The 72,089-nt window shown below is 40.2% G+C and overlaps 1 protein-coding gene and 1 long non-coding RNA gene across 5 annotated transcripts; one reads left to right on the top strand and one right to left on the bottom strand.

Annotated features, from left to right (window-relative positions):
• Window positions 1-20,253: 20,253 nt before the first annotated feature.
• On the bottom strand, window positions 20,254-42,438 carry LOC110961865 (uncharacterized). Of its 4 annotated transcripts, none has more exons than XR_007941193.1 (6): window positions 42,153-42,438; window positions 41,921-42,011; window positions 33,589-33,625; window positions 30,778-30,855; window positions 28,197-28,913; window positions 20,254-22,764 (listed from the first exon to the last, which is right to left on the bottom strand). It is a non-coding gene; the product is annotated as an uncharacterized LOC110961865 (long non-coding RNA). The 4 variants fall into 4 exon arrangements; XR_007941195.1 differs by having other exon boundaries at window positions 28,752-28,913; XR_007941196.1 differs by lacking the exon at window positions 33,589-33,625.
• Window positions 42,439-43,786: 1,348 nt separating this feature from the next.
• LOC110961864 (homeobox protein OTX1 B-like) lies at window positions 43,787-50,472 on the top strand. The gene is made up of 4 exons (XM_022209637.2): window positions 43,787-44,026; window positions 45,769-45,922; window positions 47,063-47,214; window positions 48,995-50,472. Exons 2-4 carry the CDS (start codon window positions 45,826-45,828, stop codon window positions 49,790-49,792), a joined length of 1,047 nt encoding a protein of 348 aa, XP_022065329.2. The 5' UTR covers window positions 43,787-44,026; window positions 45,769-45,825; the 3' UTR covers window positions 49,793-50,472.
• The last annotated feature ends 21,617 nt before the right edge of the window (window positions 50,473-72,089 follow it).

Below are 72,089 nucleotides of genomic sequence, written 5' to 3'. Positions count from 1 at the left end.
CCAATCTCAATATGCAAAGTATAGCCGCAAGCCGCGATGAGAAGACCGAGCAGTTCAACGGGGCACAGTCACCATGGCAACTCCATGTGAAAAGAATGGCTGTAAGCAGAAGAAAAGGTAATGTCACCTGACCAAAAAGTAGTTGTAAAAGGTACATGAGGTACCACTTTGTTTTATTCAGACACAATGATTGACGTCAGGTTTAGGATCTGAAAAACTCAGAGGACTGCAGACGAGCAGCTTTATGGACTAATATTTCCCTTTTTTTAATGTCAGCAACATGTAAGTACCTAAGTAAGAAAAACAACTCTTACTTTGGTAAGTGGCTTCTCTGTGTATTTGTTGACCTGGGCTGTACTCTGCACACACATCTTCATTTTGCAGTGATAGGCTGTAACTGACACCTGGTTTTGAAAATCAACAATATGATGACCTGTGTAAGCATTTGTCATAAAAGGATCTGCGGGTCAGTGTATGACTGCAGAACTTTTTGTATCATAGTTGACATTGTTGCTGTTTTCAGTCCTAAAATCAACAACAAGAAAAGAAATATTTCTCATGATTACCTCAAACAATCAACAATTTTTTTGAATGAGCTCATTTTATTATTGTTTAGCTCATTAGAAGTTGGTTGTTTAGTGGACATTTTAGTGATATTCAGTCATTTTTTATTAATAAGTGATTGTTTCCATAATAAGTATGGAATTTGTAAAGACATGATCATAGCGATCATAAAAAACATTAGTTGTTTTTACTTTTAATGAAAATGTCCATAAGATATATCCCATGTGCTTCAAAAGTCCCTCAATTATAAAAGTCCCTCAGTGTTTATGTGACTAAATATATGTAAAACGTTTTTGACTGCATGCATTATTACACACGTGGACAAAATTGTTGGTACCCCTCAGTTAAAGAAGGAAAAACCCACAATTCTCACTGAAATCACTTGAAACTCACAAAAGTAACAATAAATAAAAATTTATTGAAAATTAAATAATCAAAAACAGCCATTACTTTTGAATTGTTGATTAACATAATTATTAAAAAAACAAACTAATGAAACAGGCCTGGACAAAAATGATGGTACCTCTATAAAAGATTGAAAACTATTTGACCAGAGTGACATGATTAACTCAGGTGTGTCATTTAATTGACATCACAGGTGTTTCCAAACTCATAATCAGTCAGTCTGCCTATTTAAAGGGAGACAAGTAGTCACCCTGCTGTTTGGTGAAAAGGTGTGTACCACACTGAACATGGACAACAGAAAGCGAAGGAGAGAATTGTCCCAGGACATCCGAAAAAAAATGATAGACAAACATCTTAAAGGTAAAGGCTATAAGACCATCTCTAAACAGCTTGAAGTTCCTGTGACAACAGTGGCTCATATTATTCAGAAGTTCAAGACCCACGGGACAGTAGCCAACCTCCCTGGACGTTTGCCGCAAGAGGAAAATTGATGAGAAATTGAAGAGACGGATCGTTGGAATTGTATCCAAAGAGCCCAGAGCAACCTCCAAAGAAATTAAAGGTGAACTCCAAGGCCAAGGTACATCAGTGTCAGATCGCACCATTCGTCGTTGTTTGAGCCAAAGTGGACTTCATGGGAGACGACCAAGGAGGACACCACTGCTGAAAAAAACTCATAAAAAAGCCAGACTGGAATTTGCAAAAATGCATGTTGACAAGCCACAAAGCTTCTGGGAGAATGTCCTTTGGACAGATGAGACCAAACTGGAGCTTTTTGGTAAGGCACATCAACTCTATGTTCATAGACTCAAAAACCAAGCATACGAAGAAAAGAACACTGTCCCTACGGTGAAACATGGAGGAGGCTCAGTAATGTTTTGGGGCTGCTTTGCTGCATCTGGCACAGGGTGTCTTGAAAGTGTGCAAGGTACGATGAAATCTGAAGACTATCAAGGCATTCTGGAGAGAAATGTGCTGCCTAGTGTCAGAAAGCTTGGTCTCAGTCGCAGGTCATGGGTCTTCCAACAGGACAACGATCCAAAACACACAGCCAAAAACACCCAAGAATGGCTGAGAGAAAAGCGTTGGACTATTCTAAAGTGGCCTTCTATGAGCCCAGATCTGAATCCCATTGAACATATGTGGAAGGAGCTGAAACATGCCATTTGGAGAAGACACCCATCAAACCTGAGACAACTGGAGCTGTTTGCTCATGAGGAGTGGGCCAAAATACCTGTTGACAGCTGCAGAACGCTCATTGACAAATACAGAAATCGTTTAATTGCAGTGATTGCCTCAAAAGGTTGTGCAACAAAATATTAAGTTACGGGTACCATCATTTTTGTCCAGCCCTATTTCATTAGTTTGTTTTTTTAAATAATTATGTTAATCAACAATTCAAAAGTGATGGCTGATTTTGATTATTTAATTTTCAATAAATTTTTATTTATTGTTACTTTTGTGAGTTTCAAGTGATTTCAGTGAGAATTGTGGGTTTTTCCTTCTTTAACTGAGGGGTACCAACAATTTTGTCCACGTGTGTATATATGAGGAAATACATGTTTGTGCTTATGTGGCGGTTGTGTACTCTCTTTCTTCTGTTGTGTGAAGAATAAAGCTTGGAGCATTCACTCTTTGGCACCAAATCCTCCATTTATTTGCAGGAGCAGGGCACTGGTAAAACACACTGATGTTTTTTCTTCTTCTCACAGTCGTTGTCGTGGTATAAGCTCCATATATTACTAAAAACACGAAAGAAATGATTCAGCTAGCTGTCAGTTAGCACTGACACCGTGGTGGTTACTGGTAAAGCTACATTCCAGCTAGTAAAGTTGCCGACAACGTGGTGTACTTCATTTTGTAAACAAGCCGTTACTCTCATTAAAGCATTTGGTATAAATTTTGCAAGCATTACGCCCACAAAAGTCAGAAGTTTAGCCACTAAAACAAACTTAATTAGCATTTTGAGCACAGGTTCTACTGACTGACTTACCATGGAGACAGAAAACATGTGGGGGCGCACACTTCAAGTCTGCAGGGGCCAAGAAGAAGCCGCTTACGTTGTATCTGGTCACCGTAGGAAACAAATATGTAATGAAAAGTGGAATCATTACCTCTGCTACACTTATTGCAGCGCTCCCAGTGGTGAGACGACACTGATTGTTTTAGACCAGTGATCATCAACTGGCGGCCCGCGGGATGAATCCGGCCCGCCGAACCGTCCAATCCGGCCCACGACTGGATTCCAAAATTGTGAGGATCAAAGAGAAAATATCATGTGGTCCACACTATTAAAGCAGTCAGTCCAGTCATTATTAAAGGATCTGTTTTCCACATCAACTTTTCGTTTCGTGGCCTTAGAGAGTGCCATTTTACCCGTGTTAAGAGGCCTTTTCCTGTCACTTCTGCGGTGTTTCTTTTTCAAGTGCTCTGTGAATAAAGTTGACTTGAGATGAGGCAAAATATCTCTATCACTCCTAGTGGTTGACTGTGGTACAGGTGATAGGAGCACTGACTCATAAAGGCTAAAAATGCCTTCAGTTTTGTAATGAAATGGAAAAAATATAAAAAATAAACATCAAATAATAATGTTATGCCAAAATTCGATTTTTATTTAATTTTTGTTTGAGGGTCCGGCCCCCAAAGTGACTGTCCGGTAAAATTTTGGCCCTCTGGCAAATATAGTTGGTGACCCCTGTTTTAGACATTCTCCGGGGGTTGGTGTTGAGTCCTTCACCAGGTTTTGTTTCGATGCATGAAACAGCTGCAAAGAAATAATCTCACTTCCTCTTTTTGTTTCAAACGGTTCATAAATGAACTTTATAGAGATTTGGTCTCCAATGGGTGCTTTGACCTGGGCTTGATCCAAGAGATATCACAGTGTTTTAGAAAATCAAGGTTGAAGATTAGAAGCTACATGCATAAATGCACCTCCAACTTAGACTCATTGGTGGCGCAGAGTGTTCAAGAGGTCCACAATCAGTATGGCAGATTTCACAATTCTGTTTCAGGAAGTATAAGAAAAGATGGAAAAGGTACGACCAATCGAAGTAGGCTGCAGAGGGTTCATAGCCACCTCGACATCCAGGCTTCTCCAGGAGATGAAAGTACGCGGGAAGACCCACTGCCTGGTGCTCAAGGACCTCTCCACTGAAAAAGGAAGTCAGTGGCTGTGGATGAAGAGCACCTGGCATGTTCGGGGTGAACCTGGGATGCTAAGATTCACTGCTGAACCCTCTGGAGGTGTTGTGGGCTTATCGGCGAAACGGCGATGAAGGAGGGCACCCACTTGATAACCCAGAGGATCCCTCACTCACTGGACCATCCCACCGAGTCTGAGGTGTCTCATGTATGCAAGAAGGGACATCAACATCTAGTCCTACAACAACAGACCTAATAAACACAAAATAGTGGAAGTCCAGACTGATTCAGTGAGGTGTGCTCTGTTAGAGATGTCTGACACAACCTACAATTCTACAATTTCATTTAGCAGACGCTTTTGTCCAAAGTGACGTACAACACAAGCAAGAATTCAGACATAAGGAAAAACCTTCAGTAAGTGCAAAAAGTGCTTCAAGTGCAATTGGTCAAAGATGTTGCCATCAAGTTGCAGAAGAATTGCCACCACCCCTCCTCCCTTTTTTTTTTCAACTTTGTCAGCGCTAAATAAGTGCTGGGTTTTGGACCACCTGACTTATTCTACCCCTAAGGTGGAGTCAGATTAAGTGCCTAGGTGTTCTCTGAACAATTGAGTCTTCAATTGTCTCTTAAAAGTAGAAAGGGACTCAGCAGAACGCACAGAGTTTGGTAGTTTGTTCCACCATTTGGGAACAACAGAGGAGAAGAGTCTGGCTAGAGATTTCGAGCCGTGCTGGGCTGGAAGCACCAGGCATCTCTCACATGCAGAGCGAAGTGGGCCTGAAGGGGAGTAGACCTGGATCAGGGAATCCAGGTAGGCTGGGGCCGTTCTTGTAAATGTTTTGTAAGCCAGGAGGAGAGTTTTGAATTTGATTCTGGCTGCAACTGGAAGCCAGTGAAGGGAGATGAACAGGGGAGTGACATGAGCTCTTTTGGGCTGGTTGAAGACCAGACGTGCTGCTGCATTCTGGATCATCTGTAGAGGTTTGACTGCACATGCAGGGAGACCTGCCAGAAGAGAGTTGCAGTAGTCAATGCGTGACATCACAAGAGCCTAAACCAGAAGTTGTGTGGCCTGTTGGGTCAGGAAGGGTCTGATCTTCCTGATGTTGTAGAGGGCATAACGACAAGATCGAGAAACTGAGGCCACGTGAACCTTAAAGGTCTAGCCCAGGGGTCGGCAACCCGCGGCTCCGGAGCCGCATGCGGCTCTTTCAGCCCTCTGTTGTGGCTCCCTGTAACTTTGGAAAATAAATTGTTCTGCCTTTCAGGCGCGTTTCAATGCATTTTAATGTAGAGTTTTATTGTGAAATTACGGCTCTTATTTTGCCGTGTCACTCCACCGGATGTGTTGCTGGGGTTTTCCGCTGTGACATGAGAGCGCAAATTGATGCAGAGAAGCAACACGGAGCTTCAGATTCCCAGACGTTTCATGTCTTTTTTTATTTTACTCCTGGAGAAGCAACACCTGTAGTTTCACATCGTTTTGTACTCAAGAATGGCAAGCCTGTGCATTAAAGCTCCACTCCAAGAAAGACACGTCTTTGAGTCAAAAGTACTCATGATAGGGTAATACACGTTACTCGCAAGAACACGGCAGCAGGTCAGAGAGTCAGAGTGTCGTCTTGGAAAATAGGGCAGCGACTTACCGGAGAAAAGTTATTAGCTTAAGATAAATAGATAAATAGATTTTACAAGTTAAATAGACATTCACAAAGTATTGATTTCTAGCTAACATTACGTAACATATGAGGTCCAGGAGCAAAAATGACATTAACCAAGTAAGATAAATATTAGTGGAAGGACACAATTAAAAAAAGGAATCTATCTAATTAGAGGCTTTGTAATTAATTAATCACGACTGATTAACTAAGGTATAGAGGTAAAAAAAAAGCCATATATGCAGTGTTGTCTTCATTTTAAATGCCAAAAGGATTTTGCAGCTCCCGGTGTTTTCTTTTCTGTGGGAAACGGGTCGAAATGGCTCTTTGAGTGTTAAAGGTTGCCGACCCCTGGTCTAGCCTGTCCTCAAACGAAAAACGACCACATAGGTCATCTGTACACGCCCGTACTACGACCGAGTGTTACGTTTTGACTATGCGACCTCTGGCGGTTGAGTAAATATCGACACTCCGGTGTCGCAGGTGAAATGTCACCATGAACAAACATTTATCTAACACTATCCCTATCCCTATCCCTCACCCTAACCCTAACCATAACCCTAAACCCGTGTTGGGAAAGTGAGGGAAAAGCCGTTTCTCGAATTAAATCCCGTAATGTGTTCCTTTTCCCCGTAGGGGCGCTAACGTAAATACGCTCTCATGGGTCTTATTCCGGTGCACGTTACATACGACCGATGTGGTCGTATGAATTTGAGGACTTGTTGAAAGGTCAGCTGGTCATCAATCATGACACCCAGGTTTCTGGCTGAGTTTGTGGGCACAAGTAGGCTTGAGTGAAGTTGGACACTGATCTGAGGCTGAACAGATGGACAAGCTGGAAAGACCATGAGTTCATAGCTGATTTAAACTTAAATGTTGTGTTTTGCCAGAAAATGACATGCAGTGTGGGCTACAAATATGTGCGATGAGGTGCTATGAGTTAACATCAGTCATATGACCTTCACAAACAGTTCTCCTGATCAAACAGCTTGTTAGGTGATGTCCTCCAGAACAACACATAGAGGCATTTTCAGATCTGATGCTGAAACAAGTGCTGCGTACAAATTTCTGTTTGAAAAATACAGTATATCTGTTTATGTAAACATATATGAATGTATAAATGTGTGGGCAAATTTACCCCAAAAAATACTTTGTTAAAGTTATGAAACCTTGACATTTAAATGAGTGTCCGTATCTGGTTAGGAATCGAAATAAACAGTTGTCTGCTGTGTTAATGTCCAGTGTTTTGTTGACCCATCCATCCACAAACTTCTGTCACTTATTCATAAAAACATGGTTTCAGCTGTTCTGGCCACTGGAGACTGCTGCCACCTGAACATAACAGCATCTGATAACTGATGCTGTCGTTCTTCTTGGGACAACCAGTGGAGTCTCACACCAAAATGTGTAATAGCTGCTGTTCAACAGTGCAAAACACACAAAGAACGCCCCAAAAGTTGTGAAACGCCTTTATTTTATGCAACAAAGACCACATCAGGAGCTCAGAGGGATCATGGCGGCACCTGGAGCTTCACTGAGGAGGATAGATGTCTTGTGTGAGACTCTTCTCTTTTCAGTCAGTGTTTGCTTTTGTTTTCTGTCATCAGTATGACTATTAACTCTTGGTGAAGACTAATTGAGCTTATGTACCAATAATACATGGTGAGTCTTGGGTTACAGTCATGGTTCGAGTTGTAAATTTCACTTTATCTTTTCATTTGCTTGCAAATACTCTTTCTGTTTCTTTGGGCTACCAAAGCCACTACCAACCTAAACCTACCAACCTGAAGTGTGGAAATGTTGTAACACTTTCAATTGTGTCCAATATGCACCCAATGGCCACGTCTGTCCTCACCATTGATGGTTTTGTTCTTATCTGTGATCCTCACTCTGAACACTTACCGTTATTTTTTTCATCTGAAGCTACAGAAACTTTTTCTTGGATGATTCCGAAGTTTTTCCTCTACAGGCACTGTCACATGCTTAGCTGCTTCAGCCTACTCCCTCTCTGTTGCTGTGGTTGTTTCCGCTCTAGCAAACCAATCATTGCTGGCTAATGTCACATGTGTCCCTATTAACACAGGAGTGTCGCCACAGAGAGCAGACAGAAAACTCCACTATACTGATAGGCACTGATAGGTTTATCAGCAGTGTGCGATGTTGTTTGTTAGGTGTTTGGATGAAGCAGACATTCGTTCACATGTAAAAACTCATTCCAGCTTTCAGCTTAGGTACCAAAACTGTTTAATTATGTTAGGGAAGTTGGAGCTAATTGAAATACACTCATGAAAACACTGAACACAAAGTCTTTCCACAAGAATGGTCCCTGATTTACAGCTTTTTTTGTGAAAATGGCATGCTATCCTGTGAACCAGCTGAAGAGTTTGGAAGCAGAGCGGTCTAACACACTTCCTTAGTTTTAGAGAAAAATGAGTTTTGTGTGTTCCAGGCTGGTCTAACATTTCAAGCACCACTGTACTGCTATGTTTGGGTTGACAACTATGTCACTGAAATCTAGACCATAAAATATTACAGAAATGATAACAAAAAAACTCTCACTTCATACTTTTTGTTGCACTGTAAAACATATTTGTAAATTTTATGGTGGAAAACTGTCAAACCATGACAGTAAAAGTCTTTAAACTCTAAAATGGTTGATTCTGTTTATGTGACACTGAATCACTGTCAATAAGGGAAACAGGAGAAAACTGCATTTAAAAAAAAATCTCTTAAAAAGCACATTTCTCTACTCTTGCACAGTTATTTAAAGGAAAAATGCAAATCGATATGTCATTTTTGCAATTACTTCTCAAAATAATACAGCTTTTCACAGTTTGATTGTTGTGCCGATTGATTTCATGTAAAAATGACAAATGAATGTACTTTTGTGTTAAGAATGGACCGTGTCATAGCTAAAAATACAAATATATTTAATGTCTGAATTCTTGCTTGTGCTGTACGTCGCTTTGGACAAAAGCGTCTGCTAAATGAAATTGTAGAATTGTAGAATGTTAAAAACACAAACTATTATGTAATAAAGCACATTTTTTAAACTGTAAATACAACAGTGTCGGTACAGTTCCTCACCGTAAATGACAAAAATGTTTTACTGGAATTGCAGCGTTCTGGAAACCACAGCTGCTGAAATTACACCGTAAAAGTAACATTTTGTTTTTTTTACAGTATGGTTAGACCACTCTGCTGTCCTGCAGGCGTCACCAGACCCTCAGCGTGTTTTCCCTTCTTCCATGTAAAAGTTCACTGTCTGCTGACACTTTTATAATTTACATTTAAAACAATTAAACCTTTAAGCTGTTGTTTGTAGCGACATAGATGATGTTGGCTGCATTGAGAGCTCATTCAGCCTACTTTCTAAATGAGCATTTTTCTGATTGTGGGATGTCGCTTTACCACAGTGACATCACTTCATTTCCTCCGTCGACACTCTCTCCACCATCATCAAAGCCTTCTGCCGTCTCCTCCACCTCCCTGCTCTCCCCTTTTGGAAGAAGGTTGGGGAATTTCCCAGCTTGCCTCTGTGCTGCTGGCTCAGGGTTAATAGGTGTTCAACCCTCCTATTATCCACGAGCGTTTGTGAATGACCAGCCCAGTGATGTTTACCACTGATATCATATATATGCTAATGCTGGAGCTTAATTGGAGAGGAGGGGCCGGTGGGCGGGAGGGCGCGGGGTTGCGATCAAGTGTAAAATTGATTTGTGAGGGCTGATATTTGATCGACGGTGGGGGCCGAGGCTGCAGGCCGGGCTCTGCTGCTGCTGCTGCTACTTCTGCTGCAGGAAGATTTACCTGCTGTGTGGAATTTAAGCATTTCCTACATTCGTCATGTGGAAGAGAAAAGTGGTGGATTTTCATGTAGGTTTGAAGGATTAATCGCTCCCACTTTGCATAATTAAGCAGGCTTCTAGTATTTAAAGATGATTGTTTCTGTGCTTTCTTACTCGTGTTAATTAGTAATGGGGAGAAGCTAAATTTGCCAGTCGATGCTGAGGGAATTCCCCAATCAAATTTTGTTAATTACTGCAAAACGCCAGTGATCAGTGGTCGCTGGAGAGCTGAGAGATGCCAGCTGGATGTTTGCAGAAAAACACTGTGGAATGGAAGGGACATGCACAAACACTGGAAATGTTTTCAGACCTTAGTTAGGTCATAAAGAAATGTCTAAAACAATGTAAAAACATTTAATATTTACATAAATGTCACGCAGTCAAAAGGTAAATGCAGGAGGAGATGAATGTGGAGCAATTCACTGAGTTTTGTGTACATTTGAAAGGCGAATGGATCGTAGAAAAGAAAAGAGACAATAAAACTGTAAAAATACTGTCTTTATGCAGTATTTTATCAGTGCATTTTAATGTAGGCCTCATCACAGGTTTGGTGTTAAGAAATGCGTGTAAATGTGATTCAGTTGGTAATAAAATCCATGTACCAGATTCCCACATGCAGGACTGAACTGAGCACAGCTTGAATTTCAGGATCAGCTTCATGGTGTGATGAGTAAATGTGAGGTTCAGGATGAAGAGCAGCAATCTGCAGCTTTTCTTCTGGATCAGTCACACTGAAACCTCCTCCTGTTGTCTCATTTGAACTCATTCAATGTTTAATAAATGATTTACATCTTTGTTTTTCTTCATATTTAATGACTTTTCCTAATTTAATGGCGACCGCTGGGTAAATCTCAAAGTAATGTGCTGATGTGTTTTCAGTGTGCTGCACACATCAGTGTTCTCTGAAGCTTTTGTTTGTGGAAAACAGGGAAGAAATATCAACATTTTACATAGTTTAGTTTTGGTTGTTTTGGATGATTTTGAGGTCACTTTTGTCATCTTAAAAAGCTTCTGAACCTTTTGAAATGGTGTTTGCTTTTTAACATTACACATGTTACATTCCTGAAAACTGAAATAGATTTCATTATAGAGAACAGAAATGTGTACTTTGCAACAATATAAAGCCATTAAAGTAAATGTGAAGGTAACAGGAGCCTGTCAGTGAAACATCTCAGAAGTAAAAGTGTGACTCTGATGTCCCACATGAGTAAAATCCCTCAAACCCTTCCAGCTCTGCAGAATCAAAATGAAAATCACACCCAAAGTTTTCCACGTTTTCGTTTGTCAGGACCCGACTGCAAGTCTTAATGTGTGAATCAAGCACACTGAGACAAATATGTTTTCCTTTGATAAGTTGGATTTCACTTCTGCTGCCAGCCGCTGCTGCTCATTGTGGCTCAAGCTGAAGGTTTTAAGCCGCCGTACGTGAGCCGCATGGCTAAACGTCTGCTGGCTTTGAAACAAACAGCCTGCAAACGCTTTAAGTATATTATCAGCCAAGTTCTTTTAGGAACGTATTGCTAAAGGAGCTTACCATTTAATTAATGTAACTTCAGCGAGATTACACCCGGCCCAGCCTTGTAAGCAGAGGCAGAGTCTTATTGACCTCCTATGCAAGAGCTTAAAGACACAAGAATGGCGTTTTTACTCAACTTTGATGGGATAACTTGTATAATCTTTCACAGGAATGGGAGGAATAAAGTGTTTTAAACATAATACCCTTCCAAAGTGTGAGTGGGCCTGTGTGACACTCAAGTGCCTCACGGTGACACAGAAACTTTGTTATTTTTATCAACCTTGACTTTTTAAAGTCTCTTTTATCTTTGCAGCAGAAAGAAGTGTTTCAGATGTTGCAGAATGAGACACAGCAGGTGTCAGAAAACACGCTCAGACGTGTGCACAGCAGAAAATAAAGTGTTCTGATTCTTAAACACACGCTCATGAAATGAATCTGTTCTAAGGATGATAAATGATGATGGAACTAGATGACTGTTTACCTGATATGTATGTATATAAGAATGATACAAATATATATTTTTAAAAAGGTTTAGACCTCACCTTAAACTTTACAAATGCTAAACACTGTTAACAGACTTAATACATACTAAAATATGTCTTGGATTTTGAAATTAAATTAGCAGAAAAGAGAAAATATTGTGAATAAGTGATTTTTTTCACATTTATATAAATACTCTCAATTTCAAACTGACCATATATGATGCTAAAACATCTAAAAAGGCATCTTAAACTTAAAATCTAAGCTTAAAAATGACAACGGACCACAGTTTCTTTTTCCTAATTTAATTTCAGTTTCTATAAATGAGAAAAGCAGCTCATCTGTGAGTGCGTTTGGATGCGGTTTATTATTCCCTTGTTCTTTTCTGAGCTCTCCCCCGTCCATGTACGGTCCCAGATGTTACTGACCCCCCTCCACAACCCTTTCTCTCTGTCTTTTTTTCTTTTTTTTCAGTTTTCGGTGTCGCCCTTTCAAACATTCTTCAACAGTGGGATAAAGGGGACGGGGGGATTGGGGGAGATTAGGCTACGGGATCCTCCAGGCATTGTCTGAGAATCTGCAGATAAAAAAAGCACTGGTTTGGTTTTGATTTGGTGGTGTGGGGGCAGGGATTCGGGGGGCAGGTGGTGGTGTTTGTGGGGTGGTTGATGTTTGGGCTTCAGAATAAAAGGATGTTTGGAGGTGATGGACGGAGGAGACGCTGCAGCTCTTCCTCCTTATTGTCGGAGTCGTTTCCTCTTTTTTTTTTGTGACAGTGAAGGATTTTCTAAAAGTATAATCCTTGATGCAGATCATTTTCAGAGCAGCTCTGATTCCCCTGATTTCACCACGACTATTGTTCTCTGTGTATAAAAAGGAAATTCAGAGGATGCCATGAATTGAGGAAAAAAATGTTCTCAATTCATGGCATCTTCTGCTCTTCTGTGGATTATTCACCACTGACTTTCTGTCTTAAATGAAGATTTCAGGTCACATGTTGGTCATTCAGCCTCATTATTACATATTCATTTCACAGAAATAGTGAGAGGAGCCTTTTCTCAGGCCTTAAATGCATAAATGTTGCCTGGTGAGGTTGTTTTCTGGTGATATCTTTGCAATGAAAGGTATTTGTCATTTCATTTTCCTCAATAAACATTTTTTATACCATTCAGTTTAAATTATTAAGTTACCTCTTAAGCTTTTCAGGAAACTGTGATTTTTATGTTACTACCTTAAGCTCTCTATCACTGATAATGTCAAACAAGAGGTGAAGCACAAACCTGGAGGGACAAAGAGCAGCAACAGCTGGAGGAAAAGAGTGGAAACAAGCAGCAACAGAATGATTCTGACTGCTGCTCTTCTCTGCAGTATTCTTCTTTTTCAGTTTATAAAGTGAAAAATAAACATATTTCAAACATGAAATCATTCTTGTGTGGACCAAAATATAATACAAACAATAATACAAGTTACTACTCTAAACCAAAATGGGAAAAAAAAACAAAAACAAAACAAAAACGCATTGATTCTCATACAGGTCGAATCACTGGAGCACTGAAGGGTTAATATGCTGTCATTATGCACTTTTATCTCCAAAGTGGGAAACATTTGCTTTCTTGTGGAGATAAGATAAAAGCATTAATATTGCTCTTAGGCTACAACCGTTAGCCAGTTAGCTTAGCTTATCATAAGCTATCCTGCTAACCAAATCAGCTCCTCTGCAGCTCATAGCTGTGATGAGAACACACTGCTCTGGTGCTTTCAGATCTGACCTCAGCAATATTATGAATTCCTGATGGTTACCATGAAGAATTTATCCAGGATTTGTCCAGTTAGTTAACACTTAATGCCTTCTCTAGCTATGATGTTTAATTTATTCATATTCATTGTGACTCACTGTGAAACCTTAGTCTGCAGGAAAACACATCAGAGTAGACAAACTATTTACTGCCTCCCATCCCAAGTGTGAAACATCAAAGTACAGGAGTGTATCACACAGTTATTTTCTTTATTTATGTACACATTAGGATGCACTTATTGCAGGTTTACAGGCTGTAAAATAAACAAATATACAGTAAAGCTGATATATGTGACCAACATGCAGGCAGAAAGGAGCAGAAAACAGAATATATGCTGGGAGACAGTGGATGGGATCATTTAAACACAATCAGCCTAAATAAGAAATATATTCATCACTTACATTTAAAAATTCTATGAAAAAGGTAAAGATTTAAAATTTTAATCAGACTAATCACCGGGTATAACCCTGTACACACACACAACACACACACACACATATGGGGGATTTTGACTCATTCACATGCGTTAATTGCGTTAAAATGTTGGACAGACTGCAGACTGAGTGAAGTTCAGTGTATTGATCGGTCAGACAGTGAACTGCTTATCAGCTATCAGGAGGCTCTTCCACATGCAGCTGTTTCTTTAAAAAAATCTTTTGACAAAGTTTCTTTCTTATCAAAACCATTTCAAAGTAGGAATATGTACATTTTTAATAATTGTGTTTCCTCTAAAGGGAGCTGCTAACCTGTGGAGTTCGTTCTAAAATTTAGGCTCATCCAGATAATTCCATGTTTTCCATGAAAACTCCCACTTTTATCCATGTGCTAACATAACTGCACAAGGGTTTTCTAACCATCAATGAGCCTTTTAACACCATTAGCTAACACAATGTAGCATTAGAACACAGGAGTGATGGTTGCTGGAAATGTTCCTCTGTACCCCTATGGAGATATTCCATTAGAAATCAGCTGTTTACAGCTACAATAGTCATTTACCACATTAACTATGTCTACACTGGATTTATCACTCATTTAATGGTATCTTCATTGGAAAAAATGCTTTTCTTTAAGAAACAAGGACATTTCTGAGTGAGCTCAAACTGCTGTAAAGTTGAAGTTGTGGCTCCATCAGTGAACGTTTGTTCTTTGTGTCATGCAGACTTCACTCAAACTCCAAAACTTTCCATTTTCAGCAAAGAAAACAGAATCTGTCAAACTCTGCACTAACAATCTGCACAGTGAAGCTCAAACATCCCAAGATTTTTTTATTTTTTTTTTAGCAAAATGAGAACTACAGCAGCCCCTGTGTGGTCTTAATGAAGATGATTTTCACTTTAAACTGTCACTAAGTGTTTGGAGAGGCCTGTAACACTGGACAAACCGGCATCATAAATGCTGCAACACATATTTCTTCTTCTTGCTGATAACAGATAGTGGCTGATCACCTGTGAGAGGCCCTCCTGTGTTTTCTCAGCCCTGATGGATCAGCAGGTGGTTATCAGCAGGCTGTTCCAGTTTGCATTCAGATGCTCATATCAGTTAATTAGCACCCACTGAATGTCTCCCAATAATCTGCCTCCATTCATGTGCTAAAGCAGCCGTGCCTCTACCTAAGTAGTTGTTATTTCCTTTTGTCTTTAATGCCTCTTGGTCACTAAACATCCACATGCCAGGGATTGTGATGCATCTGACTGAATTCAACAGGAAAAGAATGTATTTTTTCAGCTAAATCTCTGCTTGTTGTCCCTTGTTCTTCATGTCTCATCACATTCACAATTAAATGTTCTGTGTAAAAAAAACACATGACTCCAACTTCTATAAGACACCAGGAAAATATGGTGTTTTCCTTATAAATGATAGAAAACGCCAGGAAATCCACAAGGATTTTCCCTTCCTTAATGTGCTTCTGGACAGTAGTTTGTTTTTTTAATTAATTGCATGATTATAGTGATGAGGTGAAATCTCCCTTTCCTGTTGGAATCCTTGGCCTCAGATTCCTCCTCGTCCTAATGGAGTTAGTTCAGCCATTAGCCGAGCAGATTGATTCATTACGCTAATGTGAGTCTAACCCTGTTGGCCCTGTTGAAATGCGTGCAATATGACACTCCTCAAATTTGTTCTAACACATGCCCTGGGGAGCCAAACAGAGCTGCTGCTAATGGGGGAGGTGGAGCCAATTATGCAGAGAAGAGCTGACTGTCAACAGATATTAGGACGATATCTGCTGTGTGTGCTATCAGCCTCCTCAAACACCACAGCTGCTCCGCTCAGCCCGACCGCAAAACAACCAGGAGGAGGACGCAAATCCTTCCCAGATGAAGAGCAGATGTGAATCAAAATCAGGAATCTTTATTGTCATTGTGTTTCCACACAGCCACTTTTCTATTAGTGACTCCCAGCTTGGATTCAAAATAGAAAAACTACAAATAAATAAAACAAAATCCTCAAAAGATGTAAATATGTAAACAGAATTAGTGCAAATGAGCAGTGAGATGGTGGTAAAGTGTAGTTCAGTGCAACACTCAGTTCTTTATTGCAAATGCAGCACGTTTACTTTAACTCAGAATTAAAGTTAATTCTGCTTTAGAATCTCCTTGTAAACACTTAATTCCGAATTAAAAAATTAAGTCCGAATAAACGTATTTCCGAATAAACTGCCTGGTTTATTCCGATGTTCATTCTGAATAAACTGATTCCTGTGTACGTTCTATTCATGTATACAGTTAATTCCGCTTTGGTTCATTGCGGTCATTCTGCATGCTTGGCTCCTCTCGTAGTGATGACGTAGCCACGTACACGTTCTGTGACCTGACTGCTGCAACAGAAGTAGTGCGCCATTGTCGAGTTGCTGTTTCGAAACGACAATAAAAAGCAAAGCAAAAAGCGTGCTTTTCAGTTCTTCCTCTGTGCTGTTGGGGAAAAGAAATGCCGCAGCAAATGGAGTTTGTTTTTTTACGGTAAACACGGATACGTAACGTCCACTTCCTGTCCAATCAGAATCCTCTCCAATGCACAAGCGTTAAAAGTCCACATAAACCTTAATTCAGAATTAATATTTCCATGTAAACTCGAAGCACAAAACTTTAATTCCGAATGAGTAAATTCCGAATTAATTATTCAGAATTATAAATCTTCCTGTAACCGTGGCCATTGTGAGTCTGTTTGTGAGTTCAGGAGGGAAATGAACAGCTCTGGACCAAAACTTTTCTTTTTTAATGTTTCTAAAAACGTCACTATGGGGGAATACTTCAAGCTCATCACACAGTATCTTTGAGCATTTAATGATTATAATTACAATCATTGTGCTAATTGATATTTAATCAACCGTCAACTCAAGTCTTTTTTCTAACACACATCAGAACATGTAAATGTGTCACATAAACATGCTCACAGTATGATTCATTCATAGTTTTTGGAACCTTATTTAGTTACAATTTTACAAACACATAATATTTTTTGTTGTGATAACATGAATTTCATATTTAATGTGACACATTTCACATAGAAATGTTCTTAGTTTTGAAAGAAAAGCAGTTTTTAAATGAAGATAACATTAAATGAATGATAAATCCAGTCTACACATTGTTAATGTGATAAATGACTGTTCTAGCTGGAAACAGTTGATTTTTAATGGACTAAAAACCCTTGTGCAGGTATGTTAGGACATGAATATAAGTGTGAGTTTTCACTGAAAACATAGAATTGTCTGGGTGACCCCAAACTTTACAAAAATACGTCTATAGACCAGAATGTGACATTATAGTGAAGAGGTTTTTTCAGGTCCAACACACAGAGCAAGCTGACTGGATATGTACTGCAGAGATCTGTAATTCAGCTCTTCTCAGTAAAAAAGAGTGTTTTCTATATCCACAGTGGCATTTTTCCAGGAGAAAAGACATAACTTTTACTGCTCGTGTGTATAGGATTTCTCATTACAGATATCTACCATTCACAGTATAGACATCTGCTAACCCTGTTCAGATGCTGTCCTGAATCAGCATCCAGTGGAAAGTCTTTCATGAGTAATGTTCAAATAGATATCTTCAATGATCATAGAAAAGCCCATGAAGCTCAGCCATTACATCTTAAACTGACCTGACATGAGCACAGTCTGCTGCAGTTCTGCACATGATGCTGCCCCTCAGGCCATCAGCTGACGTTAACACAAGTGGTGTCACATTTGGTGATGTGGAGGTGGTCAGGATAGACCTCTAGTTATCAGGATTTATGTAGCTCACACAACTACCATGTGAAATTAGCAACATCAGACATGAAGATGATGAGACATAGATGATCATAAAACAGGACTGAGGTGGAGCAGAACATCCAGGACGAGGGAGAAGTGAGGAGAGAAAGAGAAGGTTACCTGGTGATGTAGAGCACAATGAAAAAAATGATAGGAACTCTGCACATGTTGGGAATCTTTAAAGTCAAATAATCTTCATATGTGTCACATGCAGGGAGGAAGATGCACTCTAATGTTTAAAAGTTTGGGTTCTCCATGAAAACTCCCACTTTTATCCATGTGCTAACATAACTGCTCAAGGGTTTTCTAACCATCAATGAGCCTTTCAACACCATTAGCTAACACAATGTAGCATTAGAACACAGGAGTGATGGTTGCTGGAAATGTTCCTCTGTACCCCTATGGAGATATTCCATTAAAAATCAGCTGTTTACAGCTACAACAGTCATTTACCACATTAACTATGTCTACACTGGATTTATCATTCATTTAATGTTATCTTTACAAAAATACCTGCTTTTCTTTCTAAAATAAGGACATTTCTAAGTGACCCTGAACATTTAAACGGTAGTGTCTCTGAACCTGTGAACTCAAAAATTCAAACATAAAAAAGATAAAACCAAAACTCCTCATAATGCTGTGGATCCTGCTAACAGATGTACAGAAATATGTGGCTCCACCTAGAATTGATGATTAAAACCTGCAGTTTGTGAGAATACAATTAAATTCTATTTGTACAGTTTTCCCATGTATTAATAGAAATAAAATGACTGGACCTTGACCTGCTCCCCCCATAACTCCTGCTCAGATTTACCTGCTGATATCACCTGTCCTATCATTGCTCCTATCTGACTGCTTTTTGTTCATACAAAGCCACAAATACAAGAACGGCTGAAGTTAAGGGAATTATAAAAGCAGCATGACAGAACTGCACGACATGGAGTTCATCATTCTTTCCTGGGAATCAGGGAGACGGCACAAGCATCTGGCTGGACGCTTGTGGTCGTTTCCCATGAAGTGGCTGCAAAAGAGATAACAAGAGGAGAAAAGTATGTGAGCGCAGAGCGATATGGCAATTTAGCTGCAGAGAATGAGCCACTGATACGAGTCCATGTGGAGGAGAGGAGGGCAGCATTCACTGTGGAGATGACCCTCAGGTTCCAGGTAAGCCACACATTGCTCTTTATGTCCTGCTTTTATCTGTGGGTGTGCCGGTGAGCGGAGAGGAGTGGAGATAAGGGCCGTTCCTGTGGACGTGGGGGTGGGTGGTCTTTATTTACCTGTGGCTGAAGGGGCTTTGGGCTCCCTGCAGGCCGCCGCTTTACATTGTGTCCCCCCACTGCTCCGTCAACACTCAGCCCAAACACTGGCAAGTCAACGGTGCACGAGAGCCCGAGGAACATATGGCCGCCCGGGCCTCGTGCACGCTCTCACACTATAGTGACAGCCAGAAAAATGTGGGGGAACGAGCTCAGACGCTGGCAGGCAGATTATGTGAGGCTTCATGCAGCAACGTGTGACTATGGGGCAAAACATGCATGAGTTTAAAATATTCTACATTCTGGTTTCTATTTCCTCCTTAAGACATAAAAAACATTCTAAAATGGCTTCCCACTGTAGCTTTTAGCAGACTTGGAGGAAATAGTGAATTTGTTGGGGACTATATTATTATTATTGTTGTTATTATTGTTATTTGGTGCTGTGGTGAGAGTTTAGAGCTGCAGGAAGACGTCAGACAGGACAACAGTGTGGCTCACCGATGTGTTTTAACAGTTTTTAGACAACAAAGTGGTGTTATTAATTCAATGTCAGATATTTTCATAGGTTTGTTGACAGCAAGAAAATGCTGAAGATAACCTGTAAATCTGAAAAAGGTGAAGAAAGGATTAAAAAGCTTTATTGTGGAATCAGTCTGAACATAAATATAAAGTCCAACAAAATGTTTCATATTGTATGTCAAGCAATTAAACTGAGCTGACACTTTAATTTATTTAGACTTCTGATCACTATTTCTTCCTGCTTTGTTATATTTAGTGACCTTTTATGAGGTCGCTTTAGATAAAAGTGAAAATGATATATAATGGTTTGTTTATTTCATTGATTGTTGATTCATTTATTGCTTCTCGGATGCACTCATGTATCAACATTTTCCTCTGTTTTCCTCTTGATTTTCTTTTACTGGAAGAGGTTTCTAAGCTACAAACACCTGATAGTAAAAGAATAAAACCTTCCTTTACTGTTATTCGACGTAAAAATGCGTTTTAAATACATCTAAACCAATCTGCTTTTAAAAATGATCAACAAATCCTGTTGTTTTGTTTTCGGCGAAAGACTTGATATCTCCCTTAAGTCAGATAATTTATCATCCTTAACATCTGGTTTGTTTTATTTTTATAATATTAAAATGCTGTTTGCTCATACATTTGTAAATAATCATGCATGCATCTTTTTTCCTCACATTATTGTGGCAAAGCAGTGTGGACCTTCAATTGCTTTACTATTAAAAACTGCAGACATGATGTTTATGGGATGAGCTACCAGCTCCATGCAGCAATCTACAGATATTCATTAAGCAAGAATAAATCCCCACTACGTCATCTGCTGTTCAGAGCTTTTTATTGTGGGAAGATCGAGGAGAACGTGAGGAAACGAGCAGGTTCTGGCCAAACGTGGTAAAGCAGCAGGTGAAGCTCTTCAGCAGGTGAGGCCTCTCCTCCGACACTCCACCCTCCTCCAAAAGCCCGTTTGTTCATTTTGGGCCGGACGCTTCCTGCCCCGTTTGTTCATTTGTGTGAACGAGGGGGGGAGGGAGTCGGCGTCCATATTGCGGTACATCTGCTGTTTTCGGTGGCGTAGTGAGGCCTGGCTGCCACGCCACGCAGGTGCTGCTCCTTCCCCCCTGAAGGCCACATTCTTCTATAGCCATGTGCTGCCTGAGCAAACTGCGCTTCTGAGCAGGCTTGTCCCACCGCTGACTGGCCACTGCCCTGGCAACATGCATTGTTGCTCCATGCAAATCCGCTCACACTGGGACAGAGGCTCTGGGAGGGGGTATCCTGAGCTCAGGAGCCGGGATAGAGAACGGAGGCCGGCCAATAAATGAAAGTTTGCCTTAAATCCTCGGGATAATAGAGGCAGAGGTTGGGGCCGAGCCTCGAAGCCGAGATAAACAGAGGGATTACTCCTCGGTTTTGCATCACTCACTCTCCTCTGGGTGGCCCTTAACCGTCAGGAAAGCAAAGAGAGGAGAGGGGGTGGCGGGAGAAGAAAAAACGTTTAACGCATGGACATTCACACAGCACATAGGGGGAAAGAAGTGAGCCTAATTCCATCAAAGACTGAGAAATTAGCAATTAATTTATTCCAACCTCCCCGCCCCTGCTCCTTTTCTATTTTCAGCCCAATTGTTGGTTAGTTCTGCAACATCTGGTCCAGAACAGTCACTGCGCCTGATGACGGATGCACCCTCCATTAAAGCAGAATGGCAGAGAAAATCTTCCCTTTTTCATTCATTTCTTGTCCATGGGAGATTAGTTTGGTACGATGCAAAGTAATCATTAAAAATGTTGCTCTTTTTGCAGGCCATGCATATCCACCGCGGGCAGAGCCTTTATTTGCAATTGTAATTTAAAGAATAATTAAAGAAGTTAAATGATTCTGTAAATGTAGAACAACTTGAGTCTTTGTGCTCAAGGGTGCATGAACCTGCGCCTTATGGCTGGTTGCTCTGATAAACTCGGTAATGAAAGAATGTAGCGCCACACTAATGACAAATTTTGAAGTGTTTTGGATTTGCTCATTCCCCTGTCCTCAGCTCACGCTCACTCTCATGACTGACTTTAATCTGGGCCGGCGCTGGGGAGCAGGAGGCACAAAGAGGCATTTTAACCCAAAATCGACTGCACGATTCACCGATAGGCTTTGTCTAATCAATTAGAGAAGAAGAAAATGACAGAAGCAACATGCCAACATTCACAGTGACAGAACACTGAGCTGAGCGTAAGAGAAGCAGCACCTGAAAGCAAACAATAAGCAGCCATTCAAAGCAGTCTAACAAAACAGAACAGATGATTTAAAGCAGCAGCTGCTCCTTCTGATTAATCCAACCACTGTTTCCTCAGGTAATCACCTGAACATTTGGTCTGCCAAAAGGTAAACGGAGCCTTCAAATTGCTAGTTGTTGATTAACAGTCCAATACAAAACAAGCAAAAGGAAGAAATTCTCACAATGGAGGAGCTCGAACCGAACCATCAAGTGTTTGGCATCGCTGCTTAAAAATAGATTTATAAAAGTAGTGGTCAAAATGTTTTATTCTCATCATTACATCTGTGAAAAGAAGCATAAATGTTGATTCAATTTGTATGAATGTTAATGCGTGATTCAGTCACAAATAGTCAAAACTGAAACCGATCAGGATCAATCAGACAGTTTAAACGATCCTTTTTCCAAATCAAAACATCTACAGCTGTGTGTTGATTTTATTGCAGTATAAACCTTTGAGGAGTAATTACGCTTGTGTGTGCTGAAGCTTGGATTACATTACGAGAGAAAATCTTTGACTCAGCACCTACGAACCCAACGTCCGACTGCTGCTTTGTTCACTATAAAGTGGTGAGCGGAACAGAAACGAGCCGATATCAGTGAGCTGCACCGCTAGCAGCTTACACACACACACACACACACACACACACACACACACACACACACACACACACACACACACACACACAGCTCTGGTGGAAACGAGCTGTTGACATTATTTAGGGTCATTGTCCACGATAGCAGGGCCAGCTGCTGGGATTTAGCAGATAAATCCTCTTCCACTGAGGCCTACATCATTACACATTTCACTACATCGCTTAGCCACTTCCTGTTGCCCAGTTTAATCATCTAGCAGAAAAAGTTTGGTGACATTTACATGCTTTGCAACAAATACAACACATCATTACTGCAGTTAAACCAAACACGTGGAAAAGCGACGTCTGCAAATGTCCCCGACCAGGAGGTGAGCGAGTGACGGCCGAGTCCCACAGAGGTGACCTTGACAGCTGTGGTTGTTCTGGGCAGCTCCAAGGTGTCACTGTGGGCAACGGAGGCCAAAACACAGGCCTGAAGGAATGAAAAACAGAAATCCATCAGCACTTTTTAACAACAGGGGCAAAGCTTCATTTTACTGCTTTTGAATGCACGTCAAAATGCAACAACGAACCAACAAACGTCCCGTTGTGAGGTGAGTTACAGACTGCAGCTTAATCAAACACTGCTGGGACAAAGGTGACGTGAAGGAGATGAGGTAAAGCTCTGTGCTGGACCAAAAGATAAGCTGAAGATGAAGAGACAAAGAAGCTGTCAATGAACTTTGTGTTCACTGCAAGTTAGCAGCTTTCAGCTTTTGAAACAAGTCGTGGAAGTTGACATTTAGAGCATGCCTGTTCAGAAACTGAAATATCTCTACAGAACAAATGTCCTCGCTCAGTTCAGAGAGGCTGTTATTATTACACTGATTAAAAATGCAAAATGAACATACGGAAACCGTTTTACTATTGCTAAGCCAGACTGAAAGGTTATTGCTCACATCCATAGCTACGCTTCTTTTATTCTTCAATTCTTCTTTAAAAAAAAAAGAACCAGATTTTCACAGTGCTGTTTTCCAGGACAAACTTTTCCTCTTTGCTGAGCGGGTTTCTCATTACAGATATCTGCAACTAAAATCCCACTAATTAAAATTCCAGATTCAGAGATATTTTCAGTTCAAGATATCTTTAATTCCCCTCAAATCAAGATATTTATGCTTTAAATCAATTAAGCTAGTCCAGATCTGCAGCTTGGGTTCTGTTAATGCAAATATTGTGAATTCATCTTTTTAGTCCACATAATGGCGGTGCAGATATCTGCTTTGTCAGAAACTACTGCAAACAGCAAAGAGAAGCAGTCTGCTTTTCAAACATACTGTGGCACTGTGACGAGGTTTTTAAGCCACATCAGAGCAGTCTGAAGTCAAAGCTCTATGACATCTAGATCACAAGTCTCTAATGAACAAAACTGTTCTCCACAAACTCCTGTCCCTATTTCAGGACATTTTTCTATCCATCTAATTCACCACCAGAGTCACATTTACTTCTGCTAACGCTGTCCAGATGCGTTATGAAGGCCGCTATGAGTCAAAACTGAATGACAGATCTTGCTGACTGATAATTTGACCAGTCAGAATGATGTTATAGATACATGGAATAAATGATTCTCACAGTGTAACTGTAATTTACTACAATGATTTTGTGTTTTTCAATCATAAACACAGACATTAAATGTTAAAAGAGCTTCACCACATGAGAGCAATGACCACATTTTGTTCCCTCTCTTTTAAAATGTTTAAAATTCTGTTTAAAATGTTCGTGGGTGCAGCTAGTAATAATAAAAACGAACATGTTTCCGTTTAAATGAACGTCTCAGTCAGGCCTTCATGTAACTGTTCTTAATTATTCTAAGTAAAACTGTGTCAAAAACAAAATTGGTGGCAGGCCTCCAGCATTTCTTTGTACTGTAGTTCATCAGTTAACAACCATTATTAGCTTGTGAAGCTAACACCATCTACTAACATGTCGACTTCTAGGACATCCAGATCAGTGGCAGAGAGGCAGAAGTACATTTTGCTTTAAGTTACAAACTTCACTTGTCTAAATTTCATAAATCCAGCTTTATTGTGAACGAGGCTTCAGTTTGGGTAGTAAATCTGAATTTGCTGTTACCAGCGGCCATTTTGTAACGGTTGTTTTTGTTTTATGAGGGTTTTTAGCAGCTCCTAATAGGTCTTTCCTTTAGAACAAGAAATATGACTTCACCGTGTCCCGTTGTGTAATTTCACATTTATGTTGACGAGTCCAGGACAGTGATGATATTGTCTTTTCCCATGATCCTCTTGGCAACGTCCCGCCTCGGAAAGCAGCCCAACATGACAAAAAATCTTGAAAGAACACAAAGGCACAAAGAGGCGGAGGGCGCAGCGGCAGAGGCGGCCGTCTCGGGCCGACAGAGAACTCGGCCTGGCCATACAGCCGGGCCACTCCAATTCTGAGCGAATGCTAATGAGATTGCTCTGATCCCTCCGGTGCTTCCCATGTTTTCAACACCTTCAAGGACCACATGGCGCTCGCAGCATAAAGACAACTAAATGAGAAATCTGAACGTTTTTTTGTGATGCCGGGGGCCTCTTCGCTTTTCAACCTGGCCGCCCATTCAGCGTACCTCCCCGAAGAGAAAAGATAAGAAAGAGAGGGCTGCGGGGGGTGCAGATGAGTAAACTTTTCAGGAAAATGGCATATTTGTGAACCTGAAGTAATAATCAATTTATGGCCATGCAAGGGCGAAGCCTTTGACGCAGGAAGAATCGTGGGTTGGGAAAATTGAAAAGGAGGGGAGAGAAAGGGAAGAGAGATGCTCAAATTTGGAGGCTGTTTCTCACAACCGCTGTAATGAGATCACTAACATCTTGAGCCGGCCTCAACTATAGCCGCCAAACAACAGGCTCCCAGATGAAAGGTGAATGGGCCTAGGTTCCCGCTGGCTGCTTCAGAAGCACTTTAATAGCACGGCGCCCTATGTAAGGTTCCTGGGCAGTAGCTCATATTAGCGGCGAGGCACACTGCTTAATAGGATGATGCCTTTTGGCTTTTGTCATGAGATGATTAAGGGCTTCGTTGTCACCGGTGCCTGTTGAGCACAAGGCACTAGAATCCACTCTGACTGGCTTATTGTCTGAGTCTATGTGGTAGAAAGGAGGCCTTTTGATGAAAACACCTCTCAGGGATCCATCAGGTGAGCTCTGCTTTGGAGTCGCACATCTACGCCTCCTTCAAAATACCTCAAGTGCTTTGTTTTCCTCTAAAGGCCCTTGAATCTGTCATCATCTCTGGACAAAGACAAAGAGGGGAGCAGCACAGAGATGAAACCTGCTGACAAAGAGCCTCAGATAAATAAAATATGAATGCACGTCTGTAATGAATTTAGCTTGCATTAACTGTTTTTTAATGAGAAGTTGCTTCTTTCATGCCACTTTAAATGTTTATAGTAAATTAACCCTTCATTCATTCAAAAATAAATCTCCTTTTTGAACGTCTCATCTCCAGGTGCTGACAGTCAGTAAAGCGGTACAAATCAAAACACGCAAAAGGCCGAATCACCTCCTGCTTTCGTCAAAGATCTACAAGACTAAACTACTTGTTAAAACGAATAATTTCTGCTGCAACAAAGCAGGTCACTCAGACCCAGTCAGTCGAAAACATTTGTCAGCTTTGGCACGACCCCCAGGCACAAATATCAGTGAAAAGGCATTAAATTAGCTCTTTTTATGTTTTAAATAATAGGAAGATTGTGTGTTATACGATGGCCACAATTTGCCGCAGAGAGAAGGTGACTGAACAGGATGAATGTTGGCCAGATTGACGTTAAACAGAGAATGCACTATGTCCATTTTTTGCAATCAATGCAGGTCCTTTCAATCAGAAGAGCTTTATACTCGGGATTAGTTTTGGTGACTTAAGAAGCTAGACTGCCTCCGTACCCCCACCATCTGCAACTGCAGCCCCTTCCACCCTCCTTCAAGCCCTCCAAACCCCCCTCACAAAAATAGCACAAGGATACTGCCAGCCTTTTCACTCCCTCCTAACAAGGCAGCTCCAGAGCACAGGCCCACTCCAAGTAATTAAATCAATCCCTTTGTGTTCCCCAATATTCCCCTTCAGTGGGTGACTGCCCAAGATCTGATTATGGCTCTTCATGCATATTCAGGCTGAAGCTACAACTTGTCCAGAACAACCTCTTACTTTTCATTCTTGTACCATGAGCAGTCAACATGCACCAATTTACTACGTTTTTTCTTCACCACGACCAAAACTTTTTATTTTTTTTCACATACATCCCAGAATCCCCAGTTTGCTCCAGCAGATCTGTGAAAAGAAGAGCGGTCACTCAGTCTGGAGGCTCAGGCATATTTAAGAGAAAGCTGTAAGATGAGGAGAAGTTAGGGTCGGAGCCCGAAAGACAAATTGGATTAGCAAGTATTGGATTAAAGGTAAAACGGAGGGATAACAAACAAGAAAAGCTGCCTGTGATCACAGGGTTTAATATATTTCTTTTCCTCTCAGATCCCTTTCTTCTCTCCCTCCCCCTTTTCTTTCTTTCTTTCTTTCTTTTCGAGTAAAGATCCTAGGCTTAAGACAGACTTATTAAAACTGGGATTAATTTGTAATGCTCCCCTAACCCTCAGGGTCAACCAAAGATTTGTTATCTAAAGCAAACAGGAAAAATGTACTATAACAACACAACGAGGGCTTTAAAGCCATGTCCGTGGGGCTTCTGGGAGATTTTAGCTTTGTGTGAAAGGTGTTATCCCTGAGATATTTATTTGAGCGCTGAAAGAAAACCCTTTTAGGACAACCTGGATGTGGACAAATACAATAATTGCACTGGATCTTTACAAGAACTTTGCTTTCTATTAGGCAAAAGCTATAAAACTAAATGCTAACACGTTTTGGATATCTCTAATCTTAATAACCCTAATGGAGTGTTAATAAAAAGCCACTTCTCTTTCACTCAGAAAACGTCCTGTTTTTAATCAGCGGACGGTGAGAGCTAGCTAACCGTGTTGAGAGAGCGGGCCACTCTCATTAGCCTTATCTTTTTAATGTAGCACCGGCTCCGATTGTGATCTTAATCTTATTTGGTTATGGAGGCTTCGTTCACTCCGACAAGTACAAAGACCTTTGGGGAACAAATCCAGCGCCTCCTCGCACACAAAAATCAGCTCCTTGTTTCCTGCGATGGGTTTTGGGTTTGTTCCTCAGGGGTCGCGGTTCAAGGGACCGAGCTGACCGGCCTCGGAGCCGAGTGGCCTGAATCTCTTGGCCGGCTGCCTGTTCTCGTTTTGTTCCATAAGAAGTCTTTGTTTCCATCTTCCACTCTGCTGTGTCTTACAGTTTCATTACTGGACTACAAATCCCAGAAAATATGATGCAGCTGAAACATTAGAAACAATGAAAGATTTATAAATAGAATTTTTTAGCATTATTTAAATCTTTGACCTCAGACATCATCTTCCTAAAGGTCACGGAGTGGTTAACATAGAAGATATCTGATCTTTAGCATCATTTACAATAAATGTTTCACTTGTTGAAGATGAACACAGTTTGCTGAGAATTTCGTCCTCTGAGAAACTCTGGAGTTGAGATTTCTTTTGAGGAATCCTCATTTCTAAACCTTTCATTCATGTATCTGCTGATGCTTTTCTTATTTGTGCTTTACCGTGAGCCTGTAATTTATGTAACACAATTATTCATATACACAATTGTGAAGGCTCAACACTTTATCCACATTAATTTGATACACAAACAACCTAAGCATGCTTTAGACAGATTAGTTCAGTGATTGAAATATATCTTCAGATGCTTCTCCAACCAGCACATACATTTCTCTGAATATCTGCTTTGATGTAAAGGCACCGTGTATTTTCATCGGTCTAATTTTTGCATTCAGCTCTATTTACTTACTGTTGTTTGCTAAACCTCAGCTCTATGCAGGCTCCATCATCTATAGCCAAACTTATATTTTTTGAAAGTTTATTGAGATGCTTTTCTCTTCAATTTCCTGCATGCTGTTTCCTGCCTCAGTGCGACAGGACTGAGGCTTCTGACTGCACATGAGATGGCAGACCTCAGCTATGGAGGTTGGTCTTGTAACCTCCAGTGCAGGTGGTGTTTTCATGAGCCACTGGCGACTCCAGTTTGATGAGGTTATGTTCAGGTAGTTCCACTTTGGTCATGATCCTAGCAGTGCTTTGGAAACCCTGCTTCTAGTTGTGTGCTTCCAGAGTACGTCTCGGGCTCTCCGGTGATTCCTTGTGCCTCAGCTCCTCAGATCAAACCTACCAGTAGCTACACCAGCTTCCATCCACCTTCAGCTTCCAACCCCCAGGATCAGCTTCTCCTGTCATCACACAGTCAGTCAAACCAGCACACCTGCTCCGTGTCACACCTTCCACCTTTCTAACCCTGCAGAACTCCCAGGAACATACAGCTGATGTTTCCTCTCATCCAACCACACACCTTCCTCTGGATCCTCACCAAGCCGTCCTCACCATCAACAAGACCAACAACAACGAGCTTTCTAACATCCTTCCTACTGTGTGTGCTGAGCTGTGCCTTTGAGTCCAAACTGTTATCCTTCATTCTTCCATCAATGTTACGACTGCAGCTGGTTTTCAGGGGCTGAAAAAAGACAAACAAAAAGGAACAATATGTCAAATATTGCCTGTCCTTTTTCTATTATTTTGTTTAGTTGTGTGATTTCGAAATCTCTCTGTGGCATCAGCTATTTATCAGTAACAGCAGCCAACATGACAACAAATATAGCCATGCATAGTTACTGTGGAGTATGAGGGGACTTAATCCATCCATCCATCATCCATCCATCCATCCATCCATCTATCCATCCATCCATCCATCCATCCATCATCCATCCATCCATCATCTATCCATCCATCCATCCATCCATCATCCATCCATCCATCCATCCATCCATCCATCATCCATCCATCATCCATCCATCCATCATCCATCTATCATCCATCCATCCATCTATCATCCACCCATCCATCTATCTATCCATCATCCATCCATCCATCTATCATCCACCCATCCATCTATCTATCCATCATCCATCCATCCATCATCCATCCATCATCCATCCATCCATCCATCATCCATCCATCATCCATCCATCCATCCATCCATCCATCTATCCATCCATCCATCCATCTATCCATCCATCATCCATCCATCCATCATCCATCCATCCATCCATCCATCATCCATCCATCCATCCATCCATCCATCATCCACCCATCATCCATCCATCCATCATCCATCCATCCATCCATCATCCATCCATCCATCCATCTATCATCCATCCATCCATCCATCATCCATCCATCCATCCATCCATCCATCATCCCATCCATCCATCCATCCATCTATCCATCCATCCATCCATCTATCCATCCATCATCCATCCATCCATCATCCATCCATCCATCCATCCATCATCCATCCATCCATCCATCCATCCATCATCCATCCATCATCCATCCATCCATCATCCATCCATCATCCATCCATCCATCATCCATCCATCCATCTATCATCCATCCATCCATCTATCTATCCATCATCCATCCATCCATCATCCATCCATCCATCATCCATCCATCATCCATCCATCCATCATCCATCCATCATCCATCCATCCATCCATCATCCATCCATCCATCATCCATCCATCCATCTATCCATCCATCATCCATCCATCATCCATCCATCATCCATCCATCCATCATCCATCCATCCATCCATCCATCATCCATCCATCTATCCATCCATCATCCATCCATCCATCATCCATCCATCCATCCATCCATCCATCATCCATCCATCCATCCATCCATCCATCCATCCATCCATCATCCATCCATCATCCATCCATCCATCCATCATCCATCCATCCATCCATCATCCATCCATCCATCCATCCATCATCCATCCATCCATCATCCATCTATCATCCATCCATCCATCATCCATCATCCATCATCCATCCATCATCCATCCATCCATCCATCATCCATCCATCCATCCATCATCTATCCATCCATCCAGCTATCCATCATCCATCCATCATGCATCCATCCATCCATCCATCCATCCATCCATCCATCCATCCATCCATCAATTATCTACAGACTGCTTAATCCTCATTTAACTAGAACAGTTTATGTTAAAGATCGCATGGTACTACCAAACACCAAAACTGAGTAATAAGTGTACATCCATCAAAGCAACCCCTCAGATTTAGATTTAAGTGATATTTTAATTCCTGCCATTTTGGGGGAATGAGACAATGAAAGATCTGAACTGGATCTGTTCTGTGGCTGGAGATCTTTCAACAAAACGGGTCATTTTTCACACATGTTGTTATCAGATTGTACAAATAATATGATGTTTTTAAAGAATTACAATTACAGCAGCCTAAACTGATACTGAACTGATAAAATATAAAAGCAGTGGGAGGTGGTACCAGTGAAGCTGAACACATCCTCACTGCAGGTCAGGGGTATTCCATCACTGAGGTCTGCTATCATGTTGAGTGGATTGTCTGTTCACAAAGAAGAAAGTGTGTTAATTGTCCAGTCACAAGTGGCAGAGCAGAACAAAGTTGTGCAGCAGTGCTTTTCTTTTTTAATGGGAGTGCCAAATCCTTTTACTTTAACCCTCGTGGCATCCTACGGGTCAAAATTTACCCATTTTAAAGTTTGAAAATGTGGGAAATTTTTTTTTTTTTTTCACAGTGAAACTTCTGATGTCCACATTTTCAACATTTTTGGAAAATCTCAGAATATTTTTTTGTGGAAAAATAGAAATGTTAAAAATGTTTCTTTAAGAACATTCACAAAAAACTCAACCAAAATCCAATGAATTTCACTGGATTTTGGTTGATTTTTATGTGAATGTTCTTAAAGAAAATATTAGAAATTTTACTGATATATATGGAATCACTTTAGATATTTTTATGACTTTTTTCGAAGATTTTTACTAATTTTTTGAATATATTTACAAGAATTTTCCTGCCAAATTTGTGGGATTTTTTAAAATAAAAATTTTAAGGGATTTTTTTCTTCCTGAAGGTTTTGCAAATTTTCAGAAATTTGGGGAATTTTTTTGCTGATTTTTTGGATTTTTTTTTCAGACAAGGAAACGGTATTTTTGGTGCCTGTAAATGAGGACAAACAGGAGGGTTTAACAGAGCACCAGAATACTTTGCAATGTTCATTCCCAACTGCATGTCTGTAACATCCAGACATTTTCACACTGGTGTAGAGAACAGACTTTGTAATGTGGCACCTCACATAGTTGGAGATGTTGTCTTTCTATTCACAGTAAACAAGCCTCACTGAGCTTTACGTATTTGTGAAGTGATGTAAAACACTCCAATCAATGTTTTTATTTCAACATGTTGAAGCACCGTAAATCTGTGGCTCCTAGTAAAGCTACCACAGCTTCTGTGTCAGCTGAAAACGACAAGGAGGATTGGTTCATTAAAGAAATGAAAGAACATGAATGTAATATAAGAGACAAACCAGGAGAGGAAAGCTCTTCTATCTTCCACTGATGTAATGAACTCATCCTCACATCTCAGCATGATGATTATGTTGTTTTTATAGAAGTAAAATAGCATCTAGCTGCTGTTTACTTCGTTCAGCTTCAGGGCTAAACCTGCTGACTGTGTGTGGTCTCGTTGTGTTTCACTGTGTTTGTAAATCATTTCTTATTTCAGGGGATATTATTCTTTTAAAAACCTTGTTGACCTGAACAACAGAAAAAGCAAAAAAGGGCAAGTCATGACGCTGTGAATCTGCCTCATTTCATCCCCGCCACAGAAGGCGTGATCAATGCCTCTCATGTCCATTTTCTGTTGGTAATCCTCCACAAATTGCCCTCCGTTGCAGTTTGTGTATCAGCTATTTGCACTGGATTAATGTGAGTCAGTGGTGGCAAGTGTTCAAATCAATGTTTATTAATGGTTTCTTTAAGTGTTTAAAGATTAAGTCATTAACATATTGATGAAGTTTTCAAAGTTGCCCAGGGAGAGAAAAGGAGCTGGAGAGCTGCTGAACTGACGCCAGTCGCAGAAAAACAAGAGGCTGAAGAAGAAGAAAGGAAGAAGAAGAGAGGAGGGTTTCCTGAGAGGAAGGCATCAAGCGATCCACTCAGCAATGCAAAGTTCCTCCTGTGTGTTAAAATACAGCATGATGCCAGAGAACTTTTCCCTCAGCTCTGAGCACGCTGGCAACATCTGGAGACGCCTGTGTTTTCACTGACTCAAATTTACGGGTAAAAGGTGACTTTTGACATGATTTGGAGGTGCTGAATGCAGAGGTTTGAGCTGTATTCTCCTTGGGATGCGGAGCAGTCAGCTCAGATTGATTTTACCATTCAGCAGTGACCCGCCGCAGCCCTTTGGCTCGCCATGGTAATTCCCTCTCTCACCTGATAAGGTACCTGATCCATAATAAATCAATTGTAATTAGTTTTATGTTTGGAGGGAATGAGGGGGGAGTGGTTGCTGTCTCCCTCCCTCCTCCCATCATCCTTAGTTGTTTACAGCCGCCAGTCATCTGCACACCTGATATCAGTTAATCTGCTGATTATTAAGTGCGGATTACTGATGGAGGGGAAGCGGCTGTGTTTGCCACCGTTTGTACCAAGGACATGCGGGTTTTGTTTCCTCTGCTCTGTTTGTTGTCAGCATGGTGTGTGTGTGTTTTTAGGGCTGTCCTCCTACTTTGTCTGATGAAGATTTCCTGCTAGCCTGAAGTGTGAAATCTTTGTGTTTTTGGAGCCGCTGGCCACCGCTGGATGTGAGTCAGTCAATGAATGTTCAGAAGCAGGAAAAGACTTTATCCCACACTGAAAAGCAGTTTGACTGAGACTCTGTTTCTTCAGTTTACAATCAACTTTTTGTCAACAGTTTTTATACATAATAATGAATGAAGGCTGAATGTTGTCTTGCCGCTGCTGAAACCTACAAACTGACAGTTACATTCAGGAAAAAGCTATGAAACATAACCAGGTGACATCCAACACTTCCAAAACTTAACGTGGTCACTTTTGTACCGACACCTCAATGTAACACCGTGAAGGAGGAAATAGTGGCTTTGTGGAGGGCTAGAAATGTTTTATGAAGACTAACTAACTGTAGTTTTGCTAATGTCACTGATGACAACTGGCCTAAGCAACACAAGTATTTGTTGACTGAAACTAACAAAAACCAAACAACTAAAATCCAACTGACATTTTTTTAATCAAAAATATAAACGTAAATCCTTACCTGCTGCCTGAATTAGCAGCTAACAGGTTACAGTTTCCTGGGAAATGAGGGCACATAAGTCACATATTTACACCTCTATAATGGGAGATGTACTTTTCATCTAATTTCCTAAAAAAATCCCCAAATAATTTTCTTTACTTTAGGTGCTATTTCGCTGTAATATTTCCAATAAAGGCCTACTGACCTCAGTACTAATTATAAAGCAAATGAAGAAAAAGCAAAGTATTACACTGTAAAAAAAAAAATGCTTGTAAATTTTACAGTGAAAAACTGTCAAACCATGACAGTGAAAATCTGTCAGTTTCTTACAGTTTATAAAACTATAAATAAGATCGTCAAGAGAAAACTCTTCCAGTATGTGTAGAACATTCAATGCTGTCATTTTTACGTTTACTTCTTGAGAAGAATACAGTGTTTCACAGCTAAATGTACGTACTGTTGTGCTGACAGTAGAAACATGCCACAATGTTTGTAATAAGTCATATTTTTGAATTTCTTTAATGTAAAACATACAGTTTGACCCGATCAAACTGATATACTTTTGTGGTCTGATATTTATGACTGCTATAACCATACATTTTGCATGTATGTCGTGCTACAAATACACATATTAAATGTTAAAACTGTTGTGCTGATAATGGAAAAATGCTGCAATATTTAGGTCACATAAACTTTATTTTTTAAGTATTTTCATGTAAATTTTTGAGCAAAACAAACAGTTAAAATTTGTTTTTAACAGTAAGCACATTTTTTAACTGTAAAATCAACTCTATCAGGACATTTCTTTATTGTAAATGAAGAAAATGTTTTACTGTAATTTTACAATAGGGACGTTTACCGTAGAAATAACAATTTTTTTATAGTGTGTTCAAATAAAAGACTGACATCACTACTTTTTTTTTTCCATTTTTTTGTAAAAACTCAAAATTTGCCAAGTGGATGATTTCAGCGTCTGTCATATTTCCCATCAAATTACTGTCAAACTGCCTTTCCCATAAAAATTTCTTACTTTATAAAAAAATATCAGTCAGGTTTCAGGAAACATTAACTGGAAAGCATGTGACGTATGCTCTGAGTTTCTGCAGACAGCATGTTGTAAAATGTGGCCACAGTGAAGCAGGTGTTGAATAAAATGACGTCTGACTTGCTGCTGGTGTGAGGTTTAAGCTCACAGCATCACGGCTCATTGGAATCATCCTCTGGGAACTTTGGATGTCTGAACTAAACCTGGTTAGAACTGAATCCAACATTTGATTGGATGTTTTAATTTGCACCAAAGCAGATGACTTTGCCATCCTCAAAGCTGCTAAAATGGCCAAACAGAACAATGACCTCATAAAGTGTCAAATGCACATGGGTGCTGTTTGCCTTGTCCGTCTGCTATCTGCCCCCCGGTGCAGAGAGGAGGTCGAGCTGTGATTTCCCCGTTAACAATGTGCCACCGTACCTCATCCCCGCCATTGATTTCTCCACCATTTATTTCTGTTTTGGTTCATGCTCGGGGTCTCTGTATTTGAAAGTTGATGCTGCTCTCTGAAAGACGGATTCATGCATAGACTCCGCTACTTTTGTAGTCTGCTGCGGTTTTATATGATAAGCTTTTTTAGACGTTCAAAATCAATATGTAATCCTGTGCAGAGGCTTATCCCCAGGACTGGGCCATTTGTGGGGCTCTTTGAGCTTTGTTACAGGTCTTCTGGCAGCTCTGTGCTGCAGATTGATTAGCTGCAGTGCCAGAATCCTATCAAATGGCCAGCTCTGATGATGGAGCAAACTCTCTCACCGCCTCTAGTTGACTGGACCTGCAGATAAGGATGGATGGCAATTTCCTCCCGTGTGCAGGCTGAGGGCAGGAAGGGAGCACTGTTCCTGCCCTCTGCCCCTGTGTGGCTCTGAACAGGATCAGGGGCTGTTTGGGAAGGTGTACCTCCACGTTTTAAGGCATTTAGCTGAGGCTCATATCTAAAGTGACGTAGAGTGAGAGCTCCAGCTGCACGTCTAACAGCAGCAGCATCACCAGCGATGAACACAAAGCCATGATTTTAAGAACGATCAGGAAAAAATCCAGAGAGAGGGAATATTATCTACTTTAAGAATATAAATCTTTGATGAATCAGCTCTGGTTTAGTCGATGCTCTAGTGTCCGGGCGAGGAACATGAGGTCATGAAGAATGAAAGACGTTTGACACAGCTACGTCTGTTAATGTCTGCCCACACCTCAGAGCTATGCTGCTGGAGAGGCTGAATAATCACACATAAAACCTCTCATTTCCTGTTTCCACATGTGCAAAGTTACATTTCAGTTCAGGTCTGACAATATTTATTTCATGTCATCAACATGTGAACAGCTGGGGCTGAATTCGTTTTGTGTCAGGCTGTAAAGTGACAGGACCTCCTGCAGGGACGTTCATTACAGGAGCAACAAACAGCAGAAGTTTGTAGTGAAAGGTTCAAACACATTCATGGTCATAGCTGCAGAAATGTGTGTCTAATAAAATCATGAGGCGACGTCATTTTATGTAAAGAAGATTTTAGGTCAGCTTCACTGTCCCATCGTGATGTTCTGAATCAGGAACAGGAGGCAGATTGGACACATTCATGTTTGTTTGGTCACCAATCATAAAACTGTGCTGCTGCTCTGAACATGTGTGTGCAGCTCCAAGTTTCAGAATTTATAGCTTCTTTGTAAAATCCATATTTGAAACATGCCAACAGGTACTTTCACTTCATGTCAGAGTCTGTCAGACGTTAATGTAAACTGCAGGCGTGACGTGATCGTTCCATTTGTGTTATTTTTTGTTTTCTCTTTAGTGTTGCTCATTCTGTTGACCTACAGACACTAAGCACCACTTCATTGTTCAGATGACTGATGTCAGGCTGTCCACATTCACTGATTTGTCAGAAGGCAGCATTTTGACCTCATGCTGTTTGCTAGTTTTTATACAGCAGGACTGTTTTACCTTTAGTGGAATATTGTTCTTTCTCTTGTTCAGCTACCAGCAGGTAACGATCAAAGTGATGAAATCAATCAAACTAAATGAAATAAAAGTGGATCTGATTTGGACTGTGGGAAACCTGGGAGGGTTATTTAAAATCGTGCATCACTCCACTTCTTTTTCCCTGTAAGTTCAGAAAACTGTCACCTCAAAGCTGAAACTCTAACGTTCATACACGGAGCCAACCGACGATGGCGTGTGCTCTGCTCTGAAATCATGTTTTTTTTATGCTTTTCTGTAACTGTGCTTTAAGACATCTGGGAAATGCTTTATCGCCCTCAATATTTCCCTGCTTTTTTTTTTTTTTTTAAAGGAGGCTGACGGGGAACTGAATCTGTGCATTCCTGCGAGCCCTGCCAGCGCTCACATGGTTACCACTGCTACGCATTGTTAGAGATATCTGAATGAGCGCCGGCCATGCAAGTTTTAAGGTGATTGCCCGAGGGGCAGCAGAGTGAAAGAGTGAAGAACAGAGCAGAGAGAGGAGAAGAGGGGGGCATAATCCTAAAAGGATTGGAAGTCCACCCCCCCCCATCACACACACACACACACACACACACACACACACACACACATCCCTCTGTGTGTCGGGGGGTGATGGGTACTGGATGGGGTCAGTTGGTTTCGTGGCTCTGGTGTCTGATTTCTCCCTCCTCATCCTCACCCCTCCTCCCCCTCCTCCCTCATTGTTTGCCTTCTTAATGAGAGGGGCGGGGCCTCGGGCCTGTGATTGACAGCTACATGCTCCTCTCTCAGAGCTCTTCACTGCGTCTCTGTCAGGACTCTCTGCTGTCTGTACTGTACTTGAATAATGAGTCGTTTTCCTCATTTTCTGCTTCTGCTCAGGTGTCTGTCGGTGCGACGGCTGTCACGGCTGACGTACAAGCTGACAGAGCTTCACACAGCAGGTTCAGTTCAGACATTTTCAACTGTGGGTGAATGAAGGTACAAGCTGAGTATAATCTGTGACTTTACAGCAAGATTCAACCAATCAGAGAAGAGAGCACTTCACTTTTTACACTGTGGAGAGTTTCTTTAGGAGAGAGCAAATATAGCAGAGTAAAGGCCAACAAGCCAACATCGTTTATCTTCAGGTGTGTGCAGGAGAACACTTTGTATGCCCTTTCATTGAAGTGTTTGAGGCATTCGTTCTATGGTTTAATTCTATCAGGAAAAAGCTTCTACTGTCCAAAAAGAACGTCAGAGTTACAGTTCAGTTTGCCAGTGAACATACAGTAATAAGACACTAATAACGTAACACTGATAAAATAATGTTACACAACTGCAAACGAGTCAGTGAGTGTAAAGCCTGAATGAAACACAAAGTGCTACGTGAACTTCTATGCTGCATGCCTGATAAACTGATGTTAAGTTGATTCGAGCTTTTTTACAGCTGAAGTTAGACAGTAACTCTGACATTTTAGTGTTATAATGTCTGACAGATTGATAAACAGATAGATTCTTCCTCCTCTAGATTACATCATGAAGATAAAGCTTTAAAGTTTTTAAAGTGGCCCATGGAAATCATTTGATATTATGTACGGATGCTGAATCATGTGACCTAAATATATAGCAGGTGGTGGGAATTGATGGGACTCAGAAACACCCCCACAGTTTAATCACTTGTTCATGTATCATTTCCAACAGATAAGTCACGATAAGTCTGCGGCGGTGGATTGTTAGTAGGATCGTAATCATGTGATGGTCACCAGGCAGCTGATGTAGTGTTCCCTTGTTGTCATGGTTACCATCACTGACGTAGGTCTTTTTAAATCAAAACTCAGAACCTTCCTGTTTAAAGGGGCTTTTCATACCTAGCAGCACGGTGACAATTTATTGCTTTTGTTTCTTTTACACATTATATTTTAGTGCTGCTTTATTGCGTTTTATTTTATTGTTTTATTGTATATTTCATAGGCTGCACAGTGGCATGGTGGTTAGCACTTTTGCCTTGCAGCTAGAAGATACACTGACTTTGATTGATTATTCTGAATCTGCCCATAGGTGTGAGTGTCTGTCCTGTTTTAAGTTGCTGTATTTTTTTTAAGTTATTTTCTTGTTTTTCACTGTGAAGCACTCTGGCCACCCTTTGGGCTGTTGTAAAGGGCTTTAGAAATAAACTTTGACTGGTTGATTGATAGTTACAGTCACATCATGCCGCTATCTGACAATGATGCAGAAATCTTTGACAAATCTGTGGATCCAGACTATAAGGCACATGACAGTCAAAATCTATTCACCTGGTCCTTCAGTCATTTCTGAGCTTCACTGAAAATTTCATCCAAATCCGTTTTTCAGTTTTTGAGTAATGTTGCACACAAACTGACAGACAGACGGACAAGCAGACAGACATTGTCACAGAACTCCAGCACATTCCGTGGCAGAGTAGCAATGTCCATGTTGAGTTTGTTGTTAAACAGTATATTCACATTTTGCATCTTTTTGTGTTGACTTTATGTGTTTTTATGTTGATTTTCTATGTTTTTGTGTTGACTTTATGTCTTTATGTGTTGATTTTTTTAATTTTTGTTTTGATTCTTCATTACATCTTGATTTTATGTGTTTTTGTGTTGACTTTATGTCTTTATGTGTTGATTTTGCATCTTTTTGTGGTGATTTTATATCTTTTTGTGGTGATTTTACATTTTTGTGTTGGTTTTGTATCTTTTTGTTTTGATTTTATGTCTTTTTGTGCTGATTTTGGATTTTTTGTGTTGATTTTATGTCTTTTTGTGATGATTTTACACCTTTTTGTGCTGATTTTGCATTTTTTGTGTTGATTTTGCATCTTTTGTGTTGATTTTGCATCTGTTTGTAGTAATTTTGCATCTTTTTGTGTTGATTTTATGTCTTTTTGTTTTGATTTTTTAAATTTTTGTTTTGATTTTTCATTACGTCTTGATTTTGTGTTTTTGTGTTGACTTTATGTCTTTATGTGTTGATTTTTTTAATTTTTGTTTTGATTTTTCATTACGTCTTGATTTTATGTGTTTTTGTGTTGACTTTATGTCTTTATGTGTTGATTTTGCATCTTTTGTGTTGATTTTGCATCTTTTTGTGGTAATTCTGCATCTTTTTGTGTTGATTTTATGTCTTTTTGTGATAATTTTACACCTTTTTGTGGTGATTTTACATTTTTTATGTGTTGATTTTGCATCTTGTTGTGGTAATTTCACTGCCAAAATCTAATCATTTGGTCCTTGTATCATTTCTGAGCTTCCCTGAAAAACTCGTCTCCTTCTTTTCCTTCCTTGAATTTGAGGATATTTTGTGATAGAATTTGTTGTTCTTTGTTGTGGTGCCACGTTTTGTGCCTCTTCCTGCTTGTCTGACTGGCGCTCTGCTTTGTGTTGAAGCTGTTTTCCTCTCATGCAGCAGCCAGGTGAGATGACAGTCAGTAAACTGCTGCATTCTGCTCCGTTAGCCTCCGTCTGCTCCACCGAGCAAAGTTCATTATTACTGAGAAGGTAAAAGCAGCCGGGTCAAGTGACTCACTCTCCACTTGGTAGATGTCAGTGCACAGAGAGATTTTATGGTTATTTTCTATGTCCACAGGCTGTAAAAATGTATTCTCTGTGCATGCTTATCCAGAAGGAAGCAGCAGTCTGACAGAAATGTGTGCTGCTCTTTGGTTTAGGATCTAAAATTGTTTCTTTCTGAGGTGAAATCAGACAATATAAATTTACCAAAGCCTTTTCAAAAAATGATTCTTATGATTTTGAAAAGGAAACAAGCAAAAATAAAAATCATTGAATTGTATTTTGAAACTTGCATCATTCTATGCAGACATTAGACTTTAATTGAAATATATTCCATCATGTTATATTTACTCTGAGACGATATTTTTTCTGTAATTTGGGCATCCATCTGTTCATGATATGTTTTAACAGCTGTCTCTCACTTAGATAAATGATACACTACCACTCAAAAACTTGGGCTCACTTGGAAATATCCTCATTTGTGAAAGAAAAGTATTTTTTCTACAATAAAGATAACATTAAATGAATGATAGATACAGTCTAGACATGGTTAATAAGGTAAATGAGAGCTGGAAATTGTGTTAGCTAATGGTGCTGAAAGGCTCATTGATGATTAGAAAACCCTTGTGCAGTTATGTTAGCACATGGATAGAAGTGGGAGTCCTCATGGAAACCCCAAACTTTAGAGCGGTGATGTATTTTGGGATTTTGTGTTTGAGTGCAGGCAGCACAAAACTGGAAAAACCAGTATGGACCAGTGTGTCTGCCAGCGAGGCTTACAAGAAGCCAAATGTGATGTGATTTAGATGAGCGGCATAGCAGCAGTATCATTCTAATAACATAAAGCACATAAAACCTGAAAACTTCAACCTCCCTTCTAAAGGGCTCAGTGGCACAGGTAGCATTACCCACAACTCCCTGCGATCTCCACGAGCTGTTGGCACTGAGAGGGGAAAAAAATCTGCCTTGTGTTGGACATTTATCTGTGAAAATGACTCTGGATGGTAAATCTTTAATTGTAATTTGCTGGCTGACAGCTTCAATCACAATTAGCCAAAACAATCCAGAAGGGAATCCCTCCTCCAGCCTGAGAGCAGAGGCGTTCTGTGGAGCTCCACCTTAAAGGCTCAGCGGGGCGATGACTTCCTGCATTACTGCTTCTCTTTGCTCACATTTTGATGGCATTTCTTTTGTTGTTAAAGTTCCTAATTTTGTCACAGGAACTGTCTGCTGTAGGGGCAATAAATTACACTGTGTATTTCTTACTCTGTCACATACATTCTGAGTGAATTTTCTCAACTGTAATGCCATTTATGAGATCATTTTTAGCAAAGATATTCACATTTTGACATTTATTCATGTTCCCATGCTTACTGACAGGAGGTTTGTTCATCTCTAAAATCTAAAACTTTGACAACCTTTAGAAGTAAGAACCACAAATGACTTTTTTTCAGTCAATTTTCAAATTATATCTATAGTTCCCTTTAGAAATGATCACTGTGTTCGCCTTTAGTGGAGCTGTGCCGTTTTAAATTACAGTAAACGTGGTGAGGAGACATTACATAATCAGCCTCTACGTCACTGATCTGTCACTTCTAATGTCACAGGAAATAAAAATGATCCTTTTGCCTTCATTCACACTGACAACCTCTGACTGCAGCTAAAAGACAACTTGGATTTTTTGAAACAATTTCAGAAGTTGCCGATCCAGTCTGGGCCTCTGGAAACACACACGTGTCAATTTCTGTTCAACAAAACCCCACTGTTTGTCATAAAAACAAGACAAAAAACGCACATTTGTTTGCACTTATTGCATGCTCCCAATTCATAAATAAATAAAAAAATTCACCAACACACCTTCCATAAAACAAGAAATCCCATCAACAGTCTAAGTGTTTCAGTAACAGCAGCACTTTCCTTTTTTCTGCAGAATGCCATGAAACACACCCTAAGGGAATAAAAAAATTGATCTTACATCATCTAAAGCATTAGGCTGATAGTTTTGGCACATTTGAGAACAATTTTGCCCTTTCTAACGACAAACAATTAGGAGTTCACTCAGGAAACAGCCACGTGTAGTTTTTCCTACCTTCCTTCCTGTTGTTCCCCAGCAGACAGGAGCAGCTCTTTCTGCTCGTCCTGCTCCATGCATTTCCACCACTTTTCCTGCAGTCACACTCACTGCTGTCAGCTGGTTTTCTCTGCCCTGTTCTGTGTCTGAACGCCGGCTCCCGTCTGCTTTTCTGTCAGCTGGTGAATGAACGTGCAGCAGCCTCCTGCATACTTTTCTGACAACCTGGGATTTTATGCATCATGCTCTTAATAAGCGCCAACAACACAGACGAGAAGCCTCTCCAAACTTCACCCCCACCAGCTCCCACACACACACACACACACACACACACACACACACACACACACACACACACACCTCTTCAGCCTGCCTGATCCCTGGATTTACGGGCTTAGTATTAAGAAAATACTCCTGCAATTTGGGATTAGACCCCCAAAAAGCCCTCACAACAACAATGACTCCGTCCATTTGATATCTTGATACTTGTGATCAGTCGCTGGCTTTGTTGCTGTCAACTGCAGCCAATTTAAGCCCAAATGAGACAACAAAGATTCCCCACTTATTCGTATTAATTTCTCTTAACAACATGCTATTTTTCCCCTCTTTTGTTCTATGATTCTTTTAGGGCCTCAGGGGCCACCAGGCTAAATTTCCCAGCTGGCAGGTCCTGGATATGATTTTAAGTCATGATTAAAGACAAGGAATCCATTAGCTTACTTATGAATTGCTTCATTTGTTTTATGTTTGCTGATATATTTTCTTCTACTTTTTATTTTCTGGAACACATTTTCTTCAACAGCCCTGAATGTTATTTTTAAATATGCATTTACTGTATTAATTATATTCCACGGCTAGAATCAATGTTTTGATCTTAATTCAAGGCTTTTTACGTCCAATAATTCATGACAGCAGCAGTTCTGCTTTATCAGCTGCTCTCTTGTTGTTTTTTTATGCCAAATAAGTTTATTTACAGCAGGGTTTCTGTTTTTAATATATTTCCTAAACAGAATCAGCTCACTGAGGTTGTTTTATGTCAACCAGGGATTTTAAAAAAATGCTTTCCATATTACTGAAGTTTAAATTAAGCTGAATATTAATGCAGGAAAATAAAGAGTAAAAAAAAATATATCATTAATGTTTTCAGCTAGCTGGAAAGTTCCTGCAACTGAAAATGTGTATTTTGTAATTTCTTACCGAAAGCATGAATGTGTCACAAACAGTTTTAGATGTCTAGAGTTTTCCATTTTAAGCCTACATTTTGAAGCTAATTTGTAGCTTTATTAATGTAGTCTAGCAGAGAAAATAAAAACGCTCCACGTTGTCATGTGTTTCTTTCCGCTCCTAAATACAGAGGACGTTAATAAATTGTTTAAACATTATTCGCCGATAATCGGGCTCTAATTTGACTATTTCGTCCTGAATTTTATTTAACTCCTGCCTCCCTGCATTAGTTTCACTCCTCCAACTTTCTGATCCAAACTTTTCACTCGCATCACGTGGCTCTGCGTTCCGTCGGAAAGGGGGCGGGTGTTCACGCGTCAATCTCGCATTCTGATTGGCCCGCCGCGTCGCCAGTACAGCAGCAGAGCACCGTGATTGGCCGTCGGGCCTCGGAGCCTCCTGCTTCCTCCACTCTTAGAGCCAAGGGCCTCGGAGACCAGAATCAATCTCCATCCGTCAGCGGCGCCGGAGAGCCGAGGAGCCGCGGCCCGTTTTCACTTTTCTGCCCTGAAATGTTGTTTTTGTAGCTTCAGCCAGGAACAAGCGGAGCTGCTTTCCGTCTGCCAGACATCAGCAGAAAGTTTCCTCCATGTGGATATTTCCCCTCAAACTCTGGATCTCATTTGTTTGACGTTTAACAGGAATTTTAAATAAGGAGCCAGAAGAAGGTGAGGCTTTATTCCATTCATGCAGTCTGTTTATCCGCTTTAGCGTCTGTTTTTCTGATATTTGACTGTCTTGTCAAAATTTATTTGCGATTATTTTCTGTGATTTAGTTTCTCTGAAGGCAGCATTCTGTGTAAGGCGAAATAGAATTTTAAAATAAATCATTTTCACATCGGTTTGGCCCCACCAATAATTCAAAAATAAGAGTAATGAACTCCGTTTTACAGCTGAAACTCTCGCCGTGTGTGTGGACGTGATGTTTGGAGCTCCAGGAGCAGAGTTCAGCCGCAGCTTCTGTCCAGGTTCCTCCTCTGATAAGGAGCTCTGCTAACTGTCGTCCTGCAGATCTAATCTGAATTGCAATAGACTTCATTTGCACACAGTTTTGCGGCATTTGCATTGCGTGATTCCTGTGGTTATGGAAATAAGTCAGGCGTTAGGAGCCTCTGCTCAGATCCGTGGAGGACAGCTGATCTGACCCTTTAGCTGCTAAAAGCCAATTCTTCTCTAAATATGTTGTTTTCCACTAACTGTTAACAGTTTAATAAAGCTGGAAAACATCATCAAACATGCAGGAGATTACCGGCTGAGAAATGCTCCCTGGATGTCTCTGTTTTGTTTTTTATTTAAATGTATTTATTCTTCTCTTGTTTCTGTTAACACTTTGTCTTGCCCAAAAATAATGTGTTTGTTTAGTTTCTCTCATATTAGAAGCTCTGTAATGTGATATAAAACATCCTAATTTAACCTAGAAGTCACCAAGGGAAAATAAATACAGCTGTCCTAAATACTTGACCTGGGAAATCATGAGAAAATAAAACCCCAAATAAAAAATAATACGAATAAACTATCATCATTAATTCAGAATAAAATTAATGAAATAAAATCTGCTTCTCTGTGAATGAATAATCAACTGTGGAAACGCGCATTCCAGCAGAGATACGAGGAGGTGAGAAAAGTGTGGAGTGGCTTTAATTTCAGCTCCACAGGTCGCTTTAAGTGTGAGCTGCTGAATTAAGGAAAGCTCAATGAAGATGTGGGAGATAGCAGAGCTGCTGTGGGACTGCAGCCTCACGTTTGGCCACCTTGTTTTTTGTTTTTAATCCCGTCAGATCAGACTGAACCGGTGACAGTTTCCACCTTTAATTCTTCTGCTCACACTCACCAAAGTCACAGAAAACACAGGCCTGCTCTCACACATGAATTTAGCTGCCGGAAGGTTGAAGAAATAGCAAAAAAAAAAAAAAAGTTCCCATCCTCCTGCTGAATTTCCTCTCAGCCTCTCCGTTCTCTTTTATTTACATGTTAGCAGTTTTCCATCCAGCTAAACGTGTAGAATGGATCTTAAACTTCTCATCTTTGTGTTATTTGACGTTCTGCCTTTTTTCTAATATTGAAAAATGATTGTTGCTAAATGCATTCATTATATTGTGAAAAGATTTAGGATTTTAAATGGAGTTTATCTGAAAAAATCTCATTAAAATAACTGAAATGGTGTGATTGCGTAACGGTGTGTTTTCCGTGTTTTATAAGAGAAATGGTTTGCAGGATTAGAGCTTTACCGGTTAGTCTGTGACCATGCAGGTTCAGTAAAGATTATTTGATGTTTTGCAGGTTTATTTGCATAAAAAAAACTTTTTTTCTTTTCTTTTCCTTTTTTTTTTTTTGGTTGCGCTTTCAGAACTTTGTCTATTTTCGGTGCGTTTCTTTTCTTTACTCATTTCGGCGCATCTGTCTCCTCCAGAGCACCGGGACCCGCACCTGTCCTTCCAGACTCCGGTCTCCACTCCGAGCCTCTAGCATGATGGCTTATCTCAAACAGAGCCCGTACGGGATGAACGGACTGGGCCTGAGCGGAGCCGCCATGGACCTGCTGCACCCGTCCGTGGGTTACCCAGGTACGCAGCAGCGGACAGCCGCAGCCAAAGAGCGCAAAATGCGACCACAAAACAACACACAGCAGCCAAAGAACGCAAAATGCAAACACAAAATAACACACAGCAGCCAAAGAGCGCAAAATGCGACCACAAAATAACACACAGCAGCCAAAGAGCGCAAAATGCGACCACAAAATAACACTCAGCAGCCAAAAAGCGCAAAATGCAAACACAAAATAACACACAGCAGCCAAAGAGCGCAAAATGCAAACACAAAATAACACACAGCAGCCAAAGAGCGCAAAATGCGACCACAAAATAACACACAGCAGCCAAAGAGCGCAAAATGCAACCACAAAATAACACACAGCAGCCAAAGAGCGCAAAATGCAAACACAAAATAACGTTGGCACACAGCAGTGAAAGGAAAGGCTTGGGTCGAAACTTCTTCCTTTTATGAAATAAACGCAGGCTGTTTTCATAATGAAGCCATGCTGTGATGGGTCTTTTTAAATTTATTTTTATTATTATTTTACAAACTGCAGCTGCATTCTGTAATATTTCTGTAGTCTGATTGACAGGTTTAAGTCCACGTTCCTATCGAAAGAAATGATGTTAAACTCTTGAAGCCACTTTAAACTTGTAAAAGCTGGTAAAGAGTTTAACTTTACTCCAGCCTGCTTCCATCAGTTTGGTTTTAAAAAAAAAGGAGACTTACTCAAGTTTAACTGTGACGCTGTGTTTGTGGCGCATTTCGGGTGGAGTCAGTTGTTGCTGTTTTTAACAGAACTTCTGCTGCTTTAATCTGAAATTTCTCACACACTTTGTCCTGGATTTAAAAAAAAGCTCCCTTATCTGGAATAATGGAAGCTAGGGGGGGAAATCAATAGATGGAAAACTAGACTTCTGCATGTGGAAACTATAAATACAAAAAGGTAAAGGTGGTAATAAAGATACGGCACGAACGAAGCAGAGAATTTACCGAAAACCTCTTTTACGCACAGAGCTGCGGACTGAAGGGCGCGCGGCCACGTGCTTGGATTCAGTTTGTAACTTTAGAGGGGATTTTAAAACAACATCTAACAGTTTTAGACAGTGTAACTGATGATTGTATTTATGTATATATATATATTTTTTATCCTTTTCTTTTCGTTGTGGCAGCCAACCCGCGGAAGCAGCGCCGGGAGCGGACCACCTTCACCCGGACGCAGCTGGACATTCTGGAGTCGCTGTTCGCCAAGACGCGCTACCCGGACATCTTCATGAGGGAGGAGGTGGCGCTGAAAATCAACCTGCCGGAGTCCAGAGTGCAGGTCAGCATTCACAAAGACCGCGGCTTTTCAATGCTTTGGGCTTTATTTTATTTGGAAGAATGAAAAGCTGAATTTAACCAAATACCTGCATCTGTTTGAGTGATTTCCTGAGAGCAAAAAAGCAAACACACACTGCGGGGAAAGGAGCCAGATTTTTTAAAGACATTTTGTGGAAGTCACACTCAGGGTTTTCTCTGGGCTAAGTTTGATATTTTACTGTTATTTCCTGCATCTCCTAAGCAAAGCGCCGCCGCTGTTTTTACATGTGAACCTTCGGAGCCTCTTTCACCTCAGGCCTCCGCATGATTGGCTTCAATGTGAGTCAAAAATGTTCCGCTCTTATTGATCAAGTAGAGACAAGTCTTTGATGAAAGGGGAGAATTTGGCTGGGCTCTGGCGGAGGAAAGGAGCAGCTTTTGATGTGGTGAGGTGTCTTTAGAAAGCTCTCTGAGAGGTTTTCCGCTGCCGGCTTTAGCGGCCCTCTGCTGGGCTTAAAGCTGCTGTTATGGCTGCTGCCTCTCCGCTTTCTGCTGCCGCTGCTGACAGGAAACAGCCTTCACTGTTCACCTGCAGGCCCAGCTAGCAGGTCTGAGGAAGCATTTCATTCCTTTTACTACTCCCAGTCAGTTACACATGACGAGCATTAGTGATATGGGGAAATATTTGACCTTTTTTAAGCTTCTATGTAGATTTTCGTGGCCATTAATGCAGTTCATGTCCATGTTCAAAACAACAAGCATCAATTAAATTTACTATTAAGAGTGCTTTTATTTGTTATTAGTATGGAAATGCAGCCATAGTTCTTTGTGTTTTGGTTACTGTGTATCAGTCTAAGTTCTTATTTCTGTGGTTACTCATTGAAGCAACAAACTTTTCTAGGTCTAGAAAATTCAATTTTATAAAGTTTGAAAATTATTCAGAAAAAACTTAAATTATTGTCATTTTATTTGTTAGAATTTTATGCTTATTTTACTTTAAAAAAAACACTCCAGTTGAATTAGCATTTTCGTTCAAACATCTTAACATTCACTTTTCCTTAAATAAGTTAATTTACATGACTCATTTACTCAGATAAATATGTCACTGTGTCATTTTTATTTTGTAATGATCACCACATTACAGTAAAGTTACTGAACAGTCAGTGTCTCTGTACCTTCATCCACTCATCCGTCCTCACGGCAGAAATAAAAATGAATTAGAGATTTCAAAAGCAAAAACAAAACCACATAGTTAAAAGTCTTGTCTTAGTTTTGGTCCAGGTTTGAGGTTGCATGTTTGAAGGCGTCAGAGAGCAGTGGGAACAGAATCCACTGAATAAATAGCTCCCATGAAGACTGTTCTTAACAAAGTCTGTGAATTAACAGAGGCTCTGTAGAATTTAATGACATTTTTTCTAAAAGCACCACTTAATGTAATGGGGGGGGGGGGCAGAAGTGAGCACGAAAACCAAAAGTACATGCAGGAAGTCAAGTCAGAGAATAGGTTTGATGTTTTTTTATCCTTCAGACTTTTTTTAATGTTCTGCTGAAATATGACCTGCATCATAGGAGCATATGTGTATTAAGTATTCTTTAATTTGGTGCTGGTCGCAGCAGACGCTGGAGCAGAGGTCAGAGGTCAGAGCTTCTCAGTGTGGTCATGTGAGAGGGAACTTCATAAATAACAGCAGAGGGGGTTCAGTTTCTGCTACTTTGGCCAGGCTTTACGGTGTTCTTTGTTTTTCTATCTCTCACCCTGTCGAGGTGTGATGATGACCTTTGGACGTCTCCTCCTTCCTCAGGTCTGGTTTAAGAACAGACGGGCCAAATGTCGGCAGCAGCAGCAGAGCAGCAACAGCGCCAAGGTGAAGCCAATGAAGAAGAAGTCGTCTCCAACCAGAGAGAGCACCGGTTCAGAGAGCAGCGGTCAGTTCACCCCACCGGTGGTGTCCAGCTCCTCCTCCTCCACCTCTTCCTCTTCATCCTCCTCCTCCTCCTCCGTGTCCTCTGGTCTCAGTGGATCTGGTCTGATCAGCACCTCTACCTCCGTCACTGCTCCGGTGTCGTCCATCTGGAGCCCGGCTCCCATCTCCCCGGCCCCGGCTCCGGCCGCTCTGCCCGACCCGGCCGCCCCCACCAGCGCCTCCTGCATGCAGCGCTCCGTGTCCTCCTCGGCCACCGGAGGCACCCCCTCCTACCCGGTGTCCTACAGCCAGACGGCAGCAGCCTACAGCCAGGGCTACCCGGCCTCAGCGTCAGGCTCTTACTTTGGCGGGGTGGAGTGCGGCTCATACCTGGCACCCATGCACTCCCACCACCACCCACACCACCCGCACCAGCTCAGCCCCATGACTGGCAGCTCTATGTCGGGACACCCGCACCACCACATCGGCCAGACGTCAGGCCACCACCACCACCACCACCACCACCCACCCCACCACCACCAGGCGTACAGCGCTCCCGGCCTCGCCTTCAACTCCACAGACTGTCTGGATTACAAAGAGCAGACGGCGGCGGCTTCGGCCTGGAAACTCAACTTCAACCCCTCCGACTGTTTGGACTACAAAGATCAGGCCTCATGGCGTTTCCCAGTGCTGTGACTTCCTGTGTTTCTCTTCTTCTCTGCTTTTAAAGAAGTATTCTTTTTGTTGTTGGTGGTTTATTTTTGAAGATCCTTTAAACTAATAGTAGAGACGTTTGTTTTTTTTTTAAAAAAATAACTATTTGTGAATGAACTGAAACGACGCACAGACATGTGAAGCCTGAGCAGCAGGCCTCCAGCTCAGCTCTGGTTATCAGTGGAACCACTCATCCAGGATTATTTTTCTACTCCAGAACTCAAGAGAAGCTGACCCATTTACAACTTCTGAAGGCCTTTCATAGTAAAGCTCACTGGAACGTCTGGGATCGCCTCAGTGATTATTCTTCATAAGATAAAAACATCAACTTTGACAGAAACAAGATGAAATAATCAGTTATTAGACTCTTGAGCTGACTTTTTTTTCAAACACAGGATGCTGCTATGATTTTCAGGTTGCTGGTGTTCACTTCTATTTGATTTCCGGCTTGAATCTTGTTCAGAAACTCATCGTCCAGCCTGTGGGTGTTGTATTTTGGAGACTGAATTGCGGCACTTGTTTATAAGGTGAAAGATTTTGCTATTTGTTGTTTGCGGAGGAAATAAAATAAAAATGTGAATTAGACACGCAATGTCAGTATTCCATTGAAATTTGAAAGATGTACATTCGTGTCTTTATAATAAAGTCTTGTTAAAACATGAGCAGTCCGATGAAACATTTGTGATTTCAGATGACCTGAGGAGAGTGTTGGCCTGTCAACAGCAGCTTAAAAACTAATTATATTGAACTGGTTTTACTGGTTTAAAGGTGAAGATAGAGCCACAATAACGACTGTTTGATCGTTATTGATTATTTTCACAAGTTCTGAGCTAAAGATGTGACACACAAGAGACAGCAGGAATAAGTATTTGCTATATTTTCTGTTAAAAATTAAGTATTGTTGTTGTTCTTCTCACAGAAATGTTATGAAACTTTGCAGAAAATCCTTTTTAGACAAGTTTAGTTTAATGTTCATGAACTTTGACACACATAACAGCGATGTGTCTTGGTCGTGTTGATGTTTGAGGAAAAGAAAGCCAGGCAGTCCAAAACAGAGGAAGCTGTCGTAGCTTCTTAACTATGTCTCATATTCTCTTTACTGAACCTCTCATACTCTCTGACTATAAAGATAAGAATCCACACACACAGATATAAGTCAGTGGGACGAATAAATGGTGCAAAATTATAATCCCGCTAGCAACTAAGCTACCTCAGTAAAAGTTAGCTAAAATAGCTAATTATCAAATTTACCTGCAGAGCTTTTTCTCCTTCTGCCAAACTTTGAATTGAATTAATTCATGAAAATAAAGAGATGAAATCAGTGATTTAGTGGACTTCAACAAAAAACAGAAACATTTTGTCATTGAGTAATGTGTTTATATCTTGCTGTTGTGTTAGCCGTTAGCTTGCTAACCTCTGTGAGCAGATGCTAAACTTTTTTCTACCAGTTTGGTTTTTATGGTTTGAGTGAACTGTTGAAGAGCAGACCGGCGGTCATAATGCTTCTCAAACTACGAAAAACTACAATCATGGGCATTATTGGTTTAATTCACTGTTCAGTTAAAGGAACAAGTCCCACTACATACGCAAAAATCCAAATACTTATCTGTGTATTGAAAAATTATTTGTCGCACCTTCCAAAACATGAGAATTTACAGCTGTTTTGGTTCATATCTTTATAAAGTGAATACTTTTGTGGGGAAGAAGTCCATCAGACTAGGCCACAAAATGTCAAGCTTTTAAATTCATTGATTTCCTAAATGATTTTTATGATCATCATGGACATTATTTGTGAAAACATTTCAACTAATGCATGAAAAAAGATGGAAATGAATGCCGTTTTGTTGGGCTTTTCTTGAATATATATTTCAATTAGATTGCCATCAGAACTATGATTTAACACCTTCTTTTGTCAGATGTTCTTCTTGGATTTTAGCCCAAAGACGTCAATGTGTGTTATAATAATGATCTTTACAAATAAAATATAGCTAAGGTTACATCTGAATACAGCCTGACCCACTCAACTGAAAATAAATGAAGGTTTAAAATTAAAGCCCAGATCTTTGGTCCAAACTTATAAGAATCACCCTAAAGTTAGAGCATGGCGTTCAAACTAACTGACACTCTATGAATATTTCAATACATATTTTATATTTTCAAGATTTTTTTTAACTAAGTTCAACTACCTAGACTTTTTATTTGCAAAACAAGTTATTTTAAAAAAAGAAGAAACTATTAGCTGTAGAAAACATGTTGAGGTTCCCCAGATGTGAGTTCAGTTTAAATGTTATCTCTGGCACCCAGAGGAAAATGTCCAAACAGCAGGTCAGTAATCAAAGGCCTCCTTCCCCCCTGCAGCGGTGGACTCACAGCCGGGCAGGTTAGCAAACATGTACACTGGCATCCCTGCTGTTTGTTTGGCCGTGTCGACAGTAATGTACAAGTCATTTGATCCAAACAAAAAAGGGACGAATCACGATTTTAATTAACAGCCGTCCTGCATCCTCGCCACGTCCCTCCAGCAGCTGGACAAACACTTTTCAGCAAACATGGCGTCAGGGCCGGGTGTTTGCCGCTCTGAGTCCTGCTGGGCTTTACAAGCACACCGGTGCTTCATGCAAACACAAGCCGGGATTTACCACGTTAGGACAAACTAATCTTTAGACCATGTTCAGGCAATATCTGAAGCTTATTTTAGAGAAAGGACAGCCCTCCCTGAACAGCTGTTTGGGACGTCTCATTATCCTGCCAGTCTCTCCCCGGTGGCGTGAACATTTATTCCTCGTCTTTGTAGTGACTAAGTGACTCTGCTTTTTGGCTTCTTAGTCTTCCAGAAGGCGGCTGAAAAAAAAAAGACTTTGACTTCTCAGGGGATCACCTCACTTCTCCTGACATGACTGCGCTTCAGAGGACATCAAAGTGTCCTCTCAGCTGCTTCTGAAGAAGAGCTCTGTGGCCTCAGAGTGAATGAGTCACAGAGGAGATGGCAGCCGTGAACAAAGCAGCTTCCTGGACCTGCTGATCGAGCTGAGCATTGAAAGGCGTCTGGAAGTTTCTGCTGACTGTGTCTGTGTCACTGGAGGTGGAATGAGGCTCTGCGGCCATCGTCCACGTCATTGGTGAGAGGAAAAACTGAAAAATTTTCTCATGAAGGTCAGGAGTGTAGTTAAGTAACAACCCACCATTTGCTTCAATCCTATTCTTCTCCGTCTTCCTCAGAAATCAACCAACAGAATGACAACAGTTTCTTTTTTGAGTGTCCAGTAAAGTCGAGGATGCACAAAGGCAAGGCAAGTTTATTTATATAAGTCCACGACAATCCAAAGTGCTTCACATAAAACATTAAGAGCGTTACAGTGAGCTGCAGATAGTTAAAAGATACCGTGCAGATTTCATGCAAAGGCGCGTGAGAAAAGAAATGTTTTTAACGTGGATGTAAAGATGTCTACATTTGGTGAAAGTTTAATCTTCACTGGCAGTTTGTTCCAACATAAAAGATCTCGAAAAAACATTTCCAACAACCCAAAATATGTCTGACTTTCATTAGTGCAAGTTGATTTACAACTTGAATAATACGTTTATAGATTTACCGACCTTCATTAGGGATGCGACTTCTGTTCACAAACTTTGTTTTGTTTGGAGTCTGACTGTTGCCATGTTGGTCTTTTAAAACCAGACATGAGCGAGCGATGGATCTGACTGGAGAACTGGATGAGAGTGTGCACGCTTATATGATAGCAATCAGCTAATCACAAGGTAGTCCCGCCCTAAGGCCAGCATTATGTTTCTCCCAATAAAAGTACCTGAGACTCAACTAGGGTCAGTGTTACATTATTTTTGGCATTTCCCCAAGTCTACAAGAGTCCATGTGGACCCCCCTGCCCAAAACAAGCGCTTGCACAAATCGCCCCATGATAACTGCTCTACATGGACCACACTGTGCATGCTCAACAGTAGTGTGTGCATGTGGGAATTTGAACATACAACCTATAACACATGTGCAGTGGAATCCTCCAAGCAGGCTCCAACTGACTAGACAGATAATATGGTAACATCAAGTACACATCTTTGGGTGTCCACAGCTGCCCGTGTGCTTATCTGAAAAGAAAATGCCTGAAACACAACCAGGTTTTTTAGTATATTCAAAAGTGAATATGAGCATCATTTACAAATGAACATCATGCCATAGTAAAACTAAATTGTGAAAATTGCAGTTGAGACCATAAACTCATTTGGAAAATGTTAAATGATGTCAGAAGAAGGCTCATTTTCCAGTAGACTTTAATATAGCCAGATCTCTGTTTGAGTCGCCTCCTGCTGGCTGTTAGACAGAATGCAGGTTGAAAATGTTTTCACGCTGGAGGTTTACAGTGTATACACCCAAAAAGTGACCAGCGCAACGTGATTTATGAATCCCTCTTCTTCTTTTAGCCATTTGTTCAAACCATTTAAATGCTTCTAATCCAATTTTCACGCTCATATTACCAAAAATGTCATTTTTACGCATGCGTGACACTCAGTTTCAATTCTTTAGAAAGTTTAAATATTGTGTGGTCACAGTTCTCACTCATGTTTGTAAGCGACGTATATGGTTCCAGTGTGAACCCTGCTGAGGCTTTGAACAGTCACACACACCACTTTAACAGAACATATTATGGATGATTTAGCTGTGTTTGCGTACATGTCCAAGATTTTAACTCCTTTCATTTGGCTTGAACAGAAGCTTCTCCATGAATGCCCATCGACTCTGAAACCTCATTGTTTCTGACTTTATCTCTGCTGCTTTTTGTGTCTTTATTGGCTGCAACACTCTGACACTAACTGAGAAGAAAAGTGAGACATTCATAAAGAAGCACGTGAATCCTGATCTGATCATTTGAAACTTTTAGTGTTTGTTTACTACAAACCTCAATATTTTTTAATGAACAGTCGCACGCCTGTGACCCAGACAGGAGCTGACCAGCAGGGTTTGTTACACAGTGCTTTCAGACAAATTTTAAATGATAGCATAAAGGAATGTTTTAGCTGTTTTTATCCATTGCTCATTTTGTCAGCATAGATGTGTTTTTAGGTGGATCTTTACTTACTGCTGTGTGTTGGTAGAATTCAAAAGGAGAAAAAAACAAACGTGCAGAAAAAGTGAGTAAGAAACCAAATGATGAGTTGTGATTTTGAATACCTCCAGCATCTCTGTGTATAGTTTCATATGGAAATCCCTTTAGCACGGCGGGTAAATAGATTACGATACAGTGAGGGATTAGGGATTGCCTCGCCGCTGGCCCACTAATCCCGAGCGCAGACTGTCAACAGCTCTGACATGTCCGGGACTCCTTCTGCACAAAATGGCTCCTCGGCTGTTTAAGAAGCCAATCTAGTGACACACACACCCAGCACCGCCGCCACCACTCCTCCCCTACCAACATGAATATTCCTATCAGGGCTGTCAGCGGCGGGAAAGACAATGACATTCGTCTTCAAAGGGGAAGATTAGATGCTGCACGAGACAAAAGCAGACTCTTTGAAGTGATTTCAGTGAACATTCCAGCAACTTATCCGCACCGGAATATAAGTTGGGGAGTTTTGGAAACTTCTGCCAACTTTCAGGTTACAAAGCATGTGAGCCTGGAAGCAGTCTCAGGGCATGCAGCACTTTCTGATGACTCTCAGCTCCTTCTCTTAGGGACGTTCACCTCCACTTGCTCTTTCAGGATCTTCATGGGACAAATAAAAAACTCAAAACCAAAACTCATTTTGGTTTTGACCAATTATGGAAGCTGAAACCAGCAGTGTGTTTCTCGTGGGAATTTTTTTTACAGATAGCTATTGTTACGATGGACACACACACACACACACACACACACACACACACATTTTTCATTTATAATGCACTACAGCGTTGGTTTAAATGTGTTTGTTGATGCTGTGTATGCTGACACTGAAGTAAAATATAATTTAACCAGCAACATTTTGTAAACATGCCTAATAAATTCACAACAACATATACATCCATGGCCATAAGTTTGGACACAAGTACCATGACGCTTGTGAATCTTAGAAAACACCACAAAATTGTCACTTACAATACAGTACACAACTCCTGAGAACTATATTAAGTTCCATATTTAAAAAAAAAACATCAAGAGTTCAGTGTCATTTTGTTATTCTTACCAAATTCGGTTGTGAAAGTGCTGCATTTTTTTGTTATTTTCTTCTAATATTATGTTTTGGGAGCAAAGTTGTCCCAATTGTTGGAATTTATTGATAATATTATATCCCTAGTTGATTTGTTGACTAATTAAACTGGTACTGTCAAAAAATATTAGTTATGTTCTGTAATAGACATCAAAACAGACATAGGAAGTCATGCTGTGTCCAAACTTATGGCCATGGCTGTATATAGATAAACAAATGGAATATATGTTAATCGAAACTGTGACTGATAGTCCGGATGTTTGTTTTTTTTTTTACCATAAAATGCAGACAAAGACGGACAACCAGTAGGTTTCGTGAAAGGCAGTTTTGAAGCCGATGCCTGACTGCTCCTAACTCATGGTGAATCCAAAAAATGAGTGAAGAGATGGAGGATGAGTGGAGCTGAAGCAGGTCCATGCCCTTAATAACGCACCATTTCCAGCCTTCATCAAATTTATTTAGAGTTAGATAAAACTTCACACCCTTTACAGTTGTCATGAGCAAGGAAATTATATATGGAGACCAAAAATAGTCCTCTTTTCTTGTCTTAAACATGTATATTTCTATTGTAAAGTTGGACATTTTAACATGACGGTCTATGGGGGTTGATTCACTTTTAGAGCCAAACTCAAGTGGACATTGGAGGAACTGCAGTTTATGTTGTTCTCATTTTTCAGACCTGAGGACGGCTGTTTGGTTGGTTTTGGAATTAGGAAGTGTAAAACATGTAAAAAGATCCTGACACCATCACTAAGGTGTTAGATGAAGACCATGATGAGCTTTTATTTAGTTTAAATCCAACAAATGAACCATGTTATATATAAAAAAAACAAGCTTAGTCTTCTTTTGTCTTAATTATGGATTTATATTTCCACATCAAAAACATCTTTCTGACTAATATGCATTCTAAACAACTCCTTGTTGTTCGGCTTCAATCTTTTGTCTTGTTGTCTAGTCGGTATGAAACAAATTAGCCCCTATTTTATATTCACCGGTTCAGACTGAGCACAAATCATCTTCAGAAATTAAAGCCAATAAAACTTATGTACATCATTCCACTCACTCTGTTTCTATAGTTATGTGTCCTTGTTTTTATTTCTTCATTGTTTTCTAAAAAGTACCCTCCCCCTTCTTTTCCTGATATTTTTGCATTTGATTTTTGATTTTTTCATGCAGCCCTTTGTTGTTAGACGTCCTCAGTCCTGTACTTACTGATCTCAGTGTAGTAAATTACACAAAGAGTCAAAAATATAGGATTATCTGCCTCTTGATTTGTTATATTTGGCTTTACAGCAGTTTGAAAGAGAAAAAAATGACTTCCTATAAGCAGCCAATACTTTATTTGTGGACTGCCTGTATATGCCGGGATCAGCCAACACTTTCCTTCATCGTAGGACGGAAGACCTTTTCAATATTACTTGTGTGTTTTTTTTCATCTCTTATGTAAATCAGCCTCTGTACCCTGAGATAAAAAAAGGATAATTCCATTAAAAACCAGCTGTTTCCAGCTAGAATAGTCATTCACCACATTAACAATGTCTACACTGGATTTATCATTCATTTAATGTGATCTTCACTGAAAAAAGCTGCTTTAGTTTCAAAAATAAGGACATTTCTAAGTGACCCTAAACTTTTTAATGGTTGTGTAATAAAATATGTTAGATTTACTTCAGTGTGTAAACCAACGGCAAAATGATATATTAAGTAGTCATTTATTATCGTTTTATGTAAAATATACCATTGTGCTGCCATTTAAATGAAGAATGTGTGTGTGTGTGTGTGTGTGTGTGTGTGTGTGTGTGTGTGTGTGTGTGTGTAAATGAAGAAACTAAATTAACTTTGAGCTCTAATCATTCAGAATTAGTGAAAGGGAATCATTGTGGGTCAGGTAAGCAGAACATTTAACCTGTAAAGCCGTTTGTATAATATTTAATACACGAGTTTCTGAGTCCTCCATCTCATCAACACGACAAATAGTTTCCTTCAAAACCTGTTATGTGTAACCTGATACGTGTATATCATCTGTATAGAATGTTATCTGCAATTCTTGCACTGCGTTTTTTTTTCTCATTTATTCTTGCGCTGACTTTATGCTTTTATACTTTTTCTTTGGAGCCGCTGTAACGGTGAACTTTCCCCACTGTGGGATCAATAAAGCTTATCCTTATCCTTCTGTCCCCTTGTGGATTATCACTCCACTGATGGCAGCTGAAGTCGTATTTTGCCCCTTTTCAAAACGGCTACTCTCATGAAATCGTGATCACGTTCTTTAGGAAAATCATTGCTAATATTCAAGAAGTAAAGGTAAAAATAACATCCAAATTGTTACAAATTTTTAAAAATAAGTATTTTCTGCATTGAGTGAATGCATATTTACAAAGTAATTAATTGTTTATATTTCAGTTAAACTATGTTCAAATGTCTGTATCATATTTGATACTCCAGGATTATAACGTGCTTTTTTCCCTGAATTGTCATGTATTATTTTTGTAATGTCATCTACATTATACCTATGAAAATGCAAACACATACTACTTTAGTTACTTAGTTAACTTAATGAATGAAATGCCATCTTCAGTGCATGTCCATGCATGTGGGATTAGTACCTATGTTCAATGTGAGAACCTACTGGGAGATGGAGACAAAGCTTCTTGAAGCTTGTTGTTCTGCTCTTCCTTTTACTTTTATCTTTTTTTTTGTTATGAAGTGTGTCAGATCACTCTATGCTAATAGTAGACTGGAGCAAGTGGAGTTTAGATTGTTGTTAGCAAAAAGTTACCAAAAACGTCTAATGTATCGTATTTGATACAAAAAAATGTATCATAAACAAAATTATGTGGCAAAAAAAATAGATTTTGTTAAAAGGGGTAGTAATAATAGTTTTTTGTCAACTTCAAAAAAATTGAATTTTCTGACTATTTTTGATGGGTCAGGCTTTACAGGGTTAAACACTGCCAGGTCCAAATGTAGCACCGATAATCAGACCACCAAAGTAAAAGCTGTGATTAATCATCTAGTGATACGATCGTAAAACAAAGAAATGATTAAATGCCTGACAAATGACTTCAGCTCGGACAGAATAAAAATCATCCTGTGAGGTGAGTCATGTTTTCTGTTTCATTTCATGTTTGTGAACAGATCTGGAAGCACCCCCAGCTGACAGAAAAGTCCATGATGTTTTTCACTTTCTCCTTTCTTTAAGAAGTGGTAAAAAGTAACTAAATACATGAAGTGAAATACTGAAATCCAGATTGATGCACTTGTTTATTTCTTGAGATTTCCAGTTGCTGCTTTGACTCAAACACATTTATAGTTTGTTCCACTCCATTTATCTCAGTCATGTGCTTTACCACTATAAACTGCTTTTTGTTTGTTTTTGTTTTAATCCATATTTCCTGGATATATTGGAACATATTTGTAATTTTTTTAAAAATGTAAGCTTCATTTGTCTCCTCTGCAGACATTTATGTGTTCCTTTTCTTCACTTTTTAAGGATGTTAACCAGTGATTTGTTCTGTTTGTGTAATGTTGAAAACATATATGGAGAGGTGGACCAGCTGATGTATAATACTAATAAATATCATCAAATCTTTACTCAGGTTCTCTACATTCTGTGGATCTTCTATAACCTGGTGTTTGTGCCATGAATCCGAACTGGACTGCATTTTGTTTTCAGGTTCCTACGTTTGATGCATTTGCTTTCCAAGTGCCTCTTACTTCTGAGGCCGTGTCGTCTGAAGCAGGCCTCTCCTTGAAACAAACGGCGATAGGGAATCTCTTTGTCGGGGCCGTGCCTAAGCCTAATCTAATGATTCAGATGACTGGGGGCCGTACTTAGCGGACAGCCACTGGCTCGCTTCAAACAAGCCGCTACGGGTGGAAGTTTCCCAAGGATTAACACTTAAAGAAGCAGCAGAAAGAGAGAGAAAGAAGAGAAAAGAGAGTCAGTGCCTTCCAGGGAATCCCCATTAAGTCGAGTCTTGGAGTGGCAGAGAGGAATGTGTTTCTGCTGAGGTCTGTTTCAGCACTAATGGAAGGACTGGCCTCCTACGTTTGATCTGTGACTTCTAACAAAACAACTGCAACACGCTGATGTGATTTCCTTCTCTCTTTAGTAGAATCTGGCTCACTGTGGATTTATCACAAAAGTAAAGTTGTGGCAGACGACTTTACGAGTAAGAATGGACGTACATTAAGATTGTTCTAGTCGGGAGATTGTTTTAGCTCGTAGAAGTTGTAGGGTGGAGCTTGCTGTGCAGAAGTCCTTTGATTGGTCAGAAACATTTCCCAGCAGTACATCCACAATGTTTAACACCCTGCGACTGCAAACACATTTTTGTTCATCGTGCACCAACACTGCGATGCAGAAGAAATTGTGTCATTTATGCAGATAAAGTTTTCCTGCAGGACTTTAAGACAGTGATCTGCAATGAGAAAGTCCTAAAGGCTGTTTTATGTTGTCAAAAACTAAAACGGCACAGTAAAACAGTCACTTTTTGATGTATCTGCTAACGGATTTGCCTAATCCTCTTTCCTTTTCTGCTTTAGTTTGTGGTGGAAAAGCAGATAACAAAGGGCAGAAAGAACCTCCACTTCCGTGGAAAGTTCCCAGACATTAGCTCCTGGAATTAAACGTCCTGGGGACCTCTGGTTGTCCCTGCAAGTTCTGGGGACTTTTGGTGGGAATGTAGCTCATGATTATAATAATTTGGTTTGAATTTACATTTTATTTTATCAAGTTAATAAAAGGTACAGGTGGCGACTAAACTTCAGTCTTCATCCAATCATCAGCTCTAAACTTCTGTGAGCTACAAACAGCCGGTGAAAGCCAAAGATTACTCAAGGGTTTTGTAGTGTCTAAACACGACCACTGTGGAAGAATCACAGACAAAACATTATTTCTCAGAAACAACAAAACTGATGATCATATCAACCGACATGATTGTCATCCAAGAAAGTTCTGTGTTTCCATGTTATGTAACATAAAGAAGATATCTGAATATATTAAGCTACATAAAAATTAAATGGGAATACAGAATAAGGAAAAACATCTCTATTCTGACAAGAGTCAGGCAGTGTGGAGGGGGAGGTCAGGGTGGATGGATGGGTCAACAGAACATCAGTTTACCACGAGAGATTGTTATTTCATTCATCTTTTGTTCTAATAACCAGCTCTGTTTTGGTTTTAAGTCATGACTAGAAACATTTAATAACAAAGTTTGGTATTTCCAACCATGGTGGTGAAGAACCATTTTAACAAAGACAACAATTTCATCCGAAAGTCACCTGACCAAACCTTCACCCCACCAGATGTTTATGCAGTAAATAGTAGTGTTGTCCTGTACGGTTCTAAAGGGAATGCGTGAATGACTCATTTCCACCTGTAATTTGGAAGGCTTGTTGTAAAATGTTGGGTTGTCTTTGGTAAATCCAGGTCATCTACATGTCAGACAAATTTCAACTTTGAGATGAGACCAAGACAACAGGATGTAGAATGGAGGTTTAATGAGAATCGATCTGCAGGAGCACACATTAATTAATGCACGATTAATGGAAAGTACCCAAACACATTGTTTCCACGTCAGAAAAAGAAAAACAGATCCAAAGTTTCATGTTGTAAAGATAATGGGAAAGTTTACTGTCCTAACAAGGTGAATTTGTTGTAATAATGTGAACACATTTTATTATAATAGTAAGAATATTGATTACAATGCTGATCATTTGGTTTTTTTTCTTGTGTGACAGCAATATATTTCTGTAGTAAAATATTAATAATATGAAGCGGCAAACACCAGATATGATCAGCCTTAGAAGATCCTGATAAAAATCTTCGGACTCATTGAGCCTCTAAAAGCTGTTCAGTGGTAGAGGTGGAATTATACATCAGCAGAAACACAGGCTTAATCTGTAAGTGTTTAGATTTACTCTGCCAAGGAACATGGTGGAGATATGTGACGATCGGTGTCTGTCTGTCTGCGACATTACTCAATAACGGACTAATGGATTTGGATGGTTTCCAGGGAAGGTCAGAAATGACACAAGGACCAAGTGATCAGATTTTAGTAGTGATGCAGCTTATAGTCTGGATCCATGGGTTTGTTAAAGATTTCTGTATCATTGCCAGATAATGGCATGGCGTCACTGTAACCATGACAACAAGTGAACACTACATCAGCTGATTGCGATCCTACTACAAATCCACCACTGAGGACTTATCAGGACTTATCCATCAGAAATGATTCAAGGAACAACTGATTAAATTGTGGGGGTGTTTCTGAGTCCCATAAATTCCTGCTACATATTTAGGTCACGTGATTTGGTATCCGTACATAACAGATACATGCCTAACATTTAACCTGTGCTGTGCGCAAAATCATTTTGTTTGTGGGTAAATATACTAAATGGACACATTCTATGTTGCTGTGATTTCTGATCATCAATAACTAATAAATAAACAAATGCTGCATTTCTGACAATGCCATATGGAGGAATGAACAGCCTTGGAGGAGTGCTGCTCTCTGAGTGTTTTCCTAGTTTACATTGCTCCGGCCATCACACTCCTCACACTCATTTATCTTCCATCCTCACATTGTGACTGACATCATTCCAACACAAAACAAAGATTCACCAAGCAGCAGTTTTTCCTACTTCGTTGTTATCTGATCACTCTGAAGGTGTTTTGCTAATTGAGCTTCACCCAGTAAGAACGTTCACTGTTTGTTTGTGGCTGACTTTGTTTCTGCTGCTCCAGTAACGAGTCAGAGCATGTGCATGGTAGTACGAGGTGCCCTTCGGTGCTGCTGTCACCGCTTTGACTGACAGGCCTGCGCAACACAAGCAACCCGGGATTAAAGTTAGCCAAGCGTAAACAAACACTGCCGTTTGAAAGAGCAGCGAGGCAGCAGCCAGAGAGACTTCTGACCCACTTCACACTTCAGGGATGTTATTTTACTGCTTTTACTGGGAGACATTTCAGCTGCAAACAGCTGAGATCAACCTAAATCTCCAAACATGGCATCAGCAGTATAAATGGGGCCACATCAGTAGTGCCTGAGACTTCAGACAGATACTGTACATTCCTCTATGTTCACAGTGATTAAATCAGGTCTCACATAGAGGAAAAAAATAATGTTACTGATTGAATATTCTCTGTGAGAAATACCAAAGACTCATCATTTTCTGGTCTGTGTTCTATTAGCTTCAGTACCAACTGTGTTTACAGACTTAACAGCAAGTCACAACCAAGTATGAGGACAAATTAATGCATTTTTGCATCACTTTGCATCAATGCTAATAGGTTCCCATAACAACACAACACAGCTGCATGGCTGTGTTCAGTGGTTTTAGTAATGTACAGCCCAACAGGTTTGCAGATATAATACATTCCCTCAGCTGAAGATCTATGTACAGCGCTGTGAAAAAAGTATTCGCCTGATTTCTTCTATTTTTTTCATATTTCCTAAATGTTTCAGATCGTCAAACTAATATTTATGTTTATTAAATATTAGACAGAGATAACCCACAAAACACAAACTGCAGTTTTTATACTGTAGTTTGTTGAAGATTTATTGAAAACATACAGTGTATGAAAAAGTCGTTGCCCTCCTAAATCTAATAACTAGTTGGTCTGCTCTTGGCAGCAACAACTGCACTGAAATGTTTGATAGTTTGTGATCAGTCTTTTCTATCACCAGGGAGGAAATCTGGTCCACTCTTCTCTGCAGAATAGTTTGAATTCAGCCACATTAGATGGTTTTTGAGCATGAACTGTCCTTTTAAGGTCTTTTCACAGCATCTCAATTGGACTGAAGTCTGGACTTTGACTCGGCCACTCCAGAACCTTCATTTAGTGCCTTTTGAGCCACTCAGAGGTGGACTTGCTTGTGTGTTTTGGGTTATTGTCAGACTGTAGATCCCATTTGTGTTGAGTTTTAGGCCATAAACTGATGGGTAGATGTTCTCCAGGGGGATTTTCTGATAGAGAGGAGAATTCATCATCAGTGATGACAAGTCGTCCAGGTCCTCCAACCATCGACTACCACCACCGTGTTTCACTGCTGCTATCATGTTCTTCTTGTGGAATTCTGTCTTAGCTTTATGCCAGATGTAATGGATCCATGTCTTTCAAAAAGTTCCACCTTTTACCCATCAGTTCACAGAGTGCCTTCTCAAAAGTCTTGGGCTCATCCAGAGAATATTTTGCAAATGCTGGATGAATGTTCGTGTTGTTTTTGGTCAGTAGTGTTGTGATCCTTTAACTCTTCCATGGATGCTATTTTCTTCCAGAGTGTTCTTTATTGTGGAATCATATAGACGGACCTTAGTGAGGCCAGTAAAGTCTGCAGTTGTTTCGATACTCATCTGGGTTCGTTTGGAGAAGTTTTGGTAGGCTGGTTTCTCCCAGGAAGGCTCACCACTGTTCCATGTTTCTCCATTTGTGTATAATGTCTCAGAGCCTCAGCTATCATTTTGTAACAGTTTCCAGACTGATAAATGTCTACGTTCTAGCTATGAGGTGACATCAGATATCACACTGGAGAAACTATGAATTTTAAAATGATTTTCAATGATGTTCATGGATCTACATGTCTATTTCTGAGTGCATGAAAAACCAAAAGCCAAAATTACATTTTGGTGCTCAAAATTATTATAATATTTTATTCATGGACACTAATATGCATAACACCATAGTATCCTGAAATAAGACTGTTGCACCGATTTCCAGTTATATTTGAATACATATGCCATTACAAATAATTTTGCTGCCTCAACAAATACAGATCAAGCTGCAGCCTTCAATCTTGAAAAGTTAAGTGAATGCACAAATGCAGTTCTTTGAATGGCCACTTGAGGCTGGTTTCAAAAGTGAGTCAATCTCTACAGATCCTCTTATTAAAATGTCCAACTTTACAGCAGAAATAAACGTGTTGACAGTTTGCAGAGACAACTCCTGGACTGATGGTTATCATGGTCTTTGGAAACTTTGGTGATCCTCAGACTTTCTTCTTGTACCATCAGCAGGACAAAACATTTATTACTTCACCAAGGAATGCGACAGAGTTATGTGACGATCGACGTTGGTTTGTCTGTTTGCAGCGTTACTCAAAAACGGACAAATCATTGCAAAATAGCGGCACAACGTCACTGTAATTATGGCAACAAGTGAACACAGCTGCCTGCTGACGATCATGATTGCGATCCTACTACAAATCCACCGCTGAGGACCATGAATTTTTTCAAGATTTCATCCGTCAGAAGCCGAAGTACTGCGTTCTCTGAGTACTTTTCTTGTTTGTCATGCCACAGTTTGTGGTTTATCTGTCTGTAGATTCCCTTCAGTATTAAAACATGACAAATTTAAGCTACTTTAGGTTTTTACATTTAACACAGATGCCTTTTGGGCCACCATGGTGATCATTAGAAAGCATCATGAGCTGGTTAAAGAGACGAGCCACTGGAGTGGATGTTGGTGCAGCTGTGAAGCCAAATAAATGATTAAACTATTTTCTTCAGCTGATTAGTAAAGGAGATCAAAGTAAGCTGAATAACAAGTTACGGTTGTTAAGACAAAATCATTATGACATGCCAAATGATGGATGGATGGATGGATGGATGGATGGATGGATGGATGGATGGGACAAGAAGAGTACACAGGGATGATATGGATAATGCGGATCTCCGGCAGATCTGATAGCACTTGTCTTATTCTTAAATGTAACACGGGATATGCACTAATCTTATTTATTTAAGAGCTTTAGGGGCTCACAATGAGGGGCTTTATTCTAAGTAGAGCTGCAGCCTTATCATTAGCAGAGGGGAAAGGCGATTAAGAGCAAATTATAGAACAAAGAATTAAGTTCTGAGAGCCAATCTAGATGAGATCTCGGTTAAATGGAATCAATTTGGAAAAGTGTGGCGACATCTGGACCTCACAACAGGCGAATGTTGCTGCTGAGAGAGACAGAGAGAAATCTTACATCTGACTATGTTTCTCTTCACTACATTTGCTTGGAAATGTTCTTTTTGTTCTAAAATACTCTAGGTGTCTCCTTCTGTTTTGTAGCTGATCATCACTGTCAGATTAGACTGAATTTATCACCAGAGAAGAGTCAAAATCAAATCATTCTGTAAAACCTTCAAACTGTAAATAACAATAATAATAATAATAATAATAATAATAATAACCTCTAGTTAATAACCTCTAGTCACACAGCTAGGGTTAATTGCTTAATTTGAAGCTACATGAAACATTCAGTTTATTTATTATTTATTAAAATGCATTTACTGTACAGGTTTTTTTAATAATCTGATTCATAAAGTTGATATGTTAAAGGTTGGATGTACATTTTGTGCACTTATTGTATGATACTTGAAGAGGGTCAGAGGACACTTTAATTACAACATGTCAGTTACATCGATATGTTTGTAATTTCACGTCTTTGTAGTTTTTAAGCTGCAGTAATTTTGAAAGCTGAAGGTGTGTTGTACAGTTTATGGTTTTGGTTCAGAAGCAGCATTTTTATATTAATGTTTTTTTGGAGGCATTTTCACCCTCATTACATAATTAGAGTTAGTGAGCTAAGAGGCGGGAGCTGAGGGGAAAGAGCAGGGGGGTGACATTCAGAAATGGCTCACCGCTTGAAGTCATTTGTGCCCATGTGGTGTTCAACCCAACCACCCAAACATCAGGTCGCCCCAGTGAGGAACTTGTTTCATGTGTAAATAAAGTGAACACGGGTGCTGCACAAAGTGGTTAATGACCAATATTAGTGTCTTTAAAATTCAATGCAGCAACTGCTCTGACAGTCCTTTTAAGCTGGTTTTGTTTCATGCAATGACATTTGCAGAGTGTTGCAGTGAAGCCAGGAGGGGAATCCAGGAGAGGCTGCAGCAGGTGAGTGGTTGGCGTGGGCGTCCAGAGGAGTGTGATGTGTGGATGGCTAGGCGGTTGAATGGACTGCTGGGGACTGAGGAGGCTGTGCATAAAATATGTCACTGAGTTCTGTCAGACAACTGGAGGAGACTGGAACCGGAGACACAAGAGTTAGGGCCAGTTCACACGACAACGGTTTTAGGATGAGACTACTGTTTGTACAGAAACAGCGTTTTAGTTGACCTAAAAAGGGAATTCCGTATTGGAATTTTTCTCAAATGCGACAGCTGCTGTCGCCGTGTGAATGAGTAGCCAGAGTTGAGATGAGAAGTGAACGAAAACCTCCACATTACTTGGCGATCGCTATTTGTTGTGGTCTGTATCCAAATCTCAGGATGCTAGAAAGCAAATCTTGTTCCGAAATCGTGCGATAGCTCGCGCCAAAACCTATCGCGCGATTTCGGAACGAGATTTGCTTTCTAGCGTCCTGAGATTTGGATACAGACCACAACAAAGAGCGATCACCAAGTAATGTGGAGGTTTACGTTCACTTCTCATCTCTAGTATGTTGTGGGACACTCATTGAGACTATCTGAGCCGGTCAGTGTGGGGGGATAAAGCATTAGGGCGGACTTTGACGCGGGGGGGCAAGTTGTCCCATACTTTTCACTAGCTGAGCTGCTAGCTGAGCTGCTAAGCTGCCTGCCTGGCTAAATACTGGAGCTATGTCGAAAATTTATTTCTCCATCACTCACATGTATGAAAAGACATGAAAACAGACCCCAGGTTGAATAAAAACGAAGTTCCCCTTTAAGACATTAAGTTGGATCGGTTGTAAAGTCACGCTGACAATCAGATTTGCTTTCTATTTGCAATGTTTGAGTTGACAATCTGAGCTGCAAATTAAAAGTACAACGTATCTGATCTAGCTGAGAATTACTCATGTTTTTGTTTGCAAATAATGTAATATATACCCTAATTTTCGGACTTTAAGCTGCTACTTCCTTCTCACGCTTTGAACCCTGCAGCTTGAACAATGATGTGGCTAATTTGTAGATTTTTAAAGGCAAGCTTCATGAAGCCAGTGCGTTTAGCCTCGTCACAGACCAATGAAACTGTTCGAATTAAATCAAACACACTAAATTCTTCAGATCAGTCATTTTGAACACACCTTCAACATGGAAAACACACGAAGAAATGCAGATGATGCAGCTTTTAAGTTAAAGGCAATCGATCTGGCTGTCGAAGAAGGAAGGAGAGATGCAGCATGTAAGCTTGGCATCAATGAATCGACAGTGAGACATTGGAGTCGTCAGCGTGAACAGCTTGTTTAATGCTTGCCGAATCCACGAGGTGCGTGCAGCTCCGTGTGGACAAATTACGTCATTTTAGCAGCTGCGCCCCTCAAGTGGAAAATTTCCATGTCGTGCACCTCCAAATTTTTCTAGCTACGTGGACGGAGAGAAACAGAAAACTGTGGAACAACAGCAATTCCTCGCAGCAGAAGTTCAGAAATACAGCCATTTATCACCATGGCAACCGGGTTATGAACAATTCATGGTGTGATTACAACTAAGTGCTGAAATGCAACTGTTCGGTACAATGCTATGCTGTAAGTGGTGTAAACGATGGCAAACTTCTACTCTAGTTTAATACTTCTTCTACTCTCGTTTAATATGAGGTGTGTTTGCAACGCATTGCCCCCTGTAGTTTGGGAGCAGACGCCGCATGGAAAATAAAGTCACACACGGTCTCTCCAGTGGATTTACAAGCATCTCATTTCCCTGCAGCTTGTTCTTGTTATAGGCACTGTTCTGAAAAAAGAATTTATTTAAAAGTTAAAACAATCCTTCTGAGCAATTATCTCATGTTACAACGTAGACACCTGCAGCTTGTAGACAAGTGAGACCCATAAATGTACAAATTTTTTCTTTTTAAATTTAGTGCGTGTGCCTTATATTCAGGTGCACTAAATAGTTTTAAAGATGTGCTGGTGTTACAAGAACCAATAGAATTTTTTAACCCCGCCTAGAACTTCAACGCCGTCCTTAATATGTCACTGGGTGTACAGTCAGTGTCGTCAGAAGTGTTTAAAATAAACATAGATGTTTTATAATGGCTTCAAAATGTGTGGCTTTACTTGGTAGACGATAAGACTGGACTGTAACAGCAGCATCATTTTAGCTCAAATCAAAATTAATTTTGTTTTCAGCTTCAAAAACCCAAAGCACTCAAACCCTCGGTGTGTGTGTGTGTGAGTGTGTGTGTGTGTGTGTGTGTGTGTGTATTGGGGGTGGGTTAATTCAGTGACTAATTAAAGAGCAGAGTGACCGACTGGGTGAAACATCAGCGCCCCCCCACACATACTCCCTTTTGTCATCTTTAAAGTGGTCGCAGGAGTGTTAATAATTTGACCCCCTCCAAAGTGTCTCTTAAGTGATGGGGAGGAGGGGGGTCGTTTGAAGACTGACCCTCCCCTCTTGTTTCTTGTATCCCCCTCCTCCTCCTCTCCCCTTTCTTCTTATTCTCTCTTGTCCTGTTGTCTTCTTCTTCTTCTATCCTCTTTCATGCTCTGCGGCCTCAGCTCCTCCTTTTCAATCTGCTCGGCTCAGCAGTCGACTCTTACAGGACGAACGGACCGGAACTGTTGCTGTTCTCTCACATGTGTTGGAGGGGAGGGAGGGGAGAGACATGGGGGAGAAGTAAAGAAGTGTCTCCTTCCTTCCTTCCTTCCTTCCTTCCTTCCTTCCTTCCTTCCTTCCTTCCTTCCTTCCTTCTCCATATCTTTCCACTTCATCCTTACTTTGTTTCCATCCTTGTATTTCACTTTTCATGCAGCTTCCTTCATCTTTTCCTTTTAAGTTTTCCTCGCCTTTTCCATTTTCTTCTGTTCCATTTTCTTTTTCTTCTCCAATGCAAAGTTTGCGCAGTTCTGACTTGAAATGACGTGTGCTTTGTTTTTTCAGCTTAAGAACTTGTGCACAATTCAGGTAATGCAACCATATTCAACATAAGGTTTGTGGAAGTGAAACATAGCACAAGATTGTTAATTCACTTTGCATACCAAGAGTACTCTGTCACTGTAATGACATTGAGCTCTTCATATAGATTGTTACTGTTAATGCAAATTGCCCAACATTTGCACCTTGGCATTGTGCAGCTTCTAAATGTTTGGGAGTCAGTCTGTACATTTGTAACATCAAACTATGGGATATTCGACATTTATAAAAACAGCCTGAACACAAATACACACATATTTACATCTAAAATGCAAACTACATCAGATGTCATTATTACTCCTCCGCGTTCTTTTTTGGGTACATCTATACTAAACGATCACATTCTCTGGTGCTGAGATTTCTGCCACAAATTTTTTCGAGATCCTCGTCCATGAACCTGTTCTCATCATATTCATCTATGTCTACTTTTCCTTTTTATTCAATTTAGGGGACTCGCTCTGCTCTTTCCGCCCTTCTTCTTCACTGCTGGAGCCTCAGTTTCAGAGATCTCCTCTTCCTCTTCATCATGCATTAACAGCTCCTCCAGAGCTCAGTAGTCATCTCATTCGTCGTCACTTCCAGACATAGCGCACAACCGAAAACTTTCTATTTAGTTAGCTAACAGTTGAGTCAACTAAATAATAGTTTGTGGTAGAATCCAGAGTGTTCGACTGTCGGAAATGATACAAAGACTGAGCAGCCTAGGCAGAGCGCTTGTCTTGTTTTGTTCTGAATTAACACCAGGCTAAGATAGCTGATAGCGACTAAATGTAGCTAAGAATGCTGATTACATTTTTAAAGACTGTTTTCAGGAGGTAATTGTAGCAAATAAAATTAAATGATCATAATGTGAAAGAATGTATTCCATGTGCACCTTAAAACCAGCTGATAACCTTCAAGCATCAACACACAACTGTGAGTCTACGACAACTTCACAGTCCATCCACTAAAGTTCATTCAGAACAGAGCTACTACATGTAAACATCAGTCTGTTCATCAACATTACCGTTAAACCTTTGTTAAAATGTCTCAGTCTTGTTCACTTTTGGCTCTCGTCAAAATTCTTCAACCATCTCCTGACAATCCCCTTCCCATGTCTGTACATTTATCCGTACTTTTTTTCGTACGTTTGTCCGTTCAGTTCTCAGAAATACAATATAAGCCCAATGCCTTCAAGATATCTGGACTCATGAATAAACCTGATCAGATTTGGTTCCCAAATCACATTTTTCACCCATAACACAAGAATTAGTGTTGACAAAAATTCACACAAATGTATAATAGAATGAAACAATGAAGTTATGACATTTTCTATGCAAAAAGTGAAAGGTCAGCTCTGGACTGACATGGATGTAAGCTACAACATGGTTTATCTGAGGAGGCCTACAACCACACTATCTCTGCATTTTCATGGCCCATTTTTCTTGCTACTACTTCCATATGCGATTTTAGACCCAATGTTCCAAGAGTTCAGGAAGAGAGTGTGGTCACACAAGCACTGCTGCAGCTCTGTTTAAAGTCAGGGCTGACTTATAGCTTCCTTTACATTTGACACAGCAGAATATCCACCTAAAAACAAGATTTCCATCAATGATGTGGCCTTGTTTTGTTTTTTATTATGTCCTGTCTCACAGAAGTTAAGAAGCGAATGTCCAAAATCAGGAGAAATTAAAATGACACTTTCTGGAACTATTTCTAAATGCAATAAACAGCTGAAGACAGTTTCAGTTTGTTCACGCTGTCCTCCGAAATAGGAGGAAACTTTTTGTTTTCTCAAAATAGAACTCTTTTTCACATGACTTTTTCTCATTCTGGTATTTGTTGTGAGTGTCTTCAGTCTTTAAATTTGAGTCATGGATATATTTTTTAATAATAGTTATGTTTATTCCTGTTATTAATATTCATTTCCATCTTTCATCAGATGTTTCTCTTTTGGGATCATTCACCCTTCGCACCCCGTCTTGCTTTCCTTTCCTCTGTCAAAGATTCCTTAATAAGAAAAACTTCTGGGTTGCCAGTTTGTGGAAAACACATTTTACTGGTATTGACCTTCTCCATGTTATTTATTTGAAATGACTCACAGCTTCTTAACATTTTAAACATTTATCAAACTAAGGCATCTTTCACAACTAGAGCCCAAAACTTCTTATTGATTAGTTAATAATTTATGATCACTTTGTTTCTGTGAGCCTCCATTCTTTCTACTCCCATTTTT

This window comes from Acanthochromis polyacanthus, chromosome 3, assembly GCF_021347895.1.
Source record: "Acanthochromis polyacanthus isolate Apoly-LR-REF ecotype Palm Island chromosome 3, KAUST_Apoly_ChrSc, whole genome shotgun sequence".
In the NCBI taxonomy this organism is placed as follows: domain Eukaryota; kingdom Metazoa; phylum Chordata; class Actinopteri; family Pomacentridae; genus Acanthochromis; species Acanthochromis polyacanthus.
This window is presented reverse-complemented; position numbering and strand designations above follow the sequence as displayed.

Bases quoted from the DNA above. Each gene is read 5' to 3' on its own strand.
- LOC110961864 (XM_022209637.2), top strand. From the start codon at position 45,826: ATGATGGCTTATCTCAAACAGAGCCCGTACGGGATGAACGGACTGGGC. The intron at 45,923-47,062 runs GTACGCAGCAGC...TCGTTGTGGCAG, and splicing joins CCCGTCCGTGGGTTACCCAG to CCAACCCGCGGAAGCAGCGC. The intron at 47,215-48,994 runs GTCAGCATTCAC...CTCCTTCCTCAG, and splicing joins TGCCGGAGTCCAGAGTGCAG to GTCTGGTTTAAGAACAGACG.